This window comes from Mytilus galloprovincialis, chromosome 9, assembly GCF_965363235.1.
Source record: "Mytilus galloprovincialis chromosome 9, xbMytGall1.hap1.1, whole genome shotgun sequence".
Taxonomy (NCBI): Eukaryota; Metazoa; Mollusca; class Bivalvia; order Mytilida; family Mytilidae; genus Mytilus; species Mytilus galloprovincialis.
Genome location: NC_134846.1, coordinates 59,498,476 through 59,559,423, shown reverse-complemented (window position 1 = coordinate 59,559,423; position 60,948 = coordinate 59,498,476). Strand labels below are relative to the sequence as shown.

Here is a 60,948-nt window from a genome sequence, read left to right as displayed (position 1 = left end):
TTTAGTTTTCTTGGTTAAGGTGGTACCCAACACTTTGACTAAAATTAATTTGGCTCGTTTAATTTTCTTAAAAATTTTACAAAGTATTTACTTTGACCCATTGACAAAAATATAAAATTTTTAGAAAAATTGAACCAACAGTTTTATCAGAAAATTTACACTGGTTATATAGCAGTTTGACAAACACTAATTTTGATCATTGAAAAGCTTAATATTCCCTTAACAACACAACGTAATTAAAACGCTTAGCTGATTTTACAGAGTTATCTCCCTGTAGTGTTAGGTGCCACCTTAAGTCTATTACTTAGAAATTATAAGCAATGGGTCAGCTATAATGAGTTATTGAATGATTGTAAGGTGTACATGTATTTCTGGTTTGGTTTATCTGAACTTGACCTCATTTTCTTGGATGTGTTAAGTTTAAGTGATTCTAGTAGTAAAGCTTTATATTTACTTTAGGACTATCAAAATAAAATTAATGATAAGTAAAGAAAGTGAGCCATTTCAGCGTGAGCACTCTTGTTTATCTATGTATGGTAAAAAGGAAAACTAAAAGCTAACAGATAATTTTTAATTGTCATCTGTTTACAAACAACATAAATTAAAATGAAAATCACTTAATTTCTCAATCTTCACTAATGTATACCTGAATGCATAAAACATATTTTAACCATTTACTACATTTATGCACACTATTCCTTAGTCTCAAATTGCTCTGACTTCTGACAGGGGAAATCAGTGAAGAAAAAATATACATATTGGTGGATAAAAGTTAAATAAGGAAATGAATGGTCTATCTTAACTGTGTGACAAAGAATCTTTTACAATTAATAATCACAAACTTGTTGTCCAAAGTCAGCGTTATCATTTTTTTAGTTTTCTACATCGAATGCTTTATGATGTCACATGGTCTATGCAAAACAAAACAAAAACCATCAGATGTTTGAGCAATCTAGAACTAATTATACCCATTACCAAAACTACCCATTTCAATAATTATCTAAATACATTTTTTTTGTGATTGCAACCCCAAACAATTAAATCATTATTAAATATACAAACTATAAATGTAAACAACCACATTTCTAAACTAATTTATCAATGTTCATTCTAAGTTATCATCAAGCTGTGAGAATTTTTATTTATTTGTGAATTATTTCTGTTTATCCAATTTTTGTGTTTACATTATTTGTAAAGATCTCAAAAGAGAAGTCTACAAACAATGAATCTTGTCTGTCAACAAAACTCATCATGTTTCTTTTTCTTACTATGTACAAGTTTCATTGCAGCCAAAGTGTTTTGTTCTTTGAAAAAATCCAAATTGTTGTTGCCAAAGAGATAAAATATCATGGTTGACAATTTAGACTAAAAAAGTTACATGTATGAGTATTCATAAACTATCATTCATAATACTCAAATACTACAAATTCCTTTCAAAAACATTGTTTTACTAGATGATGTGACTTTCAAACAAGAATGAGACATTCAAAAAAATATTTCAATACACGATATGTAGGTCACAATGACCTAGTTTTAGCGAAATTGTTTTGTACAAAAACATAGGATTGTAGCAGTAAAATATCATTTGTTTTTCATTATTTTGAAAGATACCGACATAGACACAATACTTTAACAAAGTCACACAAATGTGAAATACCCGTTGTGGGGAATTTTTTTTTTGCTGAGCTGTGAAGTGACATACATTAAAATTGACAATGGATTTCTTTGAAATGGATAAATGAAAAGCTAAATAAGTCACTAAAATAGTAGAAATTTCTTTCTGAAACATTGTATTTCTAGATGGTGTGATGATATCTGTTTCGGTAAAGAACTTGTTTTTATTTTAAATTCAATTTCAAATATATGATTGAATCATAATATCACCTTTTTTTTTCTCTAAAAAAAACCACAACAAAACAACAGGTAGTTAGACATTTAAGCATGGAATTAAATAGTTGGGAACTGAAATGATGTAGTAACTATTAACATATTACTTTCACTGACAAATGATTAAAAAATAACATCAGTTAACAAGTTTTGGTTTCTTACAAAGCGGCTTGAACTTGAAAAACTTTTCAAAACCAGCTAAAAGTGAATCTTCTCTCTACTGTGGGGGGGCATAACATTTTTCTCTTTTACAACAATAACCCCATTTTTTTTAAATTTTGTCAATACCTGCATCATATAGAAAGCACACAAAACATGACACTGGTAAGGTTTTAGATAACATATCACAGATCTGGTTGCATGCATATCATGATATCGTTCATGAGTAAAAAGCCTTCTTCACTAGGTTCTAAGAACCATCTTATAGAGGTTTATAAAAAGAACATAAAGTGATCTTGTTTTTTAAATACATTTTTTCATAATATATGTATAAACAATTGATTCTAAGTGAGAAAAGCTCACACTGACCAAAAGGGTCAGTTCTGATGAAAACTAAAAAATACAAAATACATATCTTTACCCCCTAAACTATTTATACAATAAATAACGATTACTTACAAAATTCACTTATCATCTTCAACTTTAAAATGGTGTATATTCAATGATGGTTTTTAGAGATTTAACAGTAAAATAAAATAAACAAATTTTAAATTTATATAACAAAATATTAAATATAATTGTCTTCTGCATAACTGCACATATAACTCTTGTATATAATTCTTTCTATCGCCTTTTGATTCTGTCTTTCGTATCACAATTTATAATATCTACGACTCCCCATTGGAGTCATTGTCATCTGGTTTTTGACCAATGTCTGGGTCTGTTCTATCCATGGTATGGGATGTATCTGTGGCATGCGAAACATCTGTGGCATTTGAAGCATCTGTGACATGCGATGTATCAACATGGTCTTCAGAAACAGACCTGAAAAAATCCAACATTCATTATTATCAAATTTAAAAAGAAGAAAAATAGGATAGGCGGATTTATAAGTAAAATTGTAAAACACTTCTGTCTCCTAAAAGAATTTGAACTTTTCTATAGAGAGAAAATAGAAGAAGACAGAAAGATAAATGCTACCAATATTCTGACAGGCACATGTCCTGTATTTTCAAGAGAAAGTACCATAACCATGTAAAAGTTGGTTTTACACTCATCATTTAACAGTTTTTTAAAGATAAACAGGACTATATGTGGTTGTGTAAAGGATTATCGTGATCTGAAAATGTATGCAAAATAAATATGTGCATTCTAAATTTGTTTAAGTGCAAACAATGTCATATTGCATATCAGTAATTAATCAACTGTTGCTTCTTGGTATTGGATAAATGGTCAGAGCCAAGTTCACAATTTCCTTTTTTTATTTTTGAATTATACTTTCAAAATTAAATGAATTCTGCTTTCAAATGAAAACAATAATGCACTGTAAGCACATTTGACAACTATGCTAAGCCCTATATCTTCAACAGTACACATCAGAATGCTTACATAAACTTTAATGACTAATTAGGTCATGATGAATTCTTTCTTAAGTGCACAGATTTTGAGTTTTTTCCAATGTTTATTCTTATTTTAATGAAAGAAAGAGTTTGAGAGTGAACAAAGGGTATATTTTTTTTCTGGGAAAGGTCTTAACCAGTTTTTATATTTGCTATCGAGATCATAAAAAATCCTTTTACATGAACCATACAGAGTAAGCATATACAATTTAAATTAAAGTTCAGATTTAAATAACTACACATGTAAATATAAAAGTATTATAAAAATTATTGGAAGATTGAGTTAAATCTACAGACAAAGAAATTTATCTGTTTTGACTAACCTAATAAGAATTAACCATATTGTAGCTATAAAATATGCTGGATATAAAGCTACAGTCTAACATGCAAATAAAAACAAAATACAGTACAAAAAAATAATATTTTTAATATTATTTAATGTGTAGTTTATATGGTAATTATCAATATAGACAGGTTCTGATTTTTATTCTATTTTTTGTAATCAATTATGGTGGGAAGCAACTAGTCTGCTTAAGCCTTACCATGCAATGGCTGTTATATTACTGCCTCTCCCTAAATTTAAAATTAGGTTCTCCATACTTTTTAAGGTTAACTGTTTGATATTGATTTAAAACTGAAAGCAGGGTGTTTATTGTTTTTTGTTCATAAAATTTACGGTGTAGTTTGAGTACAAATTTGAACTCTAAAAATTGAAATCTGAGCAAAATTGCAATTATGAAGGGGTGAGTTTCCCTTCTTTATCTGGCCCAAGCGGTAGAGGTATGCAACTTTCAAAAACAGTGAAAACCTGCAAGAAAATGACTATAATACCTATCATGTTTATATAAACTTAAATACACTTTTGGAAGGACTATTTTAGGTTGCAGATCCAAATGAAGCAAATCTAGAAAGACTGAATATTTGGTCAAATGTCCATCTTCAAACAGGGATGTGTTCTTACAATGGTTAAGGTTGAAGAATTCAACTTGTTCAGAAGCTTTATCTGTGCAACTGACAATAGGCTGACCTACAAATCTGTAAATGTAATATTCGAGCAAAAGATGTGTACACTACATGTATCATAATGTAAATACCCCACAAAACAGCTAATACCACTGAAAAGTATATTAAGCTAACTTTAACAATATAATTATTTAAGCTTGAATATTCGTATATAATTTAAATTCTTTTACTATTAAACTGTACAACACTCTACATGTTTACAGTCAAACTTTATTATCTTCTCTTCATTTAGTTATAGAAATCTTTTTCTATCCAGTAATTAAGAAAATTTTGTGATGTTTTTATTATATTGGGAAAAATACTACACAGAAGTAAGACTTTATCTATTTTCAGAAAGATGCAGGTTTTCATTTGTTCAGAATGCATTGAAACTCAATTATTCAACAAGATGAAGAATAGCAATTTAAAGAGAAATTCCTATTTGTTTTTTCCATGAGTGTGTAGGGATTTTGTGTCAGGAATGAACTACACTGTACTTTTTTCTTTTCCCTTTCTTTTTCAAAATATGGTCCGGAATTTTATACAAATTATCAAATACACAATGTATATAAGAAATAGTACAAATGGATAAAAGTAAGTCAGATCATAATAAAGATTTACTGTAGATCTACTCATACATGTTTCAAAAGCACTAACATACCATTACAACTAGTATACAAAACAAAATCACAAGGCTTGATGAAAAATAAATTAATGAAGGAGTACTTACATTAAAAGCTAAAACTCTGTTTACTGGGGTTTTTTTTGCATGAGCAAACATGTATAACCTTTGTTTTTTTATTTAAATCTCCATAAAACCGGTAATTATTTTTTATTTAAATATATATATTATATTCAGTGTTCCTCATAATATTGCTAATTCATTTGGCATTTAGTAGAATTTTTTCTTCCTCATTCAATATGCACTTCTATTATATGTTCCACTGACTAAACAAGCTTAGGTTTGTCCAGCTTTGCATGAAGTATACTGTTAATCTAGGCTAGCATACAATTGATTCCGCTTTAACATAACTTTACAACTTCAATTTTTATTTGTTATCAAAGTTTCAATATGGAACTACATGTATTTAAAGGTTTTATCAAGTAAATATGTTTTTGAAATAATTTCAAGTTTGTTAACCCTCATTTAGACCATTTAGATATATCCAATTAATATCCCACATCCAGATCACCAGTCAAATTGTTTTTATATTTTGACTTGTACACTTTAAGTTGAGTGAAGTAAGCAATATCCCACATCCAGATCACCAGTCAAATTGTTTTTATATTTTGATTTGTACACTTTAAGTTGAGTGAAGTAAGCAATATCCCACATCCAGATCACCAGTCAAATTGTTTTTATATTTTGATTTGTACACTTTAAGTTGAGTGAAGTAAGCAATATCCCACATCCAGATCACCAGTCAAATTGTTTTTATATTTTGATTTGTTCACTTTAAGTTGAGTGAAGTAAGCAATATCCCACATCCAGATCACCAGTCAAATTGTTTTTATACGACCGCAAAAATTGAAAATTTTTTGGTCGTATATTGGTATGACGTTGGCGTCGTCGTCTGCGTCGTCATCGTCTGAATACTTTTAGTTTTCGCACTCTAACTTTAGTAAAGTGAATAGAAATCTATGAAATTTTAACATGGTCCTTACATTTTAGGAATAAGGGGCCAAAAAGGGCCCAAATAAGCATTTTCTTGGTTTTCGCACTATAACTTTAGTTTAAGTGAATAGAAATCTATGAAATTTTTACACAAGGTTTATGACCACAAAAGGAAGGTTGGGATTGATTTTAAAAGTTTTAGTTCAAACAGTTTAGGAATTAGGGGCCAAAAAAGGGCCCAAATAAGCATAATTCTTGGTTTTCGCACAATAACTTTAGTATAAGTTAATAGAAATCAATGAAATTTTGACACAAGGTGTATGACCACAAAAGGAAGGTTGGGATTGATTTTGGGAGTTGAGGTCTGAACAGTTTAGGAATTAGGGGCCAAAAAGGGGCCCAAGTAAGTATTATTCTTGGTTTTCGCACCCTAACTTTAGTATAAGTAAATAGAAATCTATGAAATTTAAACACAAGGTTCATGACCACTAAACGAAGGTTGGGTTTGATTTTGGGAGTTTTAGTTCCCAACAGTTTAGGAATAAGGGGCCCAAAGGGTCCAAAATTGAACTTTGTTTGATTTCATCAAAAATTGAATAATTGGGGTTCTTTGATATGCCGAATCTAACTGTGTATGTAGATTCTTAATTTTTGGTTCCGTTTTCAAATTGGTCTACATTAAGGTCCAAAGGGTCCAAAATTAAACTTTAGTTTGATTTTAACAAAAATTGAATCCTTGGGGTTCTTTGATATGCTGAATCTAAAAATGTACTTAGATTTTTGATTATTGGCCCAGTTTTCAAGTTGGTCCAAATCGGGGTCCAAAATTAAACTTTGTTTGATTTCATCAAAAATTGAATAATTGGGGTTCTTTGATATGTCAAATCTAACTGTGTATGTAGATTCTTAATTTTTAGTCCCATTTTCAAATTGGTCTACATTAAAGTCCAAAGGGTCCAAAATTAAACTAAGTTTGATTTTAACAAAAATTGAATTCTTGGGCTTTTTTGATATGCTGATTCTAAACATGTACTTAGATTTTTGATTATGGGCCCAGTTTTCAAGTTGGTTCAAATCACTATCAGGGTCCAAAATTATTATATTAAGTATTGTGCAATAGCAAGAAATTTTCAATTGCACAGTATTCAGCAATAGCAAAAAATCTTCAATTGCACAGTATTGTGCAATAGCAAGAAATTTTCAATTGCACAGTATTGCACAATAGCAAGAAATATTCAATTGCACAGTATTGTGCAATAGCAAATATTTTCAATTGCACAGTATTGCGCAATAGCCAGAAATATCTAATTGCACAATATTGTGCAATAGCAAGAAATTTTCAATTGATTGGAGTTATCTTTCTTTGTCCAGAATAGTAGTTGAATCAACTTAAATCATTGTTTTATACAATATACAATGTATATTCACTTTTACTACCAACTGATAAATTAAAACAATCTTTACCATTCAGTGATAACAAGCACCTTTTGTTACATTTTAATATTTTATGATGTATTTAAATGAGTAGTTATTGTTGCAAACTCCATTAGAAATTTGAATTGAGATCAGTTTTGGAAAAAGGGAAAGGGGGATGTGAAAAAAAAATGGGGGGGGGGGGGGGGGGTTAAATTTTTCTCATTTCAGATTTCATAAATAAAAAGAAAATTTCTTCAAACATTTTTTTGAGAGGATTAATATTCAACAGCATAGTGAATTGCTCAAAGGCAAAAAAATATTTTAAGTTCATTAGAGTAAGACCACATTCAGTCTGTGTTCGAAACCTATGCTGTGTCAACTATTTAATCACAATCCAAATTTAGAGCTGAATCAAGCTTGAATGTTGTGTCCATACTAGCCCCAACCGTTCAGGGTTCAACCTCTGCGGTCGTATAAAACTGCGCCCTGCAGAGCATCTGGTTATATTTTGATTTGTACACTTTAAGTTGAGTGTAGTAAGCAATATCACATCGATCTTTTCTTTACCATTTCAAACCTTTTTTTACATTTATCACTTCAATGTCACCCATACTTTTTTTTTTAATTCTGTCTTATATTCATACTGTTCTCACAAGTTGGTTTAAAAATATATTGTTTTATTTCTTAAGCTGTTCCACTTTTGATTTCTAATAAAAAATTAAGTTCATTTCGCTTCTATTCAATTGTGCAAAACTAGTTGTGTCTTCAATTCCTTTCTTTGACTTTGAAATGTTTGTTACGTGACACATAAAGGCACAACTCTATTTGTTTATCATATATCACCCAAGAAAACCACTCAGTTTTCCTCCTAAATAAACATTGAAATGTTAACTTCCATGTGATACAGGGTGGTTCTGGTATCAGTACACATGCACTCAGTTTAAATGTAATGATATCTTATTAGTTCTTTCTGCTAGGTCATGCCATAAATTCTGGACAAAACTTTTTCTTTAAAACATTTCTGTGTCCATTTTCCATGCAATTCTTGTTGTGAATTTTACCCATAAAATCAAATTTCAGAATTTCTGACACCATTTGCCATATATGTATCCAAGAAGGTCATATGTCAGTCCTAAATTTTGTCAAGGCATGATGTCACAAAAATTTAAAAGTATGCTTGCACTTCCAATAGAAAATAAAAATAATTTAAAAGTGAAAAACTTAAATTACAAAAGGTATTACAAATGTAATATGTGACGACAATGATCTTTTTTCACATGCATAAATAAAACAAAATAAACTGCTTCAAAAAATCTCTATAAAAGTATTGTATGACTATTTACTTTTGATATATTTCACAAAAGGTTCAAAGTAATTTTTACAACAACAAAACATAGGGAACAAAACGTCAGTGAATAAATACTGGCTATAAACAACAAAAGCAAACATGAAAATCTAACTGTCAACTTTTATCTCAGTATGTGTTCAAATATATGTTTCTTCGAATTAATGAAGAAAAAAAAGTTTGTTGTTATTAAACAGATACCTTTATAAAAATATATATGGGAGATCTTCTTACAATCAATTACTAATACTAAATACTGTGGATACATTATCACTTATGGAAACCTTCGTGGGTAAATTCATATGTTCAACAGAGCCAAATTTCTATAGATGTTTATACATATTTTGGCAAAACCTAAAGATCAAATATCTATAAATGTTAAAATTTTTCCCCATTCAATGAAAATTTGAATCAAAGAAAATACTTGAATCCACAGTATAAGAAACTTCAACAAAGAGAAAACTTTTTGTACACAAGTTTTAAAAAATTAAATAATAAATATGTTTTTTTCACCATCATTTTATTGACTTGTAATTTAAGTGCAAATATATCATTAAAACATTTCAATACTAACCAGTAACTATCATAAAAAGAAGAAAATGTGCCAAGCAAAAGAAGAAGGTGCACAAGGCAAAAGTTGACATATAGATTTCCATTAAGTAAATGAAGGGTATTCTAGCCAGAAAAAAAAATGTTAGTAAAAACATTGTTAGTTTCTCCGACCAGTGCTACTCACATGGATAATATAAGTAAAGAAATCTTCTGAGATTTGGCTTTTAACTATCAGCATGAGTAGTATGGTTGTGGTGGTATTGAGTATGTTTTTGAGATAGTGGATTATCTCCCCTTGGTCACTGACATGAGTTATTGTTCCTGATAGTGTGTTATCTACCCCTTGGTCTCTGACATGAGTTATTGATCCTGAGTAGGCTGCCTTTGAGTTTGTTACTGAGTAGTAGTTTTTCATGTGGGTGAGTTCATACTCCTTGGAGCAAAGCTAAATGTTGATAGACCAGTTATAACACACATGTCACAATAAACTAAGTACTAAAAATGTCTAGGTTAAAAATATTTTTTTAATTTCCCAAACATTGATATTCTTAAAATAAACCTGATTGCACTTGATAATACTTTATATCAAACAATTTTTGTATAGAAATGATGTATGCATATTTGCTTCTAACTTAATTGATGAATAATTTTCAAACAAGGGGAAAACTTCAAAACGTGTGTGTTTAGATCAAGCTCAATTTTTTACAGCAAAAATGTTCATTTCAAAATCATCCTAAAACACGCATATTTTTCTATGTCTATCAAATGTTTCATATTTTTTTTCATTTATTTTTTCCAAAAATATATTTTGTCATTAAAAAGGGACACTTTTTAAATCAAAAGATCTGACAAAGGAAATATAATTCAAATTTTACTTCAATAACTTGTCAGGTCATATTTCAAAATTAAAGAGAATAGGAAACTGTTTTAACATATAGCTCTAATTATTCATAAGATTCTTGTAGGCAAGTTATAAAAGGAGTGATTTTCCCCTAAAAATATTTAAAACAGATTATACCTACCCTTGATTGTCTATACTTTCATCTGGTTTCGTATCACTGAAAATAAAAAAGTTTCATTTAATTAGGACATCAAAATTCCGATTATATCATTTAGTGTTACATTTGTATAATTCAATATGCATATTTGACAGTTGAATGAGTTTGTTTCTAACATGTCTAATTTGCAGATAACAAATTTCAGACTTTTGGTCAATTGATGTAGCATTATTGCAGTACTATTGCTCTATTACTTTAATTTTTATGATTCAAAATTTCACCATAAAAGAAACTATCCCAAGAACAGATGTCAATGTGAGCTAGATTTGTCTTGCAACAATGTTGATTGAATTTACATTGAAAGTCTTAGAGACAAAGGTTGTACAAAAAGTTTAACATAAAATTAACATACCACTAATCCAAATCAAGAAGTTAAGGCCATATGAACCCTTGAAGACAGACAGACAGACATGTTACCTTAAAATCATAGCATACACCAAATATGGTTAACCTATTGGTTATAGTTATTGGGAAACAGACCAAGACAAGAAAACTTAACCTTAACCATATTATAATAATCTGTGAGATATGAATGAGCGCCTGTACAATAGACTTCTTTAATCATACTACTACTCTATTTATAATAGTATTCAAGATAAAGGGGAAGACACCTTATTTGGTTATTACTCTTCATATAAGGGCAATAACTCCTAAAAGAGTCAATTTATGTTTTTATTTTAGATCTTGTATTTGGAATCATATCTGCTGAATAAATTTCTGTATATGACATGGGACAAATCTAAAACTAGATACCTAATAAAATGATTGACACCAAGTGGATACAGATCAGAAGATCTTTATTTAAGGTTTAAAGTCATAAGATTGGTACAAAAGACTACACTAGCTCACATTGGCCAATTAAGGAAAGTTACCTAAAAAACAAAAAAAGACGAGTCCTCGAAAAACTACACAGAAAACCAACCATTGAGCAAGATCATCCCACCAAAATCAGGGGTAAACTGCAGGATTCCTGCTCCATAACAAATAATAATCTGTTGATGTCAACAACTAATATGATGGATCCCTTATTAGAAATCAAAATTCAAATGCAATTGAATTGCTGGTTTACAAAACAAAATTACCTTTCAGCAGACTGGTCCATTTTATCAGATTTGGTAGGTGATGGTGAACAATCATTAGAAGATGTTGAGACATTATTGTGCTCTGGTGATTTACTCTGCATTTCTGGTGATTTACTCTGTGTTTCTGGTGAATTACTCCTTCTTTCTGGTGAATTACTCCTTCTTTCTGGAGATTTACTTCCCTTATCTAGAGATTTACTTCTTTCTGGAGATTTACTTTTTCTATCAGGTGATTTACTCTTTCCATCTAATGATTCATTGTTTCTCTCTGGTGATTTATTTTTCTTGTCTAGTGATTTTCTCTTCTTATCTGGTGATTTGGATGCATGCTTTGATCTTGATCTGCTACGCCTTGAGGATTTCCTTTTTGGAGATTTACTTCTGGAGCGGGATTTTGATTTACGTCTGAAAAAGCCAAAAAATTATACTTTGAAATAGATGATGCAATGTAAACTTAAAAATTGTTGATAGAAGTATCTTTAAAGTATATACAAAATGTATAATTATTCTTTAAAATAATGAACTTTAAAACAAAAAAATTGTAACCAAGACATCTAACTAGATATCAAGTTTGGATAAAGTCAAAGCATAATGATTTGTTTGTTTTGTTAGCCATTTTGTAAATGGGAGAATGACTTACTACATTAGAGTATTTTCACTTTTGGTAATTTTCTGAATTTTGTCTCAGAACCTTAGACTTGCTTTACATAACCTTTCGATGTAAAAAATACAATTACTTTTTAATTGTGACATTAAATTATCAAATTTTGATTTCAAAGTTTACATTATGTGTGATTTTACAACATGGTGGACAAATTTGCATACAAGTGTAAATACATCTATTTGACACCAGGAATTAGGAAAAGCGTAGCAGTATTATAACCATATATGACACTTTCATTGAAATCCTAACACAAAAACATGTTTGTGATTTTTCAACTGTAAATTTGACTTTGGGACATTGTCATCTATCTATTTCTTGCTCCTAAACCTCTTCAATTTTATTGTATATATCAAATTAATCTTCAAATAATGTTTTCAATAAGTTAAAGTTATATGTTGTAGTTTTTCTTTCATTTTTCAGGTATGAGTAAATAATATTGACAAAGTCAGATGCATAACCGTGTCATGTAAGAATAAATTCTCCTATGATAGCCAACGATATATGATAAGAATCCTGATATCCAAAAAATTTATAAACTTTTCTTTCCTTAGTTAACACTTTGATAAATCCTGTTACCATATAGATATACGAAGATGTTGTGTGAGTTCCAATGAGACAACTCTCCATCCATGACTACTTTTGTAACCTATGTAAACACTATGTTGATTTCATCATTGATATTTTCATGAATGGGATGCTAAAGTCCCCAACTGACTTCATGGTCATGAGTAAAACAGTCTTTGCAGTAATAAACAAGTGAAATTGTGAGCTACTGTTCACTGGTGATACCCTGCATGCCCAGGAAGTTATTGAGTAATTCACTGAAAATGCATCACAGAGTATAGCTGACTTATATTCACCCTGAAACCAAATTTTACAACTTATGATGTAGATTCTGAGAAAGATGTGATGATAAATATTAATGGCACATATAGACGGACAACCAGTGGTAAAACAGTTTATCCAGATTTAGAGTAATTTCTCGCAATTTGATTGGCTGATATTGTCCTAATAAATTTCAGTACAGTTTTTTATTACATCAATTGTAATTATCTCCCTTATTTATTACGTCAATTGAAATTATCTCCCTTCAACCATTGACCTAATAAAAATAATAAAATTTGAGTTGCTTTATAATACTTATATTTTTGATTTTTCACAGTTTTAGATTAAATATCTAAAATACATTTGGTTGATATCGTCCTAAATATTGAATTTGAATATACTAATATGTAATATAACAAAATCAGGGTAAATTCGTTACCAACGTTAAACTGTTCTAATACAGAATTTATTGGGTCAATAAAATTCATATCAGGTTTTGCTTCGCCTTACCTGATATGATTTTTTTTGACTCGATAAATTAATTCTCCTATTGGGACAATTGCAAACTCTGTAACTAATCATACCCCCTATGTTTCAAAAGCGGCGGTATAACTACAGGTAAGGGTGGGTTTCTTTTTCAGTATTTTCAAGGTAATTGTTAACTTACTCTGATTTACTGCTTCTTTCTTTTGATCTTTTTCTATCTCTTGACCTGGATCTGGAGGATGACCTAAAACATGTACATGTAATATCATTTCAATATATTAGTTGGTCCCTAAACCAATCAGTGTTTCAGTCTTAATGTTGTGTGAATTTTTAAAGTCTTTGGTTTGACTGGGTAGGGTTTTTTTTTTAACCCCGTACCTCACACACTCCAGACTAACACACTACCACTTGAACCCTGAGGCTGTGGAATGTAACAAGACTTTGAACTTTAGTTGGAATTAGCATTAAATTTAATTTTGTCGGACTTTGATTTAAAGCAGTTTTCACAGATATATTAGTATTCACCACTATTTTGATTGTTACTGGCTTTTTTTTAAGACCATTTCACTAAGTTACCTCTTTCGTTTACTTGAACTGGTACTGGATTTTGATTTTCTTCTGTCTCTTGATGCACTTCTTGACCTGTAAATAAACCATCAAATTCTTATTATAAAATTATAAAGGGTATTCTAACAATTGTTAATCATTTAAAAAAACAGGAAATGCAGAAAATAGAATGCACAAAGTTAAAGGAAACATTTCTATGAAATTTTGTATTTACAAAAAAACACTCTCTGTTAAATTGCACATTACAAATACTGTGGATTCATTTATTTTCGTGGCTATCAATTTTCGTGGATTGAGGAGAACTTGCATTTTCGTGGAAATTTCATTTCATGGTTTTGCCAAAGTCTTCATACCTTCTCAAAAAAGATTTATAATTCGTTGTACATTAGAATTCATGGTTCCCGAAATCCACGAAAATTAGTATCCAACGAAAAATAATGAATCCACAGTAGGTTTTGTCAATCTCCTTGAGATAATTAGGAAATTACAATGATGTGAATGAAGAAGGTCTTTCATTATTCATCAATGTGGATTTCCCTGTAGAACCAATGTGAAAAAATATCAAAGCCAGCTATCTTGTCTAGGATATCATAATGATATCAGCAACCACACATCCAAACCTTTTATGTGACTTTGACCTTGATCTTCTATTTAATCTTTGTCTTGACCTTGATCTTGATCTGCTGAGTGATCTGGAATCTGGTCTGTAAATACATACATCCAAATCTATTTACTTTTTTTTCTTTCATGCATTTAATTAAAACTTTGCAATAACAGTTATTGACATATTTCTAAAAGTGCTAACAGGCCAGGTGAGCTACAATTTATTCTGTTGTAGGACTTTTTTAACATCAGAAATGAAGGGAGCCACAAAGCATCAACTTCAACAATATTAGTATAATATATGAATAACAAGTATGTGTCTCCAGTACACGGATGCCCCATCCACTATCATTTTCTATGTTCAGTGGACCGTGAAAAAGGGGGGGGGGTCTATAATTTGGCATTAAAATTAGAAAGATCATATCAAAGGGAACATGTGTACTATATAATTTTCAATTTAATTTGACAATAACTTCATCAAAAACTACCTCGACCAAAATCTTTAAGTTTAACCTGAGGCGGGACAGACGGATGGACGAACCAACAAATGAACGAACGAACAAACGGACAAACGAACAGACGCAGACCAGAAAATATAAGGCACATAAATGGCGTTAAAAAAAACACCTTCTGAAGTAGATAGTTCAAAAGGATAAAACATCAAACCAATTCAAATTTACTTTTATTTGTGACATATGAATAAACTAGAGGCTCTAAAGAGCCTGTGTCGCTCACCTTGGTCTATGTGAATATTAAACAATAGACACAGATGGATTCATGACAAAATTGTGTTTTGGTGATGGTGATGTGTTTGTAGATCTTACTTTACTAAACATTCTTGCTGCTTACAATTATCTCTATCTATAACAGTACTTTCTGTGGAAAATGTTATTGAAAATCTTCAAATTTTAAGAAAATTGTTAAAAATTGACTATGAAGGGCAATAACTCCTTAGGGGGTCAATTGACTATTTTGGTCATACTGACTTATTTTTAGTTCTTACTTTGCTGTACATTATTGCTGTTTACAGTTTATCTCTATCTATAATAATATTCAAGATAATAACAAAAAAACAGCAAAATTTCCTCAAAATTACCAATTCAGGGGCAGCAACCTAACAACCAATTATCCGATTCATCTGAAAATTCCAGGGCAGATAGATCGAGACCTGATCAACAATTTTACTTCCTGTCAGATTTGCTCTTAATGCTTTGGTTTTTGAGCTATAAGCCAAAAACTGCATTTTACCCCCATGTTCTATTTTTAGCCATGGCGGCCATCTTGGTTTGTTGGCAGAGTTACCGGACACATTTTTTTAACAAGATACCCCAATGATGATTATGGCTAAGTTTGGTTAAATTGGCCTAGTAGTTTCAGAGGAGAAGATTTTTCTAAAAGATTACTAAGATTTACGAAAAATGGTTAAAAATTGACTATAAAGGGCAATAACTCCTAAAGTGGTCAACTGACCATTTTGGTCATGTTGACTTATTTGTAGATCTTACTTTGCTGAACATTATTGCTGTTTACAGTTTATCTCTATCTATAATAATATTCAAGATAATAACCAAAAACAGCAAAATTTCCTTAAAATTACCATTTCAGGGGCAGCAACCCAACAACGGAATGTCCGATTCATCTGAAAATTTCAGGGCAGATAGATCTTGACCTGATGAACAATTTCCCCCCCATGTCAGATTTGCTCTAAATGCTTTGGTTTTTGAGTTATAAGCCAAAAACTGCATTTTACCCCTATGTTCTATTTTTAGCCATGGCGGCCATCTTGGTTGGTTGGCCGGGTCACCGGACAAATTTTTTAAACTAGATACCCCAATGATGATTATGGCCAAGTTTGGTTAAATTTGGCCCAGTAGTTTCAGAGGAGAAGATTTTTCTAAAAGATAACTAAGATTTACGAAAAATGGTTAAAAATTGACTATAAAGGGCAATAACTCCTAAAGTGGTCAACTGACCATTTTGGTCTTGTTGACTTATTTGTAGATCTTACTTTGCTGAACATTATTGCTGTTTACAGTTTATCTCTATCTATAATAATATTCAAGATAATAACCAAAAACAGCAAAATTTCCTTAAAATTACCATTTCAGGGGCAGCAACCCAACAACGGCATGTCCGATTCATCTGAAAATTTCAGGGCATATAGATCTTGACCTGATGAACAATTTTACCACTGTCAGATTTGCTCTAAATGCTTTGGTTTTTGAGTTATAAGCCAAAAACTGCATTTTACCCCAATGTTCTATTTTTAGCCATGGTGGCCATCTTGGTTGGTTGGCCGGGTAACCGAACACATTTTTTAAACTAGATACCCCAATGATGATTGTGACCAAGTTTGGTTAAATTTGGCCCAGTGGTTTCAGAGAAGAAGATTTTTGTAAAAGTTAACGACGACGGACGACGCCGGACGACGCCGGATGACGCCGGACGCCAAGTGATGAGAAAAGCTCACTTGGCCCTTCGGGACAGGTGAGTTAAAAAAACCAAAAAAATCTGCTTTCCCTTTGATAAATCACTTTAATGTTTTACCTATACACTGGTCTTTTTCCTTTGACTGATTTATCTCTCCGATGTTCGTCATACGGTACTGCATGTTCTACTCTAACTCTTCTCCCACATATAACTCTGAAACATCAATTCAAATAAATCACAATTAGAAAGTTGTATTTATTTCCACACAATGGGTTGTGATGGAACTCTAAATCTTGGGTTGGAGCAAACTTGAAGGTATGGGATGGACTTGCCTACTGAAATGCTGGCAAGCAGCATGTCAAAGAAACAATTTTATTACCTTTCTTCATCCTGAGGTTTACTGGAACATGTTTGCTTAATGACAAAGTGATGAGATCATATCTTACAGCAAAAACAAGACAGAAGTATTGGGGTTTGTGTTTCTCAATAATACGATTTCTGTGTAGATTTTGTTGTGTTATTTTGTTAATTGAATGTCTTCTTTAGGACAAAGGTTATGATTACTTGCTTAGTGATCTCTTTTTCATATCAGATACAACATACAAAAGAGAACAGAGAAAGGAAAGTTAGAATATTTCAAAGAGAAGACCTTCCCACATGATAGAGCAGAAAACAGTCCAAGGCCACCAATGGATCTTCAACACAGTGAGAACCAGATGAGAATTTCAGCTGGACCCTTAAAGGGAAAATTCACGATTTTTAACTTATGGTTTAAATATGTTCATTATGACATAATATATATATTCACAAAGTTTTATCGCTATATGTGCAGTAATAAAGGAGAAATTCAATATTTAATGAAAAAATATTAACTACTTCCTGTAGGTCGTGACGTTTTCTCCTGGTTTTTGCATGCCGGGATTTAAAATACAATCATTAAAAGTCTTGGTTTTTAATCATATTTTAACGTAATCATAAGCGCGCCTATGACTTATGTTTTATCTAATAACCATCCGATAATAAGAAGATAAAACGCACAGACGTTCAATTGTACATATTCATGAGATAAATTTTCTATGTTAAACGTATATATTCGAATTATTTTTGTAGACAACACAAAAAGTTATAAATTTATTTTTAATTAATGCATTTTCGGACTGATAAGGCGAACAAAGTAAAGTACAATAATCTGTAAAGGCAATATGTTGGTGTACTCTTATTGACCTTTTACTATCTCTGCTATGACTTAGTTGATACGATGTGTGTATTCACGGCTCTGTGGCAATACTCGTAGATGACTTGTTGAAAGGTAAATTGTTATTTGCACTTCGGTATTTAACCACGCCTCTAGGGCACACCTTGCCAGGTGTGACTGTCTATTCGGATCAGTGAATTATAAAACAAGGGAGCATTAAATACACACATTTAAAATATATATTCAAGTTGGTGACAAATAAAAATTGATCGCCGTGGAATTATTTAATTATACTTTGTTCTTTTATTTATTTGAATTCAAATTAGTTAATTTACAAAGGAATACACAATTTTCGGTTAAAGACGGGAAACTTAATTCATATGTCAGATTGAAATGATATACGCCTGTTGTCCTTGATTGTTGTCTATAAAAAGGAGAACTTAGAAATTAGAAATAGCTTTACCAAAGTATTTTTATTTGTCTTTATTAGGCGAAAAAATGTACGAGAACACTTAGATTTAGACTTTTAAAAGCCATGTACAGAACTGATGTATTAATTAATAAATGGAACTATCCGAGGAAGACCGTTGAGGGATTTAGGGCTGCCCTGAAGGCATGCTCTGAAAGGAAGTAGGAAAAACCAGTTGCAAATAATTTTAATTGTATATTTTTTGCGAACGTTTTAAATTTAATTTGTAAATAGCCAAGAGAAATCTTTCCGTGTTGCCCGACACTGCGTATAGTTTTCGCGCGGAACCATTTACATTCAGCACTGAATCCGGTTCCTTACCTGGAAGAAGAAGAAGAAGAAGAAGAAGAAGAAGAAGAAGAAGAAGAAGAAGAAGAAGAAGAAGAAGAAGAAGAAGAAGAAGAAGAAGAAGAAGAAGAAGAAGAAGAAGAAGAAGAAGAAGAAGAAGAAGAAGAAGAAGAAGAAGAAGAAGAAGAAGAAGAAGAAGAAGAAGAAGAAGAAGAAGAAGAAGAAGAAGAAGAAGAAGAAGAAGAAGAAGAAGAAGAAGAAGAAAACTCCACCGAAGCGGAATATAATATTTACGAATAAAGAAAAAATACTTTTGTACTTGAGAGGTTTTAAAAAATTGACAGCAAATTTAAGGTTTCTTGGAATGGAATCGAAAAATTACGAATAGATATTCTTTATCTAGTATGAAAAACGTCAACCAAATTTAATCATAATCGGGGACGTCCTTATTAAAATAGTCTTCGTCTCACAACGTATAATACTTAATTACTATTTGATCAAAGATGTTTAAATACAAAAGACAACGAATTTAATGTCATCTTTCCCTATTTTTGAATGTAATTATAAGTCTGTTCAACTTGCAAGAATACCCCTAAAGCAGACAAATATCCGACAAGCAGTTTATTCTTTAAATTTGCTGTCTTTGAATATCAAGAAAGAAAATAAATCCCGAAAATTATTTTAAACTTTAATACGCAATAGCTTTCCTAGAAAATATTCACATCCCTCGGGGATTATTAGTGTACGTCCAGTTGCATATGTCGGAACAATTGTGGTGATGACGAGTTTCTTCCTTTATTCGAGAACAATCTAATTGATATATAAATCTGTGAGTTTACTATGTTCATAACTTCAATGAACCAAAGCAAGTTATAGATCGACCTATATTTAAATCAAATTGGTCCTCTTCTTCTTCTTCTTTAGTATACAATAGTCTATCGAATTGGATGATTACATACGGTTGGCATACGTGGACTAGTCTATTTACAAAACTTTTACCCCAATTTGCACAAAATGTATTTTTCTTTCTTATGTTCAATGTATACATGTATATATTTTAAATTGCGCTATAGTTCCGTAACTTTCTATCCAGGCGTATAAACGAATCGTCGACAAGTGCGCACATTTTTTAATCAACATTTCTGGTATGATCCAATATGTCCTTTACTATTGACAACGAGTATATATTACATTTTCCAAAATTAACTCTTTTAAATCTTCAATTTTTTTTTGGTTTTTTTTTTGGTATCATTTTGTTTTTTATAAATAATATTCTTTACACAAGAAATTTTATTTATAAACAAGCGTACGAGTTAAGTAATGACTAGTATATTATATCACTTTCGGACACGCAAGACAGAGATGTATATTATACATGCACCTGATAGTTCAAAATGGAAAGTTATAAGTTTTCGGTCGTGTACACTGATCTACACTGATCAATAACTACAGAAGTGAAACGATGCATGAACTTGCAAGCCCGACAGGAAATCGCTTGAATACCTGGATGTGTCACCTTACATCCCTCACAATACCTTTGGGAGTAATACCTTTAGCCATGCAGGTGATCAGTGGAGCGAAGATCCTAATTTATTCAAAGAAAGTATATTACTTTAAAGAATTATGAACGAGTTAGATTTTCGAAAACAATTTTCACGGAACACTTATTTATGATTTGAACTTTGACTTTTTAACTAATTCCAATATTAACAGTTTGAAAATAACAGACTATTTGGTTATTAAAAAAAAATAAGAACATTTTCCGTATCAAGTTAGTTAGTCAGATAAAACAACCGTACGATTGACAAGATATCGACACGTAATTACGACTACATCGGTTACTGTAGTTTTGTTTCTTTGTGGTTTATAGACGTATCGCGACTTTATTCGGACAATATAACAAAATGGCGGAACGCAGAGAACTGATACTCAAAATTTAAAATCGATGGTGATCTCTTATCTAGCGGAATAAAACTTTAATATTTATAAATTTGAGCATTTTTATACAGACTGGACATAATATCAAATTTTGATTTTTTTGCGAAGTTTCCCTTTAACAATGTATACTCATTCAGTGAAATGGACGACACACTGAAATCCAAACTTACAAATGAACCAAAATTTAAAAAAAAACACAAGACTAAAAAGGCTAGAGATTCTAAAGTTTCTTTGTGCAGTTTCTATAAAAGTTAACATAACAAACAACAGTAATGTATAGAGTTGTTAATGACAACCATGTTAAACTATTCACCAGAAAAGAAACAATAAAATATGCATTTTGCAACATTGAAAGTAGACATGAAAAAAAAAATCATAAAATTTACTTTTTTTTAACTTTTACTTGCATTTGCAGTCAAGTATATCATGAAGCTTTTCAAAAAATTATGTAAGGCATAATTATACAATATTTGTTTTTCTTATCCAAAGAATGTATGTACTTGGGATGAAAGATATCTCCATGTTCATGTACATTTCTTATCAATAGTACCAGCTTTAGAATTTTAAGATAACTTTTCCAACACCTTTCAGGTGGCAATTTTCTCATGAACCATAAGACTAGTTCATAAATGAAATAAAATTTGTTTTTGTTTGGGTACTGTAAATTTAGAAATTATTCCAGGCATTTATCAAATAAAACAGACTCATGTATGTAATGCTAACTGGAAGAAAAACTAAGTTCATTCGTAAGTAAAATACAGATACACAGGTACAAAATTTTAACAAAATTTCCTTCTAGATACTAGCTTTTGATCATAAACAAGCTTAGTACAAATCCAAAATAGTATAAGAAAGTTATTAAAGTTTCAAAAACTTTAACCACAGAGTGAATGTAATGTTTCCCAGCAGAAATACTAAGTTCATTTATAAGTAAAATATGGAAAAAATGGAATTTTATTTTTACAAAATTTACTTCTTGATACTATCTTATGATCATAAACAAGCTTCTGACAAAGTTTGGTAGAAATCCAGCATAGTTTAAGAAAGTTATTAACATTTCAAAAACTTAAACCACAGGGTGAATGTAATGTTTCCCAGCAGAAAAAAAATAAGTCCAGTTATTAGTAAAATTTGGAAAAAATGGAATTTTATTTTTACAAAAGTTACTTCTGGATACTATCTTATGATCATAAACAAGCTTCTGTCCACGTTTGGAAGTAATCCAGTATAGTTTAAGAAAGTTATTAAAATTTCAACAAGAGTGCACACGCTGAAATGTCTCGCCTTCTATACTAATCATTGATATTATGTTGATAGTCCTAAGTATAAAGTTAAGCATTATAACAACTGTCACATAAACTTAACATTAACCAAGACAACTAAACAAAGACCAATGAACCTTGAAAATGAGGTCAAGGTCAGATGAACCATGCCAGGCAGACATGTACAGCTAACAATGCTTCTATACAACATATATAGTTGACCTATTACTAATAGTTTAAGAAAAATAGACCAAAACACAAAAACTTAACATTGTGCAATGAACCGTGAAAATGAGGTCACGGTCAAATAAAACCTGCGCGACTGACATAAAGATCATAAAATATTTCCATACACCAAATATAGTTGACCTATAGCATAGAGTATTAGATAAAAAGACCAAAACTCAAAAACTTAACATTGACCACTGAACCATGAAAATGAGGTCAAGGTCACATGACATCTGCCCGCTAGACATGTACACCTTACAATCATTCCATACAACAAATATAGTAGACCTACTGCATATAGTATGAGAAAAACAGACCAAAACACAAAAATTTAACTATAACCACTGAACCATGAAAATGAGGTCAAGGTCAGATGACACCTGCCAGTTGGACATGTACACCTTACAGTCCTTCCATACACCGAATATACTAGCCCTATTGCTTATAGTATCTGAGATATGGACTTGACCACCAAAACTTAACCTTGTTCACTGATCCATGAAATGAGGTCGAGGTCAAGTGAAAACTGTCTGACAGACATGAAGACCTTGCAAGGTACGCACATATGAAATATAGTTATCCTATTACTTATAATAAGAGAGAATTCAACATTACAAAAAATTTGAACTTTTTTTTCAAGTGGTCACTGAACCATGAAAATGAGGTCAAGGAAATTGGACATGCGACTGACGGAAACTTCGTAACATGAGGCATCTATATACAAAGTATGAAGCATCCAGGTCTTCCACCTTCTAAAATATAAAGCTTTTAAGAAGTTAGCTAACACCGCCGCCGCCGCCGCCGGATCACTATCCCTATGTCGAGCTTTCTGCAACAAAAGTTGCAGGCTCGACAAAAACTTTAACCACAGGGTGAATATTTGTGGACGCTGCTGCCACCGCCGCCGCAATGTAGGATTGCTATGTCTCGCTTTTTCGAAGAAAGTCGTAGGCTCGACAAAAATGAATTGTGATTTGTGAAGAATGGACAATAATACTAGATTAATTATTGTGATTTAAGAAAAATCTTTATATACTTGTATACATCAGATATCTGGATGCAACTTCTTATTTTTGTGATTCTTAATCAGTCTCATTATTGGCATTAATAAGAACCTCACAATTATTTCTGAATTTACTTCATAATATTTATAGATTATCGTTGATCATCTCAACGAGATTGATTTTCTCGCTTGAGCCAGGACGGCAATCGAGTTGAGATGATCAATGATAATCTGTTTATCGCTATTTTACCTATGACGACGTTGTCAATTTTATGTCAATTTCGTTAGCAACGCCACGTGCCTGCTTAGTTTCTAGCGATAATTTTCCATCTCAAGCGAGTAGAATGATATGAAAAATTATCACAAAAAAAGATCAAAGGAAAAATGCACAAAATAGCGATAAAATATAATCCCAAACAAAGTCCTTATACTTTTCAGAGACTTCATTTGTATTTGGAGATTGAAATGTTATCGTGGCAAATATAACTTTGTCTGGATTACACCGACTTTCATCTCTTACTTTTTCGAAATTGTCATAACTATATAAATATTGGTTTTCCAGAAATCTCAGAATTGGCAAAACAAATTCAGTTTCAATTTAAAATCTAGAAAAAAAAAAATTACAAAGTAAATTGTACATTGTACCAAGGGTTATTATACAAATCCTTGACTGTACTGTAATGATTTTTACTAGGTAACACTATATACATGATATATATAGATATAGATTGACTAAAAATCTCAGTAAACTACATCGTTCATTACAAAAAAAATCCTATACATGATTGAATATTTAAACATTCAATGGATTATTTTTTATTGACAGAAACATGTAATAAACTAAGAAAATCAATAAAATGAACAATTTTTCATAAACAATACAATAGATGGGACAAGATGTTTCTGTCTTCTTTATTATAAGGACAATGCTGATTACATACAAGCTGTTACTTCAATAATCTTTTCTACTCAATACCATAAGATAAACTTTTCATGTTAATTATATGTCGTATTTAATATTCTAAAACTCATTCTGTCAAGGGGGTGCTGGAAAAGGGGGGTCTTGATATGATGGGTTATAGTTTTTTGCATTTTCTAGAAGTGTGTTTTAAAAATAGATATAGGAAGATATGGTACGAGTGCCAATGAGACAACTTTCATCTAAGTAACAATTTATAAAAGTAAACCATTATAGGTCAAAGTACAAAGTTAGTTAATGAAATTTAAAGAATGAAAGAAAATCTATACCCTCTTTTTCCTTGGCTTATAATTTATCAAGAAAACTAACAAAACAAACTAATATGGCCTTATATATAAAACTTTTCTTTTAAAATTGGTACACTTTAAAAGTTTGACCAAAACTGGTGGAAGATATACTAGTATGGGCAACAATCTATACTTTAACATCAGCTTCACATGGAAATGTTACATCTCGTAAAAGCAGTACTAGTCAGCCAATAGAAACTTGTTAAAATATCATAGATATGGAAGTAACTTAACTGGATTACTTAAAGAAAAACCAGGTCACTGAAAGTAAATAATTGATCACAATAAATTCATGAACATACCCTGAAGAAATCTTTTCTTTATATTTCAATCAATTTACCAGACTATTATAAAGGTTATCAGTTCTATAAATCATATATCTTTAGAACTTTTATGTTTACCTGTTTACTGTCTATTACTGAAATGAACAAAGCAGACATTAAATATCAATAATTTGAAATAAACATTTTTTGTATCCATCACATAATCTACATTTTCCTTTATGTATACGCTACATACTAAAATAATATTTACGATAAGAAAGACAGAATTCTGTACTTATTGTCTGGCCTTTCTATTTACCTTCCATGGAGTCTTTGTACACATTTTTCTGCATCATCTGAATATTTGTATACCATGAAAGCAAATCCAGGAGGATTTCTGAAAGAAAGAAAAATCATAAATACTATTATAACAGACCTGAAAATCGCACTGGTATTCATCTACATGGTACAACTCATCATAATAATAGTCTATACTAAATATAAATTCAAAAGTTTAGAAATGTGATACCAAAATTTCATGCTCAGTAGGAATCATAAAAATTCAAAGTCTCATTAAACAGGAAGTAACTGCCAAGGTAATCTGAAAATAGCTTACCAGTACAGCTCATCATACTATAATTCCAGACTAAATGTCAAATCATTTCCTTATAAAGAAGAACAGCGATGAAAAATCAATCGTTAGTGGGTTTAAAAAGGATTAAAAGTATTCTCAAACTGAGAAAGTGACTTCTAGCTATAGGCAGATCGGCGCAGGACGTTTGCGCTTTTTCATAGGACATTTTCGCTTTTATTTTTGGACACTTGCGCTTCAAATCATAGGACATTTGCGCTTTTTACATAGGACATTTACGCTTTTGCAATATTTGGTTTTTATTACTATCCCATTTTATTTGGGCTTAGGACTGGCAGGTTTGACCTGGCAGAGTTAAAAGTTTAATTAAAGAACCTTAGTGAGCACGCTCACATACCCCACGTCCCCACATTGTCATTGGAGAAATTAAATAAGTATAAGAAAAAAAAATTGTATAAGAAAAAATATTGAATAATAATTTCCTGTCAATATACACATCTACATAGTATGTCCTTATTATCTACAAAATTCCATGAAATTCTGTTGTGTGTTTTCAGAGGAGTTGAGATGACAAACTGTTGCAGAAGTACATTGAAGCAAATAAGTTCAAAGGGGCGTAACTCCTAGAAATAAAATTGAATCGTAATTTCCCGTCGATATGCACAACTGCATAGTATGTCCTTATTATCTGAAAAGGTTTCATGAAATTCTGTTGTGTAGTTTCAGAGTAGTTGCGATGACAAACTGTTGCAGTAGTACATTGAAGTAAATAAGTTCAAAGGGGCGTAACTCCTAGAAAAAAAATTGAATCGCAATTTCCTGTCGATATGCACAACTACATAGTATGTCCTTATTGTCTGAAAAGGTTTCGTGAAATTCTGTTGTGTGGTTTGAGAGGAGTTGCGATGACAAACTGTTGCAGTAGTACATTAAAGTAAATAAGTTCAAAGGGGCGTAACTCCTAGAAAAAAAATTGAATCGCAATTTCCCGTCGATATGCACAACTACATAGTATGTCCTTATTATCTGAAAAGGTTTCGTGAAATTCTGTTGTGTGGTTTGAGAGGAGTTGCGATGACAAGAAACAGGACTGACGGACGGACGGACGGGTCAAAAACATTATACCCTCTGCAACTTCGTTGCGTGGGGTATAAAAATCATTGCATAGCACATTATATAGCACATTGATATATGTTTAAAAGTTTATATACAGCTAAAACTAATTAAAGAAAACATTCTGTTTTTGCTTGATATCTGAAGCCCAAGTACTGAAAAAAAATTGTCTCTTGTTATCTGTTCTTACTGATATTTCGCCTATATTTCAAAAAATCATGTTTCTCAATTCTGGGGTGCATGTTCATCAATATAACAAATGTTAATGTAATTCACCAACTGTTGTTAAAAGATAGCAGAATGAGTGAGTAGAACTGTTCATTGAAGTGGGCATGGAAGGATTCTGCACCATTTGTCTTAATAACAAATTTAAGTTATTCATCTACGTACTATTACTTCTCATTAAAATTACAGGTGGACGACCATAGGTAAAAAGTGCAAATGTCCGGTCAATTTAATACAGGTGAATCAAAATTTAAAACGCAAATGTCCATAGTACTTGAAGCACAAATGTCCCATCGTTTTACAGATAAAAAAGTGCAAACGTCCTGTGCCCAGGCAGATATCAAAATTGGTTTTTATTATACAGTGTATACACATATATATATATATATACAAATTCTCTGACCAGGTTTTGGACAGAAGAATGAATGAAAAGACAACCAGATAAAAGGACAAAGTGGATGCAGTATACTAAAAGTGGGGGTATAAAAAATATTGCCATCTTCAAAACTCAAATGTTTTTTTTTCCAAAATCTCTTTGACTGTTCTTAACATGCATGAAATATTTGCCACTGAAAATCTAGCAAGTAACAATGAATCATATAGTGACAAGTAGTCAGACCTATGCATTCCTCATTTTAAAATGATGTTTAAGTTTTAGAAAAATAAATTTCCATAAAACAATAGATACAGGAAGATGTGGTGTGAGTGCCATATCTTTATGTTCATGCCATTACCAAAGTACTATTTGGTCAGTAATATCCTCTGGGAATTACAGTCCCTCAGCAAATAGATCCCAAGTCCAAATAGATAGGATTTCTGTATTAGTGGTAATAAAGTTTATATCTCATTATAAGAGTTAGTGGATTCAATCCTTTTCTTTAATTTCAAATCTCAATTTTTCACTCAGCATGCACAATCAACAGGCATGTAATTATGCCATGCACTATAGCTTTGAAATTGGCAACATGACTTTAACAGAACAATGTTTAGTCGCTCACATGTATTATTCTACTTTCGACAATATTCATCAATATACGTGCAATAACACTATGATATATTGTAATATGTTTCAATTCAAACATTATTAGTACATGCTGTATTACATACAGAATATAATAATCCTTTTTAAAACCTTTCTTACAACAATTTCTGGCCTTAGGTACATGTTTTTTTAACCTTTGATACAGAGAACATATTGATTTCCAATAAAACATTTTTATTCTCAGTACATGTACTACATGCAGATCATGATCTACTCAACTTTCTTTTATATATTTGACAGAACAATTAATTTATAGACAAAACAAGAATGTGTCCCCAGTACACGGATGCCTCATCCACACTATCATTTTCTATGTTCAGTGGACAGCGAAAATGGGGTCAAATCTCTAATTTGGCATTAAAATTAGAAAGATCATATCATAAAGAACATGTGTACTAAGTTTCAAGTCGATTAGACTTCAATTATATAAAAAACTACTTCGACCAAAAACATCAACCTGATTCAGAAACGGGACAGACGGACGAACTGACAGACGAACAGACAAACAAACAGACGCACAGACCAGAAAACATAATGCCCATAAATGGGGCATAAAAAGACAGAAACTTATATCTGATTTGGGTATATTTGTTTTAACTTTGATGTTCAAAGAATGTGTCAAATTAAAGTCAGAAAGAGTACCTGTACATAATCAAAGTGATGGATATCATTTATGGAAAGATTGGAAGAGAAGTTTGGATAATTTCATATAAAGGTATGGTGGGGACAAAAGACCATAAATAAAGCACTTAGTATTGCTGAAAATTCTTCTGGTAAATGTTACCAACTACTCATATAAGACATAAGCTAAGAACTTTAAAGTGTCAACAAAAAAAATCTAAAAATGTTGTTTTGGGGCATTTTGTAAGTTAAAACATAGGTTATACATTTTGTATGACATTGAAGATTAAAAGTTGTAGAGTGCCTTTTGATCAATTTATATTTTTTCAGAACAGGGCATTGAAAATGTACTATTTCAAAGTAAACAAATTAAAAAACTTATTTTATTGAAATGCGGATTTTTTCTTGATTGCAAAAGTATATCTTCACTTCTTATAAAAATTCAAATGACTAAAAGAGACATGATTGATGGGGAATAAACTAATAAAAAAATGGTTTGTTATAATCAAAACTTTTAAAATTTTAAAACTGTTTCAAGCCAATTACTGATAAAAATAATAATAAGTGAACTAACCTAAATTGTTGATCAATTGCAGATGATTATTGGAAATTTATCAAGTAAATCATAGGCCTTACTTCAATACCTTTTATATATTCATAGTTATATTTATATTTCAATTTTTTTAAAGATCTTGTTAATCCTTAATTAATCTTTTATCTTTCAGACATAATTTACAGATTCACTTTTTGTAATGTAGATCAAAAGTAATAGGCATTAAATAAATCTATCATCCTTATATCATTTATATATGAAACATCTAATATATACATTTCATTTGTGTATTCAATTATGAGGTCAAATATTTATTGATATTTGTTTATTGGGATGTATATTGAAGCATAGATGCAATAGGGTCTGTACCCAGCAGGCACACAACGTTGAACCAACGTTGAAAATATGTTGAAATTTGGTTGTAGCGTTGATCAACGTAAAATCAACGTTGTATCAACGTCAATTCTATCAACGTTTAAATCACGTTGTTGAATCAACGTTGATTTGTGGTTAAAATGTTCAACGTTGAACTGCCAACGTTGAATCAACATTGAATTTGAGTTGATGCTTTCAATGCTTTAATTGGTTGAAAATATAACGTTGATAAACGGTTTAGTTAAGGTTGATGACTTTAAGGGTCGACCAAAATTTCAACTTCAAGATGAGATTGAACCAAATTTTGTGTATTTCCCTTTTTGCTTAAATGATGAATTTTTTATTTGCTTAATGATGTTTTTGAATATTCAATGATTACTGTTTCATATATAAATTAATCTTTAAATTGCGATAAAATTATTATAATTATTATAATTACTTGAAACGGATATCTTTTTCTGATTGGCACATGCGTAGAAGACCGACATTTTGAATTTATTTGCGCCAATTTGATTACCACATCAGTTGCTCTCAGCAGTGTAAAGTAAGTATAATATTCATTTCTTGTTTAATTTAATGATAGTTATATGATAATTTAAGATATACAATAGTGTAGCGTTTACCGTAATTATATGCATGATATGAGTATAGTGATTTAAGCAGGTCAGATATAATTTATAATTATACACACATGTGTTTGTAGTCTCGGGGAACAGCAAGGTTGATCTTAAGATATATTTGTACATTGATTGGGTGCGGCAACTTATTATGTTAAGACTTGAAAAGGGAGAGTGATTTTATAAAAATTGATTTGGTAATTTAAAGCAAAAGCGTATGGCAAAGAATTCTATCATTGCAGATACTGAGAGGGCGCGGAGTCATAATATATCATGGAACATCGGTTGAAATTGAAAAAAAAATATATTCGTCTGGCAAATAATAATATATAATTATTGAAGTTCACCTATGCGATCTCATACTAGTTCTTTTACATGTTTTATATGCTGATATAATTACAAGTCAAAGATTTACAACACATGGCATTCTTGACCTTGCAACACATTCAAAACAAACAAATTCTTTTCTCTGGGTCAGAATAGATGTCACTCACAGCATGTATTCCGAGGATTTATCAATGAAGCAATACGGCAGATAAGAAACATGTGTGACCATAACAAATTAATACACAATGATCTGTCCATTTTCAAAGTGGTCTGTATGATATTCGAGATATGATAACGTCTAAATACTATTAGATGCTTTATCAATTGACCGTATTGAATTATTACAGCACAAAAAATGTCAAGGAAATAAAACAAATATTCTTTTATTTTTAATGTCTAAACTTAATCCATATGCATTCAAATGAAAATTAAATAGTATCGAATTCATAACAGTGTGGCTATGGACATTGATTGGCGCACTTTAATATCCCATTGACTGGGACAGATTAGGTGAACGTTCGTCTATAACGCCCATTGCTCACGACGTCCTTAATATAAACATTTAAACCGTGGGGTCACCAAAGGTTCTCAACGCCTATATAAAATAATTCGAAATACTAATCAGGAATTTGTGTTTTGATTTATATTGATTAATTAAACGTCCTTTACTTGTGTTTTTGTTATGTTTCGACAATCAATTTCATAATAAAATATCGCAAAGCCATGTTCTTTCAGAAAAAAGAATGACTTACTGAATGCATGTATTGATTGATTATCTTTTTCGGATTTAACAATTGCGATTGTCGAGTTATGTAATCTTTTAACTTTTATCTGGTCTAATTTCATTTTAGAACGAATGCATAATCCACTTTCAAAAGTTGTGCAAATACGAAACATAAAGACAAAATATACTTCTGCCCTGTCTTTTTCGTACTTGAAAGTTATTGGATAGTAAGAAAGCTATTTGGATTAAACCTTGTGAAATTTGCATGCATTTTCGTTATTGTATTGGCAAAATGTATCATTTGGTGTATATAGGAAACTTAAACCGTTCTGCTATACTGCTACTATACTTGTGAAAAACACTTGGCAACAGAAACGCATTCATCTTATCTATATAAAAAAATCGACCCAATTTACATAGAAATGGACGTCTTCGTGCATTTGTGATCGCAAATAAAATATGTTCCGGACCTTATGAGTATTTGGACCATACGTGTATGGTTGGACCATATTAGTATACCCTTATGGTCATGATATATGCGTATGGTCCAAATACTCATATGGTACGGAACACATACATGATATTCTGTGCGTTGTCGGTCGTCTATTAATTTTTTTCTTTTGTTGATGGATTTGACGTCTTTCTGTGAGTGATTATTTGTTCATGACTTAAAACTTACTTGCAAATAATTTAAAAACAAGACTTGATTTATAAAAATGTCCAAACAAACCATGATTTTTTTTAAACATGATACATCACATCCATTGCAAAAGGCTAAAATTCGCCGGGTCTTTAATTTCAACTAAGTGAGTTGACTAAATTAATGTTGCGGACCATTTTCCAATTTCCATGCGGTATCCCTATTTTTTTCTCGCTCATCTTTTATGTTTGTTTTTTTTTCATCCCAAGACCTCTTGGAGCTTTCATTCTATAAAGTGTGTATTTTGCTAATGGTCGAAGGCCATACGGGGACCTATAGCTTGATAACGCCTGTTGGTCCCTGGAAAGAATGTGTCTGATTGTCTATCACACTTCATATTCTTATTTTATGCAGTTATATCTATGATAAGAATGAAAATTGAATTGTCATTGAGACAAAAACCCAACCAAAGAGCAAAAAAAAAAAGGAAAAAAAAGCCCAAGGCAACATGTAGATCTTTCGTATCAAGGGAATTGCTATAAATATATTTATTTCAGGTTAATAGTATTAGGCCATACTCAAGTTATAAAATAGATCTTGTCGTCAACTTTTGCAACCAGCTTCTATGTTTCTATAATGCACTGTTGATCTTTTTTGGGCTTCGACTTTTCCATTGGACAGACAATTTGGTTTTCGACTGTTTTAAAAAGATGCATTTTTTTTTAAAATCATACAAGTAAGGAGTCTCTGGCCTTTGGTAGTGTTGTATGTTAATTAATGTTTGTTTATTTATTTGTTTAGGAAATAAGTATGACGTACATTTTCACTGAACTAGGACACTTTTTATAATAGTTTTTCGATATCGCTCGGGCAAAAATAATCACGAATATAATGCCTACCCATGTTAAAGCTACAATAAAGTATAGTTTGCATCAAATATTTCTTGAACCTACCATTTGTTTTGTCTGTGTTGGATTTGTGAGGCATTGAAAAAAAACGGGTATAAACTACACAGTGCAGCTTCCAACAAGAATACAAGATTTATTGATTTTCAAAATGCGACCAAAATTAAAAATTTGCTCGCAGCGTAAAAAATTCAACAGTTTGATTTTCATTGAAATAAAATAATTGTTATGATTTACACACCGTTACTTTTTCCAATATAAATATTCGAACTATTTTGTTTGTTGTTTCCTTTATAAATTTACATCATTTTTAATAAGACCACGCGTCTTCGATATTTAGAAGACTATAAAAGCGATGTTCATTATCTTTCTTCTGCTGTAAGTTTAATTTAGTTATTTTGTGTCATAATTGTCATCTCGTATGTTTTAAATTTGAATAAAGAAGATTCGGGTTGTCTTATACGTCAATGATACACACAAAAAAAAACCAATAACAAATAAAATAAGGTGCAACATTCATTCTCCATGAAAAGAATACATCACATGGATGTAATTTTTGTAAGAAAAATACCAATTTCGTGAGAAGTTGTGTGTTGGACCTGAAGAACCAAGGCAAACTGACAAATATCTGAATGAACGAATCGATTTATGGTATATAAAAAAAACAAAACCCACATGGTTAGCATTGAATAAATAGAAGGCCACTCTTAAATGATCACAACGTAGAAGTTTTTGTTCTCTTAATCAATAAGATATTTTCTGAAATAACGCGGGTCCCTATTAACTTAAAAGTTTTTTTGTTTTTTTTTTATACCATGAATAAACTTTTTTTTTTATTATTATTATTTATTGATATCAGCTCTGGACATTAATATTCTTAAAAGTGAAACTGTTGTAAGTGATGGTATAACAATTATTTAAAATAAATTCCTTAAATGATTTGTGAAAAGAAAGTTTCATTTTATGTATCAAAATTTGTAACAAATGATTATTTAAATCCCCACTTGAAGGCCTCCGATAGACTGAGTGAGCATACAATCATCGCCCACGACAAACAAGTTAAAGGTAAACTTTTCAGTACAATTACTAATAAACGTTTTACTGTCGACCACACTGTTATGAATTTCGTTCTAAGACGTATCACGAAAGACTGGAATATATTGCAGTTTAAAGAAAAATGTAAACACAGGTTCAAAGATCTTCAAAGTTTAGCAAACATGCCGAAAGTATCTATTGATGAAAGATCGTGAAAAAATTAGATGTAAAGTATGACATATATTGTTTCTCGAGATGAGTGACTGTCAAGATCTTGGTGCTTGTGGTGCATTATTGTTTCTCAAGATGAGTGACTGTCAAGATCTCGGTGCTTGTGGTGCAGTATTGTATCTCAAGATGAGTGACTGTCAAGATCTCGGTGCTTGTGGTGCAGTATTGTTTCTCAAGATGAGTGACTGTCAAGATCTCGGTGCTTGTGGTGCAGTACTGTTTCTCAAGATGAGTGACTGTCAAGATCTCGGTGATTGTGGTGCAGTATTGTATCTCAAGATGAGTGACTGTCAAAATCTCAACGCTTGTGGTCCCCCTTGAGAGGGAAAAATTGGTTGATTGTATAATGAATCACTGAAGCATGACTTGAGCCCCCCTTTTTTCCCTCTATTATTAAGTCAGTGGACCCCTTATGAAAATTTCAGGATCTGCCACTGATTCCAGAATCATGTTTGATTCCCGACTGGACAAACTTCCCGTAATGCTACAATAATAATTATTGGACTTAAAGTTTTTCAACCAATTATTGAAAAAATGTAAGATCACAACAATAGATTATAGTGATCTCCGAGGAAAATTCAAATCAGAAAGTCCCCAATGAAAGGTTTTGGATGTCCAAATGTTGTAAGCGTGTTTATTTATTAGTTGAGGAGGGAATTAATAATTTGAAAATGCTGTAATTAAATAAACGTATTCTTTTTAGATGATGTCTTACCAAAAAATCCATGTCTGTAAAGTACATCTCGGGTAAAAAAGAATAAATATGAGGCATAATGCCTATGGTGTCCAAGCTTGGCCGATTGAAATAATAAGAGGTGAGTATTGAAATATACACCATTGGTTTTTTTTCACATAAAAGTGTGTGAGATTTTGGTCACAATTTCTTTTAAATTGGCCCTTTATCTTTGTCTACTAAAATCTTTAGGTTTGTTTTTATTAAAGTGATTTATTATTTACTATCTGAATTCAAGTTAAAAAAAAAACTGTCATGATAGCTATTGATAAATATTTAAAGAAATAACTGTATCATTCATATGACACTAGAGTTCTTTATTTGGGCTGCATAATGAAATTAACCCAGTTATGTAAAAGATAGTACAATATGTTTTTTTTTCTGTTGCAGATGCTGTAGTAACAAGTTTCGAATGTAAAAATTAGAGACCACAATATGGAACAACAGTACAAAATGTCTAGCAGATGGACTATTTTTTTTAAATAAAATTAAGTAATCAGATTAATTGTGTTTGTTTGACATTGTAAGAGGCATATGTGGGTAACTTGATATATAACTATTGTGTTATGTCACAAACGTATTTTGAGTGTGAACATAATAGTTATAGGTAAAGCAAGATCATGTCTATTAAGAAAAGTGAAGGCACAAAAATGTATACCAACAGAACTACAAACTACATGTACACCAACCACCAACATATAGTTGTGCGACAGTTTCATTACGCATAAAATGGCATTGATGGATATAATAAAGGGTAATAATTTCAGCTGTTGAAAAAGCTCAATTCAACCATTGTTCAACATCCTATTCCCCACATTTACCACATTAAAAGTTTACCTGGGCACACATCCAACCTATTTTCAACATACACTGATCACAGTTCAACAAACATTCGACCTGATTTCAACATACACTGACCACAGAACAACCAACATTCAACCCGATTTCAACATACACTGACCACAGAACAACCAATATTCGACCTGATTTCAACATACACATACCACAGAACAACCAACATTCGACCTGATTTCAACATACACTTACCACAGAACAACCAACATTCGACCTGATTTCAACATACAACAACCACAATTCAACCACCAATCGACTTGTTTTCAACAAACCTCGACCAAATTTAAACCAAAATTCAACCTATTTTCAACGTTGAAATCTGACGTTGAAACAACGTTATGTTTTCAACGTCATATCAATTTTCAATCCAACACTACTTTTCAACATGAATTCAACGTTGAAATCTGACGTTTATTCAATGTTGATTCAACGTTGTTGTGTCTGCTGGGTATAATTATGCAAGACTGAGGTTGATAAGTAATGTGGTCAATTTGATTGACAGTTTATGACAGTTTAGGAGGTGGGGCATTGTAATTAGAGGTCCACCTTGTCCCTGAATGGTTGATGATAATGACAGTTGTCAATCATCTAGTATTGTATCAATACTCAATTACCTAATCAATATGTTTTTAAAAAATCCTTTCCATCAAACACCTTAATGACATACATTCTTGAATGAACTGCTCCAAAAATATACCTATTTTTTACAGTTTATATGTATATTATGTGCACATACATGAGAACTATAGGGAACTATATTTCAGTGTGAATACATTTAGTAATAGTAGCTAACCTGTCGTGCTGTTAGGGAGGCCAGTGTCTAAGGAAAGATTAAGAACAAGTTCCAATCTTTCCAAAAATTAGTGTACAAGTACATTTTATATATTGCTGTGGGTATTTAACAAAAAGTCAAATCCTTTTCTCTTCTTGAATTTTTTTGGACAACATTAGATGATAAGTGTTTAAATTGTCCATCTGTAATAGTTGTCTGAATTACTTTTCAGAAAAATTCAATTTTATGAACAATAAAATTTGTCTTATTACTTTTCGAATACAAGCCTCCACAGAACAATTCTTAAAAGTCTTACTCCCTTATTTGACTTACTTATTATCTTAGAACAGCAGTAATATTTGTAAAGTTTTTGAAATAAAAGATAAGAGTTACAACTCTTAATTAAGAACATAAAAACCAAGAAAATATTACTGGTGTATGTTTGAGTGGGAGCATTATCCTGAATTCCTGGAAACATATTCTGAATCATTAATTCTCTAAAACATACATGTAAGCATTCTTTTTTCATCCTGTTTTCCAGACAATCATATTTTTTTTCAGATTTATTTAGTTATAATCCTGAATTCTTTGACAGGGGTTGTATAAAATGTCTAATTAAGTACATTTTTAGAGAAGCATATTATGAACTGTGCAGTTAGTCAGACTCTTTTCAAACATTAAAGAATGTAATTATTATGACAATTTAATTTTTAATGTTAGTTATTACAAATTCATACCAAAAAAAAAACTTTCATCTTTGAGTACATACATTGATCAGTGGAACCCATGCTGACTAGGTGAAGGAGTTAGCTGATGTCAGGACTTATTGACTTCAAATACATGTTTATTTTCCTTGGGTTTTTTTAATTATTCATAACTTTTAGTTTCTCATCCTGAAGAAATTGATTTCTAGAATTTAATATGAAAATAAAAATAAATTTACATCAAAGATAACTCACATAGAAAAATAGACTCATGGGTGCATTTCTATAAATCTCAGTGGTGTTTCAGTATTGCTGCAGTTTTGCAAAAATTAGCCAATGAAAAATAAACATGTAATACCAATACTTTTCCTGAAGCAGGAAGAAAAAAACGTATAGTTTAATTATTCAATTTGAAACTATCCTATCTGGATTTTCTTGACTTCGATATTTTAAAAATTGTCTTATCACCAGACAAACTAAAATGTGGCATTTATCAGTATACTCATATATTTGTTATACATAGGCTTACCTTGCAACCCAAACATCCAAAATTGGTCCAAACTTTTCTAGCTCTCGCTCTAGTTCGTACTTGCCGACACGACTCCCAAGATCCCCAACAAATACCCTGTACCCTCCTCGGCTTGAATCAAAAATTGCCATTTTGTTGCTTTATCAAATTGTAGATCTATAATCTAATAGCTTGTAAACCTGTGGGCCGGTGGGTTTGTTCATTGATAACAGACTGGTACCTGCTTTAAACTGTCACATAAGAGGACAATGAGGTGATCTAGTCTCGATAACCCAGACGCATATTTAAATATAGCGTCTGGGGTGATTAACCGGACTGGTCAGATATTTATAGGGGGCGTAACAAATAATTAAATATAGAACATATCTATAAATAGCACTTCCGTTATCCCCATTATATTTGAAAACAATTAATACAAACGGTAAACAGTGTATCGTTACATGTATAAAAATTATGTGATTATTAAAACTGACATTTTGTAGTTGACCCTATTTTGCCCAACTTGCAGATGGGCAAACTTAAAAGAACGATCAAAAACTGTAATTAGCGGTGATCTTTTTTCCTGAATTTTTTTGACACATGTAAAAAAAGTATTTAAGAATTAAGACTGACAGGATTTTCTTTCGTGGGAAAAATTTGGTTGATTATATAGGGAAACAATGTAGCACGACTGTAGAGTGCCCTTCAAGTTCTGGATCAGCCACTGTTTGTGTATTAGGGATACCTAGTCCAAATAATTATGCCGTTTTAGTACGGCTTTTTGATAAAAAAAATTGGACGCCTTCCTCTACTAGGGGACACCACGCTCCGCTGTGCGCTAAGAGAGCCCAGGGATTTGTAGAGGTGGACCGTTGTACATAAAGCCATACAATACATGTAAACCCTAATTTTCTGGTCAGTTATAGTTTCTCCGACATGTATCCCGAACGGCCTATAATCTAGGACCTCATCTTTATATTTATTGTCTTTTTTTCCGTCCTGAACATTACCATTATTTACTACAAGACGATACCCAATTAGCATCCCAAAATCAATCTATTTGTATATTATAACACACCACGTACAATATTCTCTTATCTTCATACTATAAAATGCCATTTTTCTATATTTTTGTATTATAGCATACACTCTCTATTCTATGAAATATTTGCCACTTGACGTTAAGCAACAAACAGTCGGTATATTGATCTATATTGTATCCCCATTAGACTTACTATTAGTCTGTATTCTTTTTTTTCCATTTTTTCTTTGTTTTGTCTCGTTATTCTTATTTCTTTAAATTCTTGTTATAATTTATGCTTTCCTTTTTATATAATCTTTCAGATATCTTAGTGAATCACTTACCTTACTCGAAAAGCACACATCAATTTACGTGTATGGAAAGAAAAAAAACTCATACAAATACTTAGATTTCAATGTAGAAAATTCTCCATAACAACTGGCATATCAGGGAGATCATACAATGAGCCAACTCATTGTATATTTACAAAATTAACTGATCTTAAAATTGCAAACGACAGAATAGTCTGAATGTTTCACAATAATCTGTATTGCCTAATAATATAATCCTTTTGGGAAGAAAACATTTAGGGACCAATTTTCACACAATACCACTTTGCCAGTCTTCGTGTCCATGAAGAAATTCATAAGTTAAACAGTCATTCATGAAACCCAATACTCTTTGAATACATGTTTGAATCAATGGAATGGGATTTATCCCATTCTGCATGATAACTTGTAAAAAAACAACAACTGAAAAGTGTATTATCCTACTACAAACTATTATGCTGAGTTCACACGTAATACAAATTCGATTCCAATATCCATCATGTACTAATAGGCAGCTTCACAAAATTTCTCATGTACATGTGAACCTTTATATAAAATAAGGAGATTGGTATGATTGCTGATGAGGCAACAACCTAGCAGAGTTGAAATGACATGGATGTTCGCAAATATAATCACTGCTCGGCCTTCAATATTAAGAAAACTCCATACCATATAAATAACTGAGAAGGGCCAGATATGTAAATGAGATACAATTCAAACGAGAAAACTTAACTATTTTATATGATTTTTAATTTGTTTAATTCTCTGACATATCTGACAACAATGTGATTCTTGATTTTTGTTTTATTTACTTAATAAATGTATGTGTACCTTTTTCGCTTTATGGTTGCTGTCAGAATAATGTTTATACTGTGATTATAATGATTGCAGCCTGCTTCAGTAATTAAAAACATATATTTGAATCTTTTTTTTTTATAAAATTGGAGCTGTTTATGATACAATGAAAATTCAAGTATTATAGATTTTTTTTAATTATTCACATTTTACACATAATATCTCTGTCCAGAAATCTTCATTGGTTTGTCTACAAAAGAAAGTAAATGTTAAAATCATATTAATTTTTGGTCACCAGCATAGCATATATGAAAAACAAAATGTTTGGAAAAAATATCATATATAAATATACATTTAAAAAATGTCTTGGTGCAAGCTGAATCCCGCTACGGCATGCGAGATTATCTCGTTGTGTTGATGACACAACCCATTGGTGGCATTGGGTTGTTTCCTGTTCTTTTGTCGGGTTGATGTCTCTTTGACACATTCCCTGTTTGTATTCTCTATCAAAATCATGCATGAATTTTTATCATTATTGAAGGCAATACAGTTGCCTATAATTGCTCACATCCACCTCGTTTGAATTTGGGGTGGATAACTGTCTCCTTGGTATTCATACCGCATCTTCTTATTTGTATAAAATTGACCTTTTGGTACTTTTATTCTCAATTTTTGTTTTAGTCTACAGTATGACCTCTTAATCATGTTGATGTCTACTTTTGGTAATGTATGTCATTGGGACAGGTTCACCAGTTGTTGCCTCATTGACACCTTCTTTCATTGATGCTGGATCTATTGTTTTGCATAAAATCGAATTTTCAGTGTTTTCCTCATGCCATGGTTTTATTTCAAGGTTTAGAAAGCCAATTGGTATATATTCACCGACAACATTGCATGTATTCTTTAATGATTTTTTTTTTAGTGTGGAAAAAATGCCTTTTAAAAGAGCAAAAAAAGTATTGTCCAGTTGACCTGTCCAGACTTTGTTAACTAACAGTATATTTAAATTACTTTTTATAACAACGTGTCCCACTTCTTATCTGTTTGTATAAGCTAAATGCATTTGTTTAAAAAAAAAATCGAGCATAAATCGTTTTAACCGTTTTGTATGTTCAAATTGGCATCTTCTAAATATACTTTGTTTGGTTTTCTTCTGCTAATGGTTTTGGATTGCGTTCCCTCCTTTAAATGTGTACAACATTGCGCATCCTTCCTCCCCCCCTTTTTTTTACACATATCAAAATGCGAACTCCATTATACACTACAGACAGATACAACAAACTTATCCTGGATGAAGTTCATATTTCATAGCACTTTTCAATAGAGTATTTATAAAGTTAAAGATACTACAAATCAACCACAAAATGTATTTATAACGACTGTTCGAGTGGTCCCAGTCAATACAAAACATGCCATTTATTGTATATAATTATTAACTAGCTTGCGTAGCACGGACATGCATTTCAGGTTGTATTAAAATTTATGTAACAGTTTTTGTTGTTATATCATCTTACCAAAGTTTGATGTGCTGTTATTTTCCTTCGCGGTGATGGAAGCCATGCTGTCTGGTGTTTTCCACGACTTGTATGTCGTCACAAAAAATATAAATAGCTTTAAACAACAATCGCTACACTCGGGCTTTTCAATAGTATTATCGTAATCTAATTTCTTCCGAAGTCAATAACCAACTTCTTGGTTATTCGTCTTGGACATTATCTTTAAATACAAGCTAAAAAATCCGATACTATTCCGAATGTCATAAATTACCATTTTTATATCACTTGTCATCCAGACGCTCTACTATAAAAAATAAAGCGGCTGGATGATCGAGACTATGAGGTGATCACGCTTTGAACAGGGAACCTATTATTATTGGGCATGCCTATATCCGTCTTCCGGGTGGATAAATCAAATTGAAAATTTGTCGGTTACTGTCTTTCTTCGAATAAATATTAATTTGATATAAACTTACTGACATTATTTGTATAAATGTCAAGCCGTTGTGGAATTTTAATCTCTTTTCATTGATATTTTAAAAAATCATTTATTTTTTAATAAATATATCATCATGGATATATTATATAGATTCCCCGCCGGGGCACATATAAACTCAGTGAATTATGTAACTGTAAAGTTCCATCAATCAAAACGTTGCTTAATCGGCCGCCAGTATTATTTGATCGAGACTGTACAATGATAGTTGGTCATACAAAAGAGTCCCTAACATGGATTTTTTTGTATTCCATGGACATTGTCTATCTACAAATCTGCATGTCTTAATTTCTCAGACTAGACGATATTGGAATTATTAGTCCGATCACCGAAGTTAAGGGCATACGATACAGTTTTGAACCTGTATTTACAAGTTGATGAAAATTTGCATATAGGCTATTTTTTACCTCATTAAATCAAATATGTAATAAAAAATATACCTTCATGTGCTACTTTTTGAGTAAAATGAGCTCGAAATTTTGTATATTTGCTCAAAATTCAGATTTGTGTCCGTATTTTCTTTTTCGAAAGAAAGACATAACTTTTTTGTTTTTAAAGATAAACACAAAATGGTTTTTGTTAAATAATCGGTAATTTCTGTATTTTATAAGTATCATTAAAAATTATGCAATTTTTATTCCGAAATAACTATATTTATCAAACGTTCATGAATAGAGGAAAAAACGTCATTTTTTGCTGCATGTTTATCAAAATTTAAAAAAATGCGCTATTTACAGTTTTATAAAATTTGGGTCACATAATCTCCTTGCAAAATGAAACAAATTGCTGTTTTAAAAAATAGGGGTCCATGCACTCGTTTTCAAATTAAATCAGTTTGAATGATAAAAATCAGTCGAAAAATGCATCTTTTCCCGATATGTCAGAGTTTGACGTCGCGAAAATAACATTTTACGTTAGCAACGTCATTACCTTCCCTGTAACTGTATCGTATGCCCCTTGCATGGACCCCTACTTTTTAAAACAGCAATTTGTTTCATTTTGCAAAGAGATTATGTGAACCAAATTTTATAAAACTGTAAATAGCGCAGTTTTTTAATTTTGATAAACATGCAGCAAAAAATGACGTTTTTTCCTCTATTCATGAACATTTGATAAATATAGAGTTATTTCGGAATAAAATTGCATAATTTTTAATGATACTTATAAAATACAGAAATTACCGATTATTTAACAAAAAACAATTTGTGTTTATCTTTTAAAACAAAAAAGTTATGTCTTTCTTTCGAAAAAGAAAATACGGACACAAATCTGAATTTTGAGCAAATATACAAAATTTCGAGCTCATTTTACTCAAAAAGTAGCACATGAAGGTATATTTTTTATTACATATTTGATTCAATAAGGTAAAAAATAGCCTATATGCAAATTTTCATCAACTTGTAAATACAGGTTCAAAACTGTATCGTATGCCCTTAAGCAACGTCGAGCACGGTTAGTACTTGGATGGGTGACCGCCTGGGAATACCGGGTGTTGTAGACATTTCTTTTACCTTTCCGTTTGTGATATTTTTTATCAAACTGCTAATATTTTATCCTTTTCGTAATATGTGCACTTTGGCATGTCAATTAGCATTGTCCATTGGTGCCTCTTGCAGTTGTGTCACTTTAAAAAGTACTGACTCCTCTGCATCAGACACGAGGATGACATACCAGTTATGTGCAACTTCTTACAATATTTTACCATATCATTAGTGTCCTGATACACAGTTTAATATGCACCCACCATGCCCTTGGTGCCTCCTGCAGTTCAGCTAGATATATTCAGCCTACACAGTATTCTTTTTTGTTACTTTCTAGAGGTGTGCCTGAGACGAAGGTTTTATGAATACTCATATACATGCTATATATATATATATATATATGTAGGTAATTGCCAGCCTTGTGGGGATAAGCGCTGCAAATGTTGCAACCAATTGCAGCATTCATCAACATTTCACAGTAAGACCACAGAAAAGACATACAAGATCTTCTGCAATGTCAACTGCAAAAGCTCAAACGTGATTTACGTTCTTGAGTGTCCTAGATGTGGTCTCCAATATGTTGGTGAATCTATGCAGCCATTTCACAAACGCCTTAATGGCCACAGGAGTGACCTCACAAAAAAACCGTATATTCCGGTCAGCCAACACTTCAGGTTACCAGATCACAATCTGAAAGATTTTGATCACATGAAGATCCTTGTGATCGAACAGGATTGTACATGGCAAAATAGGCAAAGAGAGAATCGGGAGAAGTTTTGGTTAAAAACACTGGGTGTCCTCCATCCAGACGGAGACGTTGCGCACGATATTGGTGTCACTTTGGAAATATGGGTTCGAAGGCGGGTTATTCAAATTCAGGCTCTTATCCTATACAACATATATCCATGTTATGCATATCATTCGAAAGGAAAAAAGCCATAGAAATCAATAAAATAGATGATTTTGTGCTTTGTTTATTTTTTAATGAAAAACTTTGCTCATTTCGATGCCTATAACGTCATTTTAAGGGTGTCCCGCTGTTACAATTTTGTTTTATGTGCGTCTTTGAAAGCCCAGTGTGGATTCACTAGTGAGTAGAATGGTTTAAAATTTTACAACTGTATTGTATACATTTAACGTTAAATGAATTAATAGACGTTTTTAACGGTAAGAGAAGGAAGATCGTCAGAAGAGTTTAAATAAAAAAGAGAAAAAATGTCCCAATTAGCTGCTCAACCCGTAAAAAAACTTTCTGTCTTCACTTTCATAAGACAAAACGGACGAAAATGGATTTTTATAATATCAGAAAAATTATACATGTCCTGAAGAAGCTATCTGAAGTCATCATTATGTAACTGCTGTCTTATTTTAAAAACATCGTCGTATTTCCCGTGTCCAATAAAATGTCCTAATGGACAAAATAGCACAAAGAATAATTCAGAGGCTTTTTATCAAACGAAATTATACTATATCTCAAAATTTTAACACCTGTTATCTGATATGAATGGAAAATACATTTAATTTCCTTTAAAATGATATGATATGTACATTTGTTTGAGTTGCAGCTAGAAAATCCGAAACGATCTAAGATGTCCAATGACATGTCCCCGTAACCGTAATTTGACGTTCGCGTTATAAGACGTTAAACTGTATATATATATACGACTTTTCTTGCATATTTGGCATAACATAATTTCATGAAATGGTCTGATCTATATAAAATGAAGTTCCCGTTTAATATGCATTAAAATATAGATCTGCATTGTTTCAAGGATATAAGATGTCGAATATTTAACTCGGATACTTCATAAAGACCAAGCCTCGGAGCTATAACAAAGAGATAACTTATTAATGAACACACTCCAACTTTGTAAAAGCAAGATACATTGAAAAAGAAAATGCAATCAAAAGTGATATCTTAAATATTCTCCTAAGCCAGATAGTATCTGTTATTCCTAACGCTGCTTTGAAAAGATTCGAAGCTATACACATGAATGAAAATTCTCACCAAAGTCTTATGAGAAAAAGTACTCCTTAGTCGTAAACATTTCAGGAAAACGTGCAACCATTTTTTTGTCGCATCGACTCTTTTAACCAAAGTTTTATCAGAGAAATACTTGTATTTCAGTATATAGCTTACAATCATTTTTTTTATCTACTGTGAATAGAACAATCCCTAGTCATCAACCTAGCAATATTTGTTTGAAAAATAAGGTTATTACATTTAGAAGAAGTGTGGCAGAATGAAGTTTATTTTCTCGAATTTCCAACAAAATTTGCTGGTACATAGGCATGTGATGACACTAGTATTTTGAAATTGAAACTTTTCTTTTGGCATAATTTGAGAAAGAACGAAAGATAGCGAGAGAGAGAGAGAGAGAGAGAGAGAGAGAGAGAGAGAGAGAGAGAGAGAGAGAGAGAGAGAGAGAGAGAGAGAGAGAGAGAGAGAGAGAGAGAGGAGAGAGAGAGAGAGAGAGAGAGAGAGAGAGACACACACATATATGATGGATGGCACACAAACATGTAGCAGCTAGATTCAAGGTATTTATTTACAGACACTCCCAACTCTTTCGAGAAAAAAATTCAACCAATCAATCTGCTGTGTGCAGATTATTTTTTTTGGTGTAAAGTAGACCTTTTTTTATCTTTGCAGAACGCCATAAAACATAGCTTGGGTATTAATTTTTACATCGCGTTGACCGTGAGGGCATTCCGATGTATCATTGCCATAGAGATTTGACTTTCGTTTTTGACTGGTAACCGATCTTATAAATACGTGGATATCATCGAGTGCAAAATAACATTTCATGTCGCTTATTTTAAATTCATTTCTTCAATGAATACTCATAAGAACAGAAATTAGTAATACAAAAATGTTTTGTCGTTAGAAATATTTATATGCATTAAAAACTATGCATACGTACAGAAAAATTATGTTAATGCATGCGTAAGAATATCACAAGAAAGTTTTGTGGGAAAATATGAATGTCTAGTCAAATCCAATCTATTGGAAAAATCGAATTGTTATAGAAGAGTGTCCACCATGCACTTGTACTGCATGCACTTTTATTAGAATCGTAGAATAGAATGATATACAATTGGATGAAAATTATACATACATGTAACTGCTATATACAAATATTAATACAAGATACAACAACAAACCAGAGATTACTGATTTGTATCACCACAATATAATATATATTAAAGCAGTGAGGTTGAATTCCCTGTCATTTATTCATCATCCACGCTCGAATTTGTCTCAGAAAAAAATATATCTCTGTACATAATTCTCAGTTTCAGGTATAGAAATGTGATTTTTTTTTCTGAGACAAAAGGAATTATTGATCGCCGACCCTTTTTTTAAGCTTGAGTTTGTGAAAACATATCAGATGAAAGGATAGCTCGTTAAATATGTTTCCGACAGCAAAAACAAAGCAATACATATTCACCGTTCTCAAGTTCATGAAAAAGTAGAAGATGCGGTCATATAAGACCAAATAATAATTTCTATATATGCAATCAACAATGAGCAAAACCCTTAACTTATAGTCAGTTATAGAAGACCCCGAAATGACAAATGTAAAACAATTCAAACGAGAAAACTAACGGCCTGATTTATGTACAAAATGTGAAAATTCCTTCATAACATGAATTTTCTTAATTATTTGCTAGAGTAAAATAATCCTGATTTAAAAATTGTAATCAATGAAAAAAATTTCTTTTTAAAAAAATAATTTGGATCACAACCAACTTTAATCATCGAAAGTTGACAACGGCAGCATAAGAGCACGTATTTCTTTTTCAAACTTGATGCAAATTTTTTTGTTAGAGATTTTTGAAAATATGCCATTTTTAACATTTTCTATAAAATCGGGATTGATGTTAAGATTGTTGACTTACTTATAAGTTAAAATAAATAATATGAATTAAAATGTAAGTCACTGGGACTATTATATTAACGTTAGTATAATAGTCCCAGGATTAAAGTGTTGATAAAATAAGATAATGAAAAGGAAAATAGCTGGCGATATACTACCTACATCTTTCACATAATCAAAGACAACTCAAGAAGCATTTGAACATTAACGTAAATTGAGGGAGCAAAATTATTAAATTACAACAAACATATATAAATGTGTAATTGGGGATAAGAGACAGAAACAAGAAACGAAATATTTACAATTTTACTAGCAAAGATAGGAGACGTTCTGGTAGAGAGAACATTGCATAATTTTAAGAAATAGAAGATACTGGTAATACACAAATAGTGAAAAAAGAGAAGATAATAAGACATCGAAGGTTACAAGCACAGACAGTCAATGTGATATGTTGTAAGCACGCTCGTCCTAAGAGTAAAAAGGTTAGCCTAAGATTTGTCAGGTGCATTTGTTTCACTCATATATAGTATCAAACTAAGTTTTAAAGTTTTAAAACATTTCGAAGATAAAAAATGCCAAAAAATATACATAAACAGACTTTTTCGTTCATTTTGTAACATAAAGTAGGCAGTTAGTTTTCACATCTGAATTGTTTCATATGCGGTATGCGCTTTGCTCAACGTTTGAAACTTTCCGTGGAACAACGTCAAAATCGTCGTTTTATTAGGAACGTCGTGTAACGCTAAGTGGCACCAATACCGTGCGTAACGTCGGAATCAATAGAAAGAAATAATTAAATTTACAGTCTAGTGTTTATATTATTATATTCAGGATTTTGGATTAAAATCAATCGACCAAAACTTACCTGTATAATTACTGATCTATGTTTACACCTTATACATTATATATCAGTATTGTTAAAACTTTAGCACCGAAGAAGGCCATTTGTTGAGCCGAAATATTTGCAATTATTGTATAATTTTATATCATCTGTTCAGTTTTTCCATCTTTGTGCGATGATATTCAACACTTTTAAGTGTTTTGTTTTCCATCTATTTATCGGTATTGTTACACAATCTTTTAGACTCATATAATTTTTCCTGTTTGTGTAGTATTGTCAATTTTGATGATCCAATACCTATTAAGATTACTGGTTGGTAGATTCTTATAGAGTCTATATATATATATATATGTTGGCGAGACAGAGCAGCCATTTAACAAACGCATGAATGGTCATCGAAGTGACTACACTTGCAAGCCCGACCTACCCGTAAGTCGTCATTTGAGATCACCTGGACACACACAAGCTGATCTCAAAAACCTTACCATCACAATCATAGACCACAACGAGGGTTGGTCGAAGGTCGACAGAGTCGCTCGGGAAAGATTTTGGATAAGAAAGTTACGGACAGTTTCCCCAGAGGGCATAAATGAAAAAACATAGAACGAGTCCTTTATTTTCCTGTGACCACCTGTTTCAAACAACGCCGGATTTAGTACTGGCTTTACAGTTCGAAATTATTTTTAAAAATTACAGTTTAAATTACAGGTTTCCATTGATTCGGGATGATGTATAAGTACGTTGCCACGTTCAATTATTTTACCTCATTATATAAAACTTATTTTTTCAATCATTATTAGACTGCTATTCGTTTGGGAGGCTTAAATATGTAGTTTCTGTTGTAATTGCCCTACCGTTGTCTACTTTATACCATCCTGGATCGGTTAGGACATTTTTGATCTTTTTGTTTGAGGACTGCCCTCAATGCAGTTATAACATCTCAACTGTCACAACCTTTGGAAATCTAGAGTTGTGCCAGTTCACAACGAAAATAACTACTTTCATTTGGCATATCTTAGTAATCTTTGCGCCGTGTTTGGAAATTTTAAAATTGTATCAGCGTCTGTGGTGTTCGCTTAAATTGTATAAATTCAAGATTTAGAAAAAGTATCTCAGTTTGAATATATTGACATGATTCATTTGACATCGTGCTATTATTGAAGAAGGATATCTGTTATCCGAAATATCTAATATTTGTATATTTTATAGTTATTTAATGGTGATGTTGTACCCTTTTTGACTTGTTATATATTATATTTTGTAGTGTACAGAATCATATTACATGATCCATCGCCCTGTAAGATTGATCGTTGACTATTTATTCAGTCATTTTATATATATATATATATATATATATATATATATATATATATATATATATATATATATATATATATATATATATATATATATATATATATATATATATATATATATATATATATATATATATATATATATATATATTGCACCGGCTTGAGTAGTTAAAGATTTGATTTCATTAAAACACCTTACTAATTTAGAGTTCATAAGATAAAAAGATTGCCTGTTAAACCCCACCACTCCTTTTTTTACATTTACGTTTTCGTTAAGTTCGAATTAAGCTTTCCAATCTAATTAAAATCAAAACCTTGCTTTCTAACCGACCTATTCATGAACCGGACCAATATCTCTCTTTATTTGAAAAGAAATTTACGTGGCGTTAAACACATGCATGTTTTGTTGCTAAGATGTATTTTGCATATTATTGTCTATATACTTTATATCTAACACCATATTATTTATTTTCTTTCTTTCTTTTTTTTTTTTGCGCCTATTTTTCTTTAAATGTTATTTCTGTCTTCTGAAATTTACCCATTATTATATATTCTGAAAAAGACCCCTAGCCAAACCCCACGAAACGGCCGGTAGATCTAGACAGGGACTTTCTATACTAATAGTATAGAAATAGCAAATGTAAACAATAACTGGAAGATACATACATAAAGCTTTTCACTTGATAAATAAGCATATCATATGTATAGAACGAAAATAAGAAAATGCTTGAGTGCAATCTATCATCCTCCAAATAAAACAGACGACATTTACCTAAATACAAGGAATAAAAACTAGAGGCTCTTAAGAGCCTGTGTCGCTCACCTTGGTCTATGTGCATATTAAACAAAGGACAGATGGATTCATGACAAAATTGTATTTTGGTGATGGTGATGTGTTTGTAGATCTTAATTTACTGAACATTTTTGCTACTTACAATTTTCTCTATCTATAATAAACTTGGCCCTTTAGATACAGAGGAAAATATTTTGTAAAAATTTACACAAAAATTTACCAAATTAATGAAAATTGTTAAAAATTTAATATAAAGGGCAATAACTCCTTTAGGGGTTAACTGACCATTTTGGTCATGTTGACTTATTTGTTGATCTTACTTTGCTGAACATAATTGCTCTTTACAGTTTATCTCTATAACAGTATTCAAGATAATAACCAAAAACGGCAAAATTTCTTTAAAAATTACCAATTGGGGGCAGCAACCCAACAACCAGTTGTCCAATTCATCTGACAGATATATATTGACTTGATAAACATCTAACACCATGTCAGATTTGCTCTTTGGTTTCAGAGTTATAAGTCAAAATCTACATTTTACCCCTATGTTCTATCATTAGGCATGGTGGCCATCTTGGTTGGTTGGCTGGGTCACGGCACACATTTTTAAACTAGATACCATAATAATGATTATGGCTAAGTTTGGCTAAATTTGACCCAGTAGTTTCAGAGGAGAAGATTTTTGTAAAAGATTACAAAAATTTACGAAAAATTGGTAAAAAATTACTATAAAGGGCAATAACTCCTTAAGGGGTGAACTGACCATTTTGGTCATGTTGACTTATTTGTAGATCTTACTTTGCTGAACATTATTACTGTTTACAGTTTATCTCTATCTATAATAGTATTCAAGATAATAACCAAAAACGGCAAAATTTCCTTAAAATTACCAATTCAGGGGCAGCAACCCAACAACCGGTTGTCCGATTCATCTAAAAATTTGAGGGCAGATAGATCTTGACTTGATTAATTTCACTTTGTCAGATATGCTTTAAATGCTTTGGTTTCAGAGTTATAAGCCACAATCTACATTTACCCCTATGTTCTATTTTTAGCCATGGCGGCCATTTTGGTTGGTTGGCCGGGTCATCGGACACATTTTTAAAACTAGATATCCCAATGATAATTGTGGCTAAGTTTGGTTAAATTTGGCCCAGTAGTTTCAGGGGAGAAGATTTTTGTTAACGACGACGGACGACGGACGACGGACGACGGACGCCAAGTGATGAGAAAAGCTCAATTGGCCCAAAGGCATCAGAACGAAACATCAAAAATGTGTATTCATAATTGTTTGCGAACCCAACCTACCAGACTTTAAATGGTCAGAAGAAAAAAACATCACTGATAGACAATATTCCTTCAGGACCAACCAGTCTTTGAGATTGTAACCGATAATGGACTAGAAAAAAAATGTATTTACCCAACACGTAAAGTTAATGCTAACCTATCACCTAGCATTTTAAACTACGATACACACATTTACCATAAAGGCACTGGCTACGGTTACATGGAAATGTGTTTATGGAGACTAATTGCCGGAATGCAATGTTGGGTAAGGAACCGATTAATTACGAATGTAACAATAATTATTGAGGCTACGGTTACATTGCGTTATTGTTACATGAAAAACAGCAATGTACGCTAGATTTATTAAACTTAAATCTTCTATATAGTTTTGTTGCTTATTTCATTCATGTCTACTAAATAGTACTTGTTATAATAATAAATAATAAATATTATTATTCAACAAATGGTGTTTAAATAGTTTTAGGTATTAATGGATTTGATGTTCTTAAAGATACTACTTCAAATTAGTAGTGCCAAAGGCGAAAAATATAGTTCAATGGTTTGTTGTTGAAAACTCGGGCTGAGAAAACTGTTCACTTTTAAGTATTTAACTGCACACCTACTCGTATTACTGTCATTATACTTTGAACAAAAGATGAAGAGATTCCTATTACCAATTTTGTTTGGGTCAAAAATTTAAAACTTGCATGGGATGCGTTTGAAACGAAACTGAAACAATATCAAGACACAAATTTCATACAGCTATACAAACGCACTTACCAAAAATTGATACATCAAAAGCAAAGTTTGCTAACTGTGAAATAACACAGTGAACTTCTGTATACATGTATAAAATTGAGAAGGGAAATGGGGAATGTGTCAAAGCGACAACAACCCGAACATAGAGCAGACAACAGCTGAAGGTCACCAATGGGTCTTCAGTGTAGCGAGAAACTCCAGCACCCGTCGGAGGCGTCCTTCAGCTGGCCCCTAAACAAATATGTATACTAGTTCAGTGATAATGGACGTCATACTAAACTCCGAATTATGCACAAGAAACTAACATTAAAAATCAAACAAGACTAACAAAGGCCATGCAAAGGCTCCTGACTTGAGAAAGGCGCAAAATTGTGGCGGGGTTAAACATGTTTATGAGATCTCAACCCTCCCCTATACCTATAGCCAATGTCGATTCCGATTTCAGAATCCATAGAGGACGTACTATAAAAAATCAAAAAATTGTATGTTATACTTGTATGTATTGTAAATATAAGATAATGTCTTCAACTTTTATTATTTAGTACATATTACTAGTCCCATCGAACATTGCTGTTTTTCATGTAACAATAACGCAATGTAACCGTAGCCTCAATAATTATTGTTACATTCGTAATAAACCGGTTCCTTATCCAACCATGCATTCCGGCATTTAGTCCCCAATGTAACAATAATATTTTTATTATTGTTACATTTCCATGTAACCGTAGCCAGTGCCTTAAATACGCAACAGAAACCATGACATCGTCCTGTCAGATATTGGGCATTAACACAGTTTCAATCAAAACATTTTTTTAACTAACAAAACTGTAAAGTGGTCCTGATGCTGTGTTTCCAGACAATGAGCAAAGCATTTCAGCGGAATTAATTAAATTCAATTTGAATTCTGTTTCTTACCTTGAAGATAAACAATCACCCTTTTTAACAGTTAACTTATCAGCTGAAAGTTACATAGAATGTTACATATACTGTAGAATGTATATATAATGATATTTCTGAGATGGCACGAACATATAAGCGGTACCAAATTACACTCAATATTGTTCATTGAAGTAGTACCCATCCTAATACTAGTAGTGGCGGAGTTCTGCTTGGTAGATCACTTATGAATAAGTAAGACCATCAAAACAAAACATTTGTAGAAACCTGCTGGATTTATCACTTTAAACCAGGCACCAAAGCATATCTACTATGTGAATTAAGCCATCAAGAAACATATTGAAGACCTCAGAGTAAACCGTTAATATTCAGAACTTTTGACACCAGGACATGAGGAAGACATTTAGGCAATAACCGAACCCAAAGGAGCTGAGAATTAACAACAGTAATAACATTACTTTTTCTAATGTGCAATGCGTTAAAAACCACCCAGGATTATAATTTGGTACACCATACGCGAGTTTCGTTTTCAAAAGACTCACCAGTTGCGCTCGAATCACCAGTTGGAAGGCCAAATTAATTACGTTCATGAAGATGGGGAGCACTAAAAAAATCCAAATTAAGAAAAACAGCGGACCATCGTCCAACAGAACGACAACACAAACATTACAAAAGAGGTTTGTGCATGGTTGTAGATTTATGTAAAAAAAAAAGTACGAGAAACGTATGAAAAGTGCCATTTATAAAACCATATATATAATTTTTTTTGGTGCCCAGCTAAGAAACACTTCAAAATAATGACACAATTTACTGGATATGTCTTTCAAAAAATTGCACAAAAAAGATATGTAACTGTCAAAGACCTCGGGCTATTTTTTTTTTTATTCATTTAAGCGGTAAATAAATTTTTCGCTGGAAGACCTTTCTGAAACAATGAAATCCTACGCTGGAAGAGCCCAGACACTTTTCGGCAGTAATTAAATCTTATAATGGAAGTCTTGCGCCGCTTTATTGAATTATATGCACATTTCAACAATTAGTGTTTCTTCAGTGATGTTCGATGCCAAAATTCATGTAACCCAATTCAAACGTTGATCCAACAACACAAAAAGGTCAATAAAGATCTTAAAAGAGAGAAGAAAGAGAAACTAAAGGCACCATGAGTCGAAAACAAACTGGCGAATAATGCCATGGCAAATATGGAGAACGACTAAAGAACAAACAGTACATAAAAAGTAAAATCACAAAAATACTGACCTACGAGGAAAAATCAAACCGGAGAGTCCCTAATCAAATGACAAAATCAAAAGCTTACTGAAAACACATCAAACTGTCATATTCCTGACTTGGTACAGGCATTTTCTTAATTATAAAATGGTGGATTAAACCTGATTTTATAGCGCTAAACCTCTCACTTGCACGGCAGTCGCATCAAATTCCATTATATTGACAACGATGCGTGAACAAAACAAACAGACACAATAGGTAAAAATGTCACAAAACACATCACAGAAAACTTCAAACCGAGCAGCACAAACACAACAAATACGGTTGATTTCGGGTGCACCAGAAGGGTTTGGCAAATCTCAAGTACAGTCAAATCTCAGAGCTTGGCACGAGGGTATATATCTTTATTCTCATAAACCAAAGTACCATGGTACAGAGACATATACAAATAAATTGACATAGTATAAATTTTAAATACAAATGTAAAGTACAGACAAAAAGTGATTACCCAGGAGATTCTAGGCATTTAATAATAATTCTTATAAACTTGCACAGATTGTTTAGTTCAGACGGGTTGCTACTATTCATTAGACCTTGAAATTTTAAGATATTTGGTCTGTTTATAAAATGATGCTTTAGTAGCAGTTGTCTACTATCGTCTATTGCCTAGCATTCTAAAATATCATGGAACTCGTCGCAAATATCACCGGCATTGCACAAAGTACAAATACGATTTTCTCTCTGAATGTTTTGCCATCTACCAATTTCGATAAGAACTTTTTGTGTTCAACGTTCTGAATCTACAAAAAGAAGCAATATTTTTGTCATCTAAAATATCAAAGTAGGTTTCGAAATTTATAAGAATAAGAATTTTTACACTATTTTTGAATAATTTATAATTTAGAGCTTTTGGAGAATTCTGTACAGTAGCATACCATGTGTGTCTGAACTGGTCAGTTAATCTTAATTTAACAGTATCATACAATTTACAATATCTAACTCAATATCAGCATATTTAAAACTAACATTTTGTAGTGGTCTACCTTTAGAAAAAATTACTATTTTGCTTTTAGGGACATTGACTTTTTATTTCCATGTATCACAATATTCCTTGAAAGCGTCTTATTGTTTTTGTAGATCTGCTTGTGTTTCTGACATAAGTACAGTGTCGTCTGCGTACAATACAACAAACAGTTTTAAATACATATTTAGCTCGTTCTCTATTTGATCTGATAAAGATTTCAAACGATTTATATTTTTGTTCTGAAAAAGCTTTCTTAATCATTTAAATAAATAGAAAAAAGTATGAGAGATAAATTTTATCCCTGTCTTACGAAGCCTTCAAGGGGTCATAAACCTTAATAGAATTACTATTTTTTAAAACATTCATCTTTTATCTCAGGGAGATCTGTATTCCGCAATTTTCAATGATTTTTTGTTTTTGTTTATAGCGCTACATCACTTCAATCAAACAGTACTATAATAGTGTCCTTATTTTCCAATCAATACCTAAGTACTGGCTACATGGCTAGTGATAGCCTCCGGGACTAACAATCCTTTGACAGAGTGGTAGTACTAATATAAACGATATTATTTTATTGCACCAGATGAACAATTCGACATTCAATGAATTTTCAGTGATGCTCGATGCCAAGATATTTTAGGTTCAAACCTTATACAAATCTTAATGAGCTGAAAGGACAATAAGTAAATCCAAAACCAAACAGAGCGTGGGGATTGACGTACATTTTTAATTATACATGTCTTCTGTGGTTTTTATACGCAAAGAAACTAATTATTGGTTGACAGAAACTAGTATATAGATAGGTCTCTGGTTCTGTTATCAAAATAGGAAGTATGCATTTATATATGATCATATATATAAGTCGTTATTTTTACGTTTATTACAGAAGTCTTTGCCATGAGACATATTATGGTTACTCTATCTTTTTTTATAAACAATATTTTTGACATCAATTCAGAATATTTATGATATGATATTTATGACGCTCTCTCGTAATATTATCGTTTAAATATTGAAGGGTCAATTTGGTCAAACTTTGTCCCCTTTCCGTTTAATAATAACAGTTATCTCAATTAGTGACTTTATTTCACACGTGTACGCGTACTCATTAACTTGACGAACATGCAATGGTTAAATTTGCAAAACTAGCAGCATTGCTTTGCTATTTATAACAGTCTTGTTGAGAAACGACAGGGCTCGACTTTACTTTTAAATAGACGATCAAAATGTTTTGAATTTGTGTTGTTTTATGGTGAACGGGAGATAACTCAAATGTAAAACGTGGAATATTACATCTTTTTCCGTTCGTTTGAGGTGTCAAGCTTTTGGTTTTGCCATTTGATCAGCGACTTTTCCTTGGAGCTCTGTATTTTTTTTTATGTTATTTTTTTTCATCGTCTTTTACAAATGGTCCGAGGACACAGATGAAAAAGGTATTTACCATATAATTCATCCCAAACTCGGCACTGTAAAAAAAATAATTTAGAAATAGAGCAGAATGCATTTAAAATTTAGGAGATATATAAACAAGAAGTATTATATAATACCTTATCAATATTAAAGATTTTTTTCGCCATTTTATCATAAGATTCTTTACTTGAGTAATCCCATATGACTGTAGAAGATATGAATAAATTGAGATAGGGTGTAAACGTCAGTGACCCCAAACGACCTAAATGGCCACAAAAAAAGCAAGGCCTTCGTCAGTGGATAGATGTTTATACGATATGTCAAGCTCTAAATCGTCCCGAGCTTAAATAGAGTTCGAAATAAATTATATATATATACAAAAAAAAAAAAAAAAAATTAGGAAAGAGAGGGTTTAAATGCTTTTGGGTGTGGGATGAAGCATAAAAAAGTTGAATCTTGGAAAAGAAAGGAAATAGTGGGAAGTGTGAAAAAAATACAAAACAAAAAACAGTATTTGCGAAATAAGTAACACCTAAAAAAATGCCAATTCTTCAAACTGCGAGAAAAAGAAATGTGAGACTGTGTATGTTTTCTTTTTCTTCTTCTGTAAAGTGTAACAATCGGATGATAGCACTTGTTAGGATGGAGATGCCGATATAATCATACTTATCTGTGTGGTGAATAAAGTTATCAAAATAAGTCAGATATAAAACAAAGCTTCTAAAGGAAACGATTGATTTGTGCAGATAACCTCCTTGTTCAGATTTAAGCTTGGGATAAAAACGAGGTCAGATCTTTATCTTTCGGTTGAACATTAAAGTTTTATGACACTGATTCTAACGGCTATAAACATTGATACAAAGTATATCATCAAAATCACTTATACACTTGAAGAAATCTGTTAATTCGGAACAAGGGTTACTTAGATGCATTTCCGAGGCTTCTTGGTTACTTAAAAGCATTTCCGAGGCTTATGTACTGTATATGAAAAAAATGTGCAACCTTTGAGCTTGATTTTCAAGTCTTTGGTTGTCCAAAGCGATAAACTATATCTAAAGACCCCTTTCAAGTTAGATAATTCCTCCTTTTAGGCCTCTTGTATGTATTCTGTATAATATATTGTTTGTTAAGAATACCCCATATAGAACATATCCTTGATCTGGCAAAAGTAGTTCCTGTCAGTGATTTGATCTATTTTTACTACCTCTGACCTGAACCTTTGACATATTGATATCATAATTGATTGAGTTTTTCCTCTCATTATATGTGACTGCATGTTAATGTTTGGTTCTTACTTTCAAAAGTATTTAAAAACAGGTTCTCAATTTATGGGCCAGAAACACTTTTTCTACACTAGTATATTTGAGTTTCATTTTTATAACTGTAAATTAAACCTTCAACAACGTGACTTAAAAATCCATAGGAATCGTCGATGCATTATATGAGACAATATGTAAATATTTTAATTTTGCAGCATTAGGAAACCAACTTAGTTAAAACTTTGGGGATTATCTTAATGCTTTAGCTTTTGTTGTTTTTGACAATGTTCTTTTGAGTCAAACTTCGTTTTTAAGTATCATCTAATTGCCAATATTATGCTCAGATGCTCCGATATGGCCATATCAAAATGATAATCAAAAATTTCATGCTTGGAAGACTTAAACTAGAGGCTCTGGAGAGCAGGTGCCACTCCCATGGGTATAGGTTAATCTTCAACAAAAGGCACTTTCCAACATTGTTGACTAGAATATAAATCATAACTCAAATCTCATTTTTACTTGGCGTCCGTCATCGTAAACTTTTGATCATTTTAGCAAAAATCTTCTCTGTAAATGTTAGGCATAATTTAACATAACTTGGTCGCATTCATCATTAGGTTGCTCGCATCTTGTGTTTTTAAATGTTTCCGATGAACTCGTCTGCCAACCAACACGGTCGATATGGACATGGCCAAAAACAATGGGGGTAAAATGCATGTTTGATCTATGATCTTGAAAACTGCAATGAATGTTGAAAACATGTGAAGGGAAGCATGTACAGAATTATGAGGTCTGCATATCTTTTGGCTTTGAACTGTCACACGATTTCTTATACGAGTTATGGCCATTAAATGACAAATTTTATCGATTTTTTCATGCTTGCCTTAAATCTGAAAAAAAAATAAGTAGAGAGACTTTATGTACAAGAACAAAACCAGCAACAAGATTTATACCAGATCTACAAATAAATGTTTGCACCTGTCCTAAGTCAGTAATCTAATGTTCAGTTGTTGTCATCTGTTAATGTGGTTCATAAGTGTTTCTCGTTTTTTACATAGATTAAACCGTTGGTTTTCCCGTTTGAATGATTTTACACTAGTAATTTTTGAGGCCCTTTATAACTTGCTGTTAGGTGTGAGCCTAGACTCCGTGTTGAAGACCGTTTACCTCGACCTGTAATGGTTTGATTTTATAAATTGGGACTTGGATGGAGAGTTGTCTCATACCACAACTTCCTATATCTATATATGTCGTGTACAAGTTGCGATTTTGTACAGGTTATAACATGTACAAAAATATTGTACATGTTATAACTTGTATAATGCAAAAATACAAGTTATAACATGTACAAAAGTACCTCATACATGTTATAACCTGTACAAAATATTGCTTAAAAATGGTTTTAAACTATATGTTTCATGACTTATGTTGGCAAAATGTGTTTTCATGTAATTGTATTTTTATGTAGTCCATCATGGCTTAGATAAGTGACACTATTTACTAAAAGCTTGTATTTCCTCAATGACAATTACATTAAATACTAGTAACTAAATTCTTCCAAAAATTTTAAGAACGATGCCTAAAAATTTTGGGTAATACTCCTCCCTCTCGTTTTAAAGCATGCAAAGACTAAAACAATGTCTTATATGCTTACTCTGTAAAAGCAAGAGAGAGCTGAAATAGTTTTCATTGGACCACGCTTCATTATCAATATATTTGGATCTACTCTTCAACAATTTTGGCCTTCAGCATGACTTATGTAAATTTATAATTATTTTTTTTATATAAACTATAAGATCATTGCATGAGGCGGATGTCATTTTGATGTTTTAAATATATATCCTCTACTTTGAAAGCATGTATTTGTGTTCTTTGGAGGTCGTCTGCTCCATGGTCTGTTTGTTGTCTTTTAGACACATACCCCATTTCCATTCCCAATTTTATTTGTATACACATCTGTCCTGGCTATCCTCTTATGTCTTTTAGTGTGAACTAGAATGAAAGTATTTTACTATTGCCCTCAAAGTGGACACTCACAATTATAATTCATCAAATAAAGATATGTCCATAGATAGTCATAAGAGGATCATAAGACATGTCCTAAGATATATCTTATGACAAGTCTTAGGAATGTTTCGTAATACCGACCCTGGACATTAACTGTATCAAAAAAGGACAAAACACACTAACATGAAGGAATAATAAAAACGTTATGAAAATATTATTGAGGTCAATAACATCTGTTGCGATAATAGAAACATATCCTTATTTTTCGATTTTGTACAAGTTAAAACCATTTTTAAGCAATATTTTGTACAGGTTATAACTTGTATTTTTGCATTATACAAGTTATAACATAGACACATAGAAACTTAAATTAATAAAATTTGTAAGGATTCCGTATGGCAAGCCGTTTTGCTATTTATTCTTACTTCAAGATATCTCATAAACTTTATAAGATATCTTATATAGTTTATAAGATATCTCATATAATTTATCAGATATCTTCTATAATTGTCTTTATAAGATATCTCATAAACTATATAAGATATCTTATAAACTATATGAGATATCTTATAAATTATATAAGATATCTTATATAAAAATTGTTTATAAGATATCTCATATACATTATAAGATATTTCATAAACTTTAGAAGATACTTTATAAGATATCATATAAACTTTATGAGATATCTTATATAACATTAAAGATATCTCATATAACATTAAAGATATCTTATATAATATATGAGATATCTTATAAAAATGAAATTGTATAAGATATCTTATATATTTAAGGAGATATCTTATATCTTATATATTATAGGAGATATCTTGAAATTCGAATAAATAGTAAAACGGCTTGTCATAGTTCCGCGGAACCCAGTGTCTCGCCTACTTTTGCTGTTAATCAAAGACTCAACAAAAATGAGCAAAAAAGACTTTAAGTATGTCTTGATTGTATTATGTAAGAAGCTTCCAAGTTTGATAAAAATCCAGGATAGTTTATGAATCGAATAAATGTTTTAAAAACTTTACAGCGCAATTCACTGAGTGTG

The 60,948-nt window shown here is 31.5% G+C and overlaps 1 protein-coding gene and 2 long non-coding RNA genes across 4 annotated transcripts; 1 reads left to right on the top strand and 2 right to left on the bottom strand.

Annotated features, from left to right (window-relative positions):
- Nucleotides 1-557: 557 nt before the first annotated feature.
- On the bottom strand, nucleotides 558-37,814 carry LOC143045451 (uncharacterized). Of its 2 annotated transcripts, XR_012968955.1 has the most exons (10): nucleotides 37,597-37,814; nucleotides 25,323-25,400; nucleotides 17,209-17,304; nucleotides 14,679-14,762; nucleotides 14,068-14,133; nucleotides 13,673-13,735; nucleotides 11,517-11,921; nucleotides 10,399-10,434; nucleotides 9,561-9,821; nucleotides 2,733-2,871 (listed from the first exon to the last, which is right to left on the bottom strand). XR_012968955.1 is itself a non-coding variant. In XM_076217960.1 (9 exons), exons 1-9 carry the CDS (start codon nucleotides 37,725-37,727, stop codon nucleotides 2,715-2,717), a joined length of 1,116 nt encoding a protein of 371 aa, XP_076074075.1. In that variant the 5' UTR covers nucleotides 37,728-37,812; the 3' UTR covers nucleotides 558-2,714. The 2 variants fall into 2 exon arrangements, 1 of the variants encoding a protein (XP_076074075.1); XM_076217960.1 differs by lacking the exon at nucleotides 9,561-9,821 and having other exon boundaries at nucleotides 558-2,871; nucleotides 37,597-37,812.
- On the top strand, nucleotides 29,525-35,241 carry LOC143046996 (uncharacterized). Its single transcript, XR_012969354.1, has 3 exons — nucleotides 29,525-30,068; nucleotides 34,707-34,818; nucleotides 35,127-35,241. It is a non-coding gene; the product is annotated as an uncharacterized LOC143046996 (long non-coding RNA).
- Nucleotides 37,815-39,926: 2,112 nt separating the features above from the next.
- On the bottom strand, nucleotides 39,927-41,501 carry LOC143046995 (uncharacterized). Its single transcript, XR_012969353.1, has 2 exons — nucleotides 41,235-41,501; nucleotides 39,927-39,970 (listed from the first exon to the last, which is right to left on the bottom strand). It is a non-coding gene; the product is annotated as an uncharacterized LOC143046995 (long non-coding RNA).
- Between the last annotated feature and the right edge of the window lie 19,447 nt (nucleotides 41,502-60,948).

Bases quoted from the DNA above. Each gene is read 5' to 3' on its own strand.
- LOC143045451 (XM_076217960.1), bottom strand. From the start codon at position 37,727: ATGGCAATTTTTGATTCAAGCCGAGGAGGGTACAGGGTATTTGTTGGG. The intron at 25,401-37,596 runs GTAAGCCTATGT...TCTTTCTTTCAG, and splicing joins TTGGATGTTTGGGTTGCAAG to AAATCCTCCTGGATTTGCTT. The intron at 17,305-25,322 runs GTAAATAGAAAG...TTGATGTTTCAG, and splicing joins GTACAAAGACTCCATGGAAG to AGTTATATGTGGGAGAAGAG.